Source organism: Harpia harpyja, chromosome 14 (assembly GCF_026419915.1).
Source record: "Harpia harpyja isolate bHarHar1 chromosome 14, bHarHar1 primary haplotype, whole genome shotgun sequence".
NCBI classification, from domain to species: Eukaryota; Metazoa; Chordata; class Aves; order Accipitriformes; family Accipitridae; genus Harpia; species Harpia harpyja.
The window spans coordinates 1764210-1815985 of record NC_068953.1 but is presented as its reverse complement, the minus strand read 5'-3'; the positions used below and the strand labels follow the sequence as shown (position 1 = coordinate 1815985).

The window sequence follows — 51776 nt, the reverse complement described above, 5'->3', positions numbered from 1 at the left end:
CGCCCACGGGAGGGGAAACACCACAGTCATCTCTGCCTGTGCTGGCCCTGGCCCTACAGCCACGGGAGACAGCGGGCTCCCTCCGAGGGCAGCGTGCTGGGGAGGAGGAGAGGGCTTGGGCATGGCTGCCCCGTGCATGGAGGCAGAGTTGCTCGGGGCTGGCTCGCCGCTCTGCGAAGGCGATGATGAGCCCCGGGGCTCCTCGACGGGGCCAGCGAGGCTGCGTGGCATCACTTCGCTCCCTGCAAACGTCCTTCCCACCACGCCATGGGACACTGCAGCTGGGCACCCAGAGGAAAGGAGATGAGAGGAAGCTTTAACCCCCAGGGACCTGTCCCCCCAGCACAGAGTACAGAGCAATGACCCAGCATTTTTGCCATCAGTCATTAACAGAGATAACGGGAGAGACCAGCAGAAGGGCCGGGATACTCCTGAGGACAGCAATGGACAGGGCTCAGACAGGCAGGGCATGCGTGGGGACCCCATGGCACCCACTTGGGACCTGAAAGTGGGTGACTGGCCCCACGCACCCTCATCTCTCCCCCAGCAGCGCGGCATGGCTGCAGGTGAGTGGGGCGCAGGAGGAGCAAGCTGCGGGGCGAGCTGCGCTCAGGAGCAAATCGTTCCCCTCCCGACTGCTGGGGAACGGCAGCTGCCTCCCAGTTCCCCCAGTCCCCCTCCGCCATCTCACGGCGCAGACCAGAGAGCCCCACCGGTCCAAGACAGCCTCCTTCGTTCCTGCAAAACGCTGGAGATCTCGCTGCCTCCCTTCCACGTATCAGGGAGAAAGGCCAGCTCACCCTACCCCTCCGTTGGCAACGAAACCCCCAGCTCCTTACAACACTGATTTCCAGGACAGGGGTCGAAAGCGCTGTTTTCCACAGGGAGTCTTGCAGAACAGCTGGGAATGGATGGCAGGAAATTTGGAAGGACTTTAAAAACTGCTTTGTGGTCACGTAATCCCCATGCCCCTCTCCCATGGGTTATATCGGCCATCGAAGCCGTGTGGGAAGAGGCCGTGCATTTCTCCTACATCCAGCCCTGCCAGTAAATTGCTTTTCACCAGAGTGGATGCTTCCCAGGCTAAAGGACAAAGAGGAGTTTATCTGCCAGCACCAAACCAGCTGCTGGGGTACAATGTCTCTCCGAACCAGGGACCACCCAGAGATACAGATCAGACTCCACACTGGGCTTTAATTCAACCCTAAATCTAAGCAGAATAAAAAAATATCTTCAAAAGGCTCAAGCACGGCTTCCCGATTCAGCTAACCGCTGCTACACTCCTCACTGGACAGCTATCAGCTCAGATCAGCCCCTTAATACACACCGGCCCATCGTTTCATTAGTTTGGGGGTTTTTTTAATGAAGATCAGATCTGGTTTTAGCCAAACAATCTTGCTGGCTGAATTCACACAGCTCCCTGGCCCCTGCATCCAACACCAGCCTCCCACGGAGGTGAATGCAAAGGGCAGAGGGCGGCTGAAGCCCTGATGCTCGGCAGGCAGCCCCGCAGCCGGCGGTTGGCACGCTGGGATCCCCGCGCTCGCCCTGTCCCGGCCGCCTGCCGCTCCAGCCCGCCGGCACAGCGGGAAAACGATGCTCAGCACCACGCTGGGTGCTGGGAGAAACCGTTGCGAGCCCAGGCTGAGGGCTAGTCTCGGTGCCGGGGCGAGGGGGACCCCAGTACACCGACCTGCTACGAGCAAGGCTTGTCGACTGCAGGGGCTGAACGCCGAGGGACCCCAGGGAGGGATGTGGCAGCATCACCTATTCAGGGGAGAAATTCAGGGAGGCAGCGCTGGAAATGTGCACGGCAAAACTTTATACTGCCCTTCTGGCTGCCGATGTGGCTTTGAGGGAAGGGCACGGTCAGGGCATCCCTCCTGGGCACAGGACCCAGCCGAGAGAGGATAAAACAACTGGAAAAATGTCACAAGGCATCAAAACCCTCTCCTGTGTGACACCGGTGTGCCGCATTCCTTCCTGCCCGGTGTCCGGGAACATCTCTGCTCTGCCTGCACCTCTGCCTTTGTTTCCAGCAGGCAGAGCATGGTGGCCATCCCTGGGTCCCTGTGCAGGCACCCTGCCCGGAGCAGCATCCCCGGGAGCTGCCCTCAGGGCTTGCATGGGTGACACGCAATGGGATACACGAACCCCAGCGGGCAGCACTCCGCGGAGACCCGATCCCTCATCCACACCAGCCAAACCATCTTCTTCCCTATCTTCCCTCCTCACACACTTTTACTGGGACATTAATTTCCACATCATTTATTTCGGGAGAAGCTTTTTCCAGCCTCATAAAGATTTATGAGGATGATCATGATTCTCACTCGTGCTCCAGGACCCCGTGTCTTCAGATCCACCTTGGGAAGTGGATGGCTAAGTGCAAATGAGAACCTCCCAGCCCCTCTTGTTGCAATCAGCAGCCTCACTCTGGGCTCTTTGTTCCAAGTCACTCTTAATTTCCTGCTTTCTATTGTCTCTTTGATAAGTGATGGAAGGGGCGGGGGGGGGGGGGAGGAATAGCTATTATTTAATTGCTTTCAAGATCTCAAACAAACCAGAGCAGAGGTTATCTCCCCCAAACCTCTCTTTTTTGGTCTTCGTCCTCCAGTCGTCGTTACTGGGTAACAGCAGAGGGAGAGGCTGTGGCAGTAGCCACCTGTACTGTGCAAGTCCCCAGAGACCCCAAAGCTGTGGGTAATCACCACATCACCTTTCCACCTCTCCCAGGCTGTGCCAAGCCAGCAAGGACCTGCATTACCTTGCCTTGCCTTGGGTGGCAAGGTGTGAAATCCTGGGGCCAAGGTACTCCCAGCTTCCCAGGAGACTTTGGGGCTCTCAGACCCCTCGTGGGGGTGTCCAGCTGGGGTCACAGCGTGGCCATCGCGCTGCCATTGCCCTGCTCTGTCCCTCCCCTCTGGTGGCCCTGGAGACATCAGAAGCCGAGCCCTTTGCACCAACGCTGGAACCAAAACATGGAGAATCAGCTTCTGCAGCAGGAGCCAGGCAGTAAGGCTAAGCCGGTGCGAGGAGGGTGAAGGAGCCGAGGGACACGTGGGGTCCTGTGGGGTCCCTTCTGCTGGAAGCTCCGTGGAGCCAGGCAGGTCCCGCCACACTGTGGGGTGGAGCAGGGTCCCTGCACCCACGCTGCCAGCTGCACAGCACCTCCAGCACATGCCCCTGGGACCCTCTCTGAGCCCCTGGTTTTGGGCACCCTTCATCGTACACCAACAGCCTCTGTGAGCAGGAGAGGCTCCGCTCCCAGGCGCAAAGCCTGGTTCCGCACAGCCAGCTGGACCTCTAGGAGCAGCACCCAGAGCCACAGGCAGCCGAGGTGCCCTGCTTGGCTCCCTGGGTGCTGGCAAGGGCGGTGGGCCCAGCAGGGCAGGAGGCAGGGTGGGCACTGCAGGGTGAGCGCAGCGGGACGGGCAAAGCAAGGCAGGGTGGGCAGAGCAGGGTAGAGGAGGGCAGAGCAGGGTGGGCAGAGGAGGGTAGAGCAGGGTGGGTAGAGGAGGGTGGGCAGAGGAGGGTAGAGCAGGGTGGGTAGAGGAGGGTGGGCAGAGGAGGGTAGAGCAGGGTGGGTAGAGGAGGGTGGGCAGAAGAGGGTGAGTAGAGCAGGGTGGGCAGAGGAGGGTAGAGGAGGGTAGAGCAGGGTGGGCAGAGCAGGGTGGGTAGAGGAGGGTGGGCAGAGGAGGGTAGAGCAGGGTGGGCAGAGGAGGGTAGAGCAGGGTAGAGGAGGGTGGGCAGAGGAGGGTGAGTAGAGCAGGGTGGGCAGAGGAGGGTAGAGCAGGGTAGAGGAGGGTGGGCAGAGGAGGGTGAGTAGAGCAGGGTGGGCAGAGGAGGGTAGAGCAGGGTGGGCAGAGCAGGGTGGGCAGAGCAGGGTGGGCAGCGGAGGGTAGAGCAGGGTGGGCAGAGCAGGGTGGGCAGAGCAGGGTGAGTAGAGCAGGGTGGGCAGAGCAGGGTGGGCAGAGCAGGGTGAGTAGAGCAGGGTGGGCAGAGCAGGGTGAGTAGAGCAGGGTGGGCAGAGCAGGGTGGGCAGAGCAGGGTGGGTAGAGGAGGGTGGGCAGAGCAGGGTGGGCAGAGCAGGGTGAGTAGAGCAGGGTGGGCAGAGCAGGGTGGGCAGCGGAGGGTGGGCAGAGCAGGGTGGGCAGAGCAGGGTGAGTAGAGCAGGGTGGGCAGAGCAGGGTGGGCAGCCGCGGGCAGGGCTGTCCCCGCCCCGGTCCCGCAGAGCCGCCCCACGCGGGGCGGGGCGCAGCCGGTGCGCTGGGTCCAGCGGCGGAGCCGCGCCGCGGACGGCGGGTGCGCGGAGCCGAGCGGAGCGGAGCGGAGCGGAGCGGAGCCGAGCCGAGCCGAGCCGTGCCGAGCCGTGCCGGCGCCTCCCCGCTGCCCACCGGGCCGGGGCGCGGAGGCGGGAGCAGGTGAGCGGGGCCGGGGGGCTGCAGCGGCGGGGAGCGGAGGGATGGGGACCGGGAAGGGGGGAGGGAGGTGGGTGCTGCTCCCCCAACCCCGAGCTCATGGTCCACGGAGAGGTCCGGGCTCGGGGTGCCGGTCCCGGCTCGGGTGGTGGCCGGGAAGGGAAAGGGGGGGCTGGCACCCCGCCGAAAGAAAGGCAAGGCGAGGGGAAAAGGTTTTACCCCGGCGCTCAGCGCTCCGGGAGTCAGTCACACCTGCCGGGGAGTCACCGGTTGGATTTTAGGGAGTCGTAAGGATTCCGGTATCGCCAGAGTCAGGAGGAGCTGTGGTGTGTCCAGGGCAGACTGCTGGGCACTGCGGGAGGTGGTTTGGGGAAAGCCCCTCCAGGGAGCATCTCTCCCACGGAGCCTGGCAGCAGGCTGGGCAAATCCTCCCCAGGAATCCCTTCATTTCTATTTATTCTGATTTCTAGAATCTTCTCGTCTATCCCCAGAGCAAGGGAAGATGACATCGTGGCTCCTCTGAACCAGCAGTGCCCGGGGACCAGCAGAGCCATGGAGCTGGAATACGAGCTGCCCAATGCCACCGCGTTCTGGTTCTCCCCGGCTTCCCCCTTTGACAACTTCTCTGTGGAGGCGCCCACCAACGCGTCGCAGAACGCCACAGGACAGCACTTCGACCTGACCAGCAACGCCATCCTCACCTTCATCTACTTCGTGGTCTGCATCATAGGGCTGTGCGGCAACACGCTGGTGATATACGTCATCCTTTGTTATGCCAAGATGAAGACCATCACCAACATCTACATCCTCAACCTGGCCATCGCAGACGAGCTGTTCATGCTCGGTCTGCCCTTCCTGGCCATGCAGGTCGCCCTGGTACACTGGCCCTTTGGCAAAGCCATCTGCAGAATCGTCATGACGGTGGATGGGATCAACCAGTTCACCAGTATCTTCTGCCTGACGGTTATGAGCATTGACCGGTACCTGGCTGTTGTCCATCCCATTAAATCTGCCAAGTGGAGGCGGCCCAGGACAGCCAAAATGATCAGTGTGGCTGTCTGGGGCATCTCCCTGTTGGTGATCATGCCCATCATGATTTATGCTGGGGTGCAACATAATCACGGCAGGAGTAGCTGCACCATCATCTGGCCGGGAGAGTCGGACACGGCTTCATCATCTACACCTTCATCCTGGGCTTCCTGGTGCCTCTCACCATTATCTGCCTTTGCTACTTGTTCATCATTATCAAAGTCAAGTCCTCGGGCATCAGAGTGGGCTCCTCCAAGAGGAAAAAGTCCGAGAAGAAAGTCACCAGGATGGTCTCCATCGTGGTTGCTGTCTTCATCTTCTGCTGGCTCCCCTTCTACATCTTTAACGTCTCCTCAGTCTCCGTCCTGATCGTGCCCACGCCTGTCCTCAAGGGCATGTTTCGACTTTGTCGTGGTCCTCAGTTACGCCAACAGCTGTGCCAACCCCATCCTTTATGCCTTCTTGTCCGACAACTTCAAGAAGAGCTTTCAGAACGTCCTCTGCCTGGTGAAGGTCAGCGGCATGGACGAGGCGGACCGGAGCGACAGCAAGCAGGACAAATCCAGGCTCAATGAGACCACAGAAACCCAAAGGACCCTGCTCAATGGTGACCTGCAGACGAGCATCTGAGAGGACAGCGGGGTTGTCCTTCCTTCGCTCTCCTCTCCCCACTTGCTCCCAACTGCAGCAGGGTGGTGGCACGTACGGAGTCAGGGCAGGAGTGCCAGCTTAGGGGACGGCGGTGCGCACACCGACGGGGCAGCGGGCATCCTCAGCTGGGCTCCTCCTGAGCTGCTGGCGGGTTGGCTTTCAAGTGCTGGGAAGGATACGGTTCAAGAAGAGCTGCCTCGCCAGGAAAACAAAGACAACTCGTAGCAATGCAGTGCATTTCAACACCAAAGTGCCACCGTGGGCCACAGGTATAGCCGGGGTGGCTCCGCTGGCTTCCCCGGTGTTACCCTCGGGGCTGGTTGGCTTTGGGTGCTTTGCCCCAGAACAGGTGCTTGCTTGCACGTGGACACACACGCGCAGCGGGGGTGACCTCAGGAGGAGCCGAGGCCACGGGTGTGTGCCAATACGTGTGCCACCACGGAGATGCACTGTCTTATAGCAAAGACCTGGTGGGAGCTCCCCAGAGAGTCCGAGCATGCTCCCGCAGTCACCCTCCCCAAGTGGATATTTGGGGTTGCATTTTGTCCAGCTTATAAGTTTACTCCATCGCCTCCCCGCTGCTCTTTGATGGCATCGTTTGCAACAGCCCACCCTGCCCAGGGGCGGCACGCCAGGACGGAGGTGGCTGCCCTGTGGAAAAGCAGCTCTGCCGCCCCGGCAGCCCGTCTGGTCCCGCCACGCTCCTACCCTGCCTCCTCCGGCCCCACCGTCACCCGCTGCAGGAGACCCCCTTCCCTCCTCCTGCCGTGACGTCGCCTGCCCGCGGGTTTTCTCCTCGGATGAAGGATTTCCCCCTTTTCCCTCCCAAGTAGCCGCTGCCCCTCCTGCCGCCCGCATCTGCTCACAGGTCCATCCCAGGCTGCGCCAGCAGCCGAGATCACCGCTCTCCCCGGAGAACCACGGCTGGGCTGGCTGAGCAGCCACGGCATGATCGCCTGGCACCAGTCCCTGGTGGGAAATCCCTGGAAGCATTTAAGCAGCAGCAACACACCGGGGGTTTGGAGCACCCTGGCATGGGCTGCGGCACATCCAGCTGCCGACAGCTCCTGCACCTGGGTGAGACCTGGGCTTGTCCTACCCCTGCCGCAGCTCCGAGGATCGCTGGGACTGGGACTGCTGGCCCCAACGCGCGTGGTGAGCAAGCATCGACCGGCTGCCGGTGACGCCTGCCCTGCTCCTTCCAGGCAAGTCACGGAGGAAGGGATGATGGAGAGGATGAGGGGACGGGAGGTGGGGGGTGCTGGGGACTTGGCCCCGACCCTCGTCTGAGCCGAGGGGACCGGGCAGAGCAGATGACAGGACTTCTAGCAGAAAGGCATGAGGAAGAGCAGGGCAGCACACATCCAGCCCCCCCAGTCCCTCTCCTGCACTGCAGCGCAGGAAAGGGGGGACACAGGGTGCAGTCCACAGTGTGAGGGGTGGCGGGTCTGGCCCGGCATCCGCTGCATTTATCTTCTCAAGACCGTCCCGGAGTGCTCAGCTCTGTCCCTGGCCGCCCTTCCAGCTCAGCACACAAACCCCAGGCTCGGGAGCCCTGACTGCCTGCTCCTGCCCCGGCAAAGCCACGGTCCTCGGCCAGCACAGCGGGAGCACAAGGGAAAGCCCAGGGGAGAGGGAGAAGTGCTATCTTCCTGCCAGAGCAGTTTCTGTGCCAGAGGCCAGATTCTGTTCACAGGCTCTTGCTCCAGAGCTGAGCCGTGGGAACGCAGCAGTTTAGGTGGAGAAAACAGCCACGTCTCACTCACCCTCCCCTTTCCCATCCCACCCTGGGTGTCCCCGCACCAGCCCCATCGCCGGCAGACGTGGACCCTTCACCCTGCACTACAAGCAATGAGGAGGGTGAGGATGAGCATGGCCCACAAGGTGCTGCCCGCTTTGGGGTGCTGCCTTGCTCAGCCCCGTACCCCCCCAGTTGATGCTCCAAGAGCACCAGCTCTGGGAGAAGTTTTCCTGTGGCTCTTCCTGGCCCCTGCAGCGAGTCCCTGCCCGGGTCATCACACATCCCTCTGTGTTACCCCAGCATCCCCCACCAGCCCCCCAAAAAGGGCTCAGTGCCAGGCTTGATGCCTGCTCCCTGGCACAGTTCTTTTGGACGCTGGCTCCGGCACAGCAGCACTGGCACTGGGGACACATCGGCGCAGGGCTTGGGGGCTTTCTGCGGGGCAAATCAGAGCATTGTCAGCATTTATTTGCTTTTAACTGTTTACTGCTCCTCTGAGGAACGTGTGTCTGCGTTCAAGAGCTCGGAGGCACCGCGTGGGCTCAACGCTGAGCGGGCACCTGCCTGTACCCTCGCTGCCTGCGCCGGGCTGTGCAGGCAGCTGCTCACCAAGCGCATGCCTGCACCGGCTTCATTAAGGGAAGTAAAGCCGAACCAGGGCTCTGAGACAGCGCAGGCTGCCCTGCTGATGCTGCAGGAATTAAAACACAAGCAGCGTATCACACTACAGTGAAATATTGCATGGTGACGGCCAGGCCTGGTGCAGCCGGAGCCCTCTCTTAGGATAAGGCTTCAATATCACAGCTGCAGCGATGCATCAGCGGGGCTTTGGATATTTCACATTTGGTGGGCGGTGAAGGAGTTATTTGTGTGGAAAGCGGGGGAGGCGATGGGGAGGGGGGTGCGTTGGGCCCCCCTGCCCGTCATGGGAGCTGATATTCATGCCCCCCAGCACTCGCCTGCAGCAGGGTCAGACCCAGACCTGCCGGCGGCCAGGCTTCTCCCCGGTCCTGTCCGTGCAAGCCCTGCTGCCAACACCCCGACTGATGGTGAGGGGAGATGCCTGTTCCCGGCCGCACACCCATGGGAGTCTCCAGCAGGAGCCCCCAGCCGGGAGCATCTCCTCTCTGTGCTGGTTTAATGTTGAAAATACAGAAAGCCTGGCTTTCTAGCCCTGGGAAGGACCCATGCCCAGCACTGCATGTGCCCATGACATCTCTGGCAGCTCAGAGCAGTGCAAGGGGGCTGTGATCTGAAATATCCCATTCCCCCTCTTTGCACCCAGGGGCTCTCTTGGGCTGGGGATAACGGGGCTGCAAGTGAGGAGCAAGGGGTACGGGGGGGCTGCCGCTGATGTCCCAAAGGCCACCAAGGTGGGATGCTGCAGGGCAGGAACACGAGGCAGCTCCCAGGGGCTGCCAGGGCACCCCACGGCCGCCCTGCTGCAGCTCACCCCGGGGGAAAGCGCAGGCAAGCGAAATGTGCTGCCTTGGTGCTCACAGTGAAATCAGCAAAATAAAACGTTCTGCTGGTTCACTGCTGACTAATAAACAGCAGCACTGTTGCTGCTGCAAGTAACAAAGTTTTCCTTCCCAGCCATTTGATTTTAGTGGGAACTTGACCTCATATTGGATCTGTTCTGAAAAGCCTCGCAGGGCTGCTGGCAGCGTAGTGAGAAATCTCTCCTGGTTATTGCAGAGTGAATAGGCTGATCCTGCAAGTGCTGGAGTGGCTCCGCTGCTACTTCACACACAGACTGTCCCTGGGCAAGAGAGATTAATTACAGCTCCCGCCTGCCCGGCTAGAGCAGCGGGAACAGATTTATCACAAATTGGAGGCGATGGGAAGCAGAAACCTGTGTGTCCCATAGAGCTCCGCTGTATGCCGGGGGCACAGATCCGGCCCCACGCTCCTCGGAGCAGGGCTGGGGCTGGTCGCTTTGCCGCGGGTCTGCATGCACAACGGCACTGCCTCTGCTGCGGCTGTCACCGGCGGTGGGGCTGTGACCGGGTGGGTTTGCGGGTGGGCTGCTCTTGCAAGAGAATGACAGTCCCAGCACCTGTGTGGCTGCCCCTAAGCCCATAAGAAACCAGCTCCCCTTCCCCTCCTCGCCACTGGCTTCCCCCTACGCAGACGAGGAACCCCAGCAAAGCCGAGGATGGGCTCTGCAGCATTCCCGAGCCCCTGCCGGATTGACCTGCATGGAGACATCCTTGATGTCCCTGCTTCCTCAGCCCTCGGGGTCCAGGGACACAAAGCCTGGCGCTGTGGCTGGGCTGAGCATCGCCCCAGGCACGCTTCCGACCGTGCCCACCTCGGACCGAGCCTGGCTCCTGGCGCTGTGATGGCCAGTGCCCCCCCCCCCGGAGCTTGATAGCCAAACCCCGCTCTGATGGGCAGGGAGAGGCTGGGTTTGGACCTGGAGCCTTCCTATTGCATCTCTACAGCTCCTCATATCAGCACCAAAGCTGCCTTGGACTTCTTTAAAATAACGATCTCCTAATGAACCACACTGTCGTGTCTCTGGAGGGCTTCCTGACTCTCCGTCCCGACGGAAAGAGCCTTGTCTTTGATGGAGACTCCACGGAGAGGTCCCTTCCCTCCCAGACGTGCACAGATGCAGGTGGTCTCGTGGGCAGCCGTGCAGCCAGCAATCCCCAGCCAGCTCCATCCCCTGCAATGAGAGCTCCCAGACTCCAGATCCGTGCCCCTGCTTTAGAGTGGGGCTCGATTCTCACATCTCTGGGGGTTGTTTCAGCCCTTGCTGTGAACAAGCTGATTTCAAACCGCTCACGGAGAGTCTCCATCCCCTCTGCCGGGGCTCCGCCAGCCGCACGCCCTGCCCAGGGCTGCTCAAAGGGGGAATCGGCAGCAAGGCATGAGCAAAGAGCACAGCAGACCCCAAACCGGCCTTCCTGCTACTAAGTCTGAAACAAGAGCTGCTGCTTCCCGACCCAAGGATGCGTCTGCCCTTCCCTGCCAGCCTCCAACCCTCAGCCTCGCACGCGTGCCTCCCTGCCGGATTTCAGCCCTTTCCCTGCTTGCTCCAGGACCTGGACTGCAAAAAGCCAGGGCAGGACAGCCAGGCTGCAGCTGCAGTTCGGGGGAAACCAGCCTCAAGCCGTGTCCTGACCAGGAGATGACGAGGGACGCAAAGCCTGAGCACCCCCGCCATCCCACCCCCACGCTGCACAGCCAGGAGGAGGGAAGGGGTGGGTGATTGTACATATATGTATATACTGGATGTGCCAGCAAAAGGTTTTATTATACCGACACTGTAGAGACACTCTGCAGCCCCTGTTTTGCTGTGGCTGCTGGAGCAGCCCCTCCCTGTGCACGCAGGAGCAAGTTGGATCCAGCCCCTCGGGGGTCCCTTGGGTCCCCCTCACCCTCCCCGTGTGCCGTGGGGCTGGTGGCACCGTGCAGGAGCCAGGAGGGACCACAGAGGCTGCTCCCACATTGACAGGTGACTTCTGCAGGGCAAGGGAAGGCAAGCTTTAGCCTCTACTAAACACAAGAGCCCTTCCCTACCAAGCCGGGGGCTGTAGCGATCCGGGGGTCTCCCCCCCCCCACCAGCAGCACTGCACCACACTGCCCACCTCCTGTACATACACTCCTCTGTATCTATAGCTGTGCTCTGTATAGTGTGCGTGGGTCTGGTGTATGACACATTGTGACTGGAACACGCCAGAGAACGTTTCTCTGCTTTAAGTCTTGCTTTCCTCCGTAGCAATTGTTTCTCGGTGTCTCGGTGTGGAACTAAGCCTTCCTGCGGCGAAGGCTCCCGACTGCCACGGTCTGTGCTGTGGGGAGGGAGTTGTGGATGGGGTGGGAGGGAAGTAAAAGAGTTTTCCTACAGTTTCTGACTCTGTGTGCATGTGTCAGAGCTGGGTGGGAGCAGTGGGATATAACCCAGGCTTGGATTCTTCCCCGGGAGGAGAAGAGGCACCGACCTTGGAGTCCCACCAAGGGACGACTCGCACTCAGTCCCTCTCCCAAAAAACAGTTCTTCGTCACATCCATCTCCCTGCATCCATCTCCCCGTTGGTGAGCAACACACCTGGTTCTTCACCGGCAGGATGGTCTCAGTTTCAGAGGGTCCATGCAGCAGGAGAGCTGTGTTTGCCCAAAAACCCCACAAAATTCACTCCCCAGTCAGCACAGACTCAGGGCACTGAGGTACAGGTACATCTGTGCCAGCGTCAACCCCTAAACTAGATGGGTCACAGATGAAGCACAACCACAAATCGCTCTTCAAGTACAAGGGGTCACAGAAACTCAGTCTGAACAGCTGGACAGGAGAAGCTTCTCTTCCCAAGATGGCAACACCTCCAGGCAGGTTTTGATGAGATCAGGGCATGTGAAGTGCCATTGCTGGAGGTTTAATCGGCTGGAGAGACCAGCAGCGGGAGGGGGTGCTTAGAGGAGAGGTACATTACGGGGAAAACACACCGATGTAAAGAAACTGGCTCTGCTATAAACTGAAAGTTCGGCTCTGACCAGCTGCACAGGCCAGCTTCGCCATCAACACTTTCCATGCAAATAAACCCCTTCACTCCAAAACACCTACGAAGTTTTCCTTCCCCCCCCACCCCAATTTGCAACACAAACAGGGTTTTATAGGATTTGAATACAACCTCTACCAGCAAAGCCTCAACAGCCTCTCCCCCAAGACCACACGCTCTGGTTACACCAGCATCTCCCGTGGAGCTGGATGCTCTCCTGCCCAGCAGAGGCAAGCGGCCCAGCAGGCAGCCATGCCCCTGGAGATCTGCCTCTCTCAGGGGAGCAGCAGATAGCTGGGGCAGGATTTTCCTCTGGGAACAAGCATTTGTAAGAAAGCAATTACCACGCTTGTTGCTACACTGCATTGTAGCTGGCTGAGTCAGCATTAGGTGCTAAACAGGTATGTTGGCTCCGGGTAGTTCTTCTGGTCAGATCTATATATATGTACGCACAAGTAGTACACAGAGACATGGCTCTGGGTTTCCATCAGAAAAAATATTAAGTCTTTACACGAAGGCTGATACAAGAAAGGCAGTAACTGCCCAGGGAAGATTTTGCAAACAAAAAATCCGAGCGCACTGATTTCATTCTGCCTCCACAGGCTGAAAATACGTGAGATGATGGAAAGCGTAGGTATTGCAAGTTGGAGCTACATACAGAAGAGAGGGAGAAATAAAACACTACCCAGAGGGGCCTTTTTGTTTCCAGTGGGTGCATTCCAGCTGTGCCCCCCACAGACACACCTTCACTCAGCACGATTTTGCCAAACCTGCGCAAAAGGAGCGCTTTTTTTTTTTTTTTTTTTAATTAAAATGATATCAGACAGGGCCAGCGGCGTTTTGCTGGAAAGCATTTTGGGGGGAAAATCTTGGTGCGCAGAGCGGGACCTGGTGGAGGGGACCCCTCAGCACACCCCCAGCTGCAGCCTCGCCCCCCCTCCAGTCTGAAGACAGCCCTCCTAAAGCAAAAAGACCTGTCAAGAGGAGAACCAGGGGCTCAGCCGGGGGCCCCCCCCGCAGCTCCCCCGCCTCGGGCCGCGCAGGCCGGCCGGGCCCCGCCATCCTCCGCCGTCCCGTTGTCTCCCTCTAGCGCTGCCGGGCCGTGGGGGGGGGGGGTGTGCACCGGGTGGTCCCTTCTGAGGGCAGAGCCGCCGGAGAAGGGACGCCGGGGGCTCAGCGAGAGCCTCCCCACCTCCGCCCCGGCCCCGCTCCCCGGGGGCTGAGGCAAGGCCGCGGCCCGCTCCGCTTGAGGCAGGTAGGCCGCAACCTACCGCCTCCAGAGGGGCCTCGCGGGGTGTGTGGAGCGAGAGCGGCACCCGCAGGACGCGGGGACGGGCCCATTTCCTCGGAAAAAGGACCAAAAAAAAAAAAATATATATATATAAAAAAAAATAAATCGGTGTTTTCTTCACCGCCGCCGTCCCGGGCCGCGTCGCTATGGCAACGGCGCCCGGGCGCGGCTCTGCCCTACCCCAAGATGGCGGCGCCCCGCCCCACGTCGCCAGCCCGGAAGCGCCCTCCCCTTCCCGTCGCAAAGATGGCGGCGGCGTCCGCAGCCGCGCCGCCCCGCTTGCGGGCCGGGGCGGTCATGGCGGTGCGGGGAGCGGAGGCCGAATCGCTTTTCGAAGCTCACACGGCGGCCGAGCTGCGGGCGGTCGAGCGGCGGTTGAGGGCCGGGATCGAACAGAAACGTGAAGAATTACGGCAGATGGTGGGCGAGCGGTATCGCGACCTTATCGAAGCGGCCGACACTATCGCCGAGATGCGTCTCAGCGCCGAGAGCCTCCTGGGCGCCGTACGGGGCCTGCAACGAGGCGGCGCGGCCCGGCCCGGTCCCGCGACGCCGGTGAGGAGAACGACGAGGGGCTGCGGGGGGGTCGGCCCCGGAGCCGCCCGCCATGATCCCTTCTTTCCCACTATTCCTCTTCCAGGCTCGACCGCCGGCTCAGGAGAACTTCTACCGAGCGGCAGCGCAGCTGAAGCTGCTGCTGGACGTCCCCGAGAAGGTGTGGGGTGCCGTGGAAGCCGGCCGGTATCTGCCCGCTGCCCGGCTCCACCTGCTCGGCGGTCATCTCCGTCGCCAGCTCCAGCTGGATGTGGCCCGCGCCAGCCCGGTCCTCGCCCGGTTTCCCATTCTCCTGCGGCAAGTGGCCGCCGCCAACCACCTCAGGTGGGCCGGCGTGGGGGCTACGGCTGGCTGGTTCTTCGGCGGCCCGCTGGGAAGCAAAAAACGATGTACGAGGAAGGCGGTGGGAGGCTGGAAGAGGTTGCCCGGGGAAGTTGGTGGATGTTCCATCCCTGGAAGTGTTCAAGGGCAGGTTGGATGGGGCTTTGAGCAACCTGGTCTAGCGGGAGGGGTCCCTGCCCGTGGCAGGGGGGTTGGAACTAGATGATCTTTAAGGTCCCTTCCAAGCCAAACTGTTCCGTGAGCCTATGACCCGAGACCCTGCTGCTGTGCTGGGGCTCTCGCTGCCGGCCACCCTGCCCTGTGCCGGCCGTGGGGCAAGAATGCCGCACGCAGTCCCGTAAAACCCCGATAGTCCCACTTCTGCCTGGGGAAAATAACATCCTCATTTGGTGGGTTGTCACGTAACCACACCTGAACACCTCGGGCAAGCATCGAGACCGGTGACTGTCCGCCTCGTTCCCTTGCCAGATCCACCATCCTGCAGGAGAGCAAGTCCCTGCTGAAGAGCCAGACCGTGTCGGACCAGGCAGTGGCAGAAGCCCTGTGTGCCACCATGCTCCTGGAGGACAGCTCTCCGCGCCAGGCCCTCGCCGACTTCCTTCTGGCCAGGAAGCTGGCCATTCAGCAGCTTCTCAACCAGCCACACCACGGTCAGTACAACGGGCTGCCTCCTTAAAGTCAGGGTAACCCCCCCTCTTTGCTTTGTCTCCCTCTTGGCCCACAGAAGAGCGGGTGGGTTAGTCCCATAAAGCTCACGATGGCGGTGACGCAGCCGTGTCATGCTGCTGCAGTGGTGTGGCTGACACCACTGGCAGCGTTTTGCTACAGTGGCAAAATGCCACAAAAATTAACAGTGCTCGAGGGCTTAAGCCAAGCCCACCTGTAATGGGGAAGCAGGTGGTGCGTGGGGCTGAGTCCTTTGCCCTCCAGCCCTTCCCTGGAAGATTTCACTAGAACTGCAGCCCTTGAAACACAGGGCTGCTGGCACCTCTGTTGAAGGGGCTGCCTTGCCTGAAAGGCATTTCTCTACAGGTGCAGGTATAAAAGCTCAGGTGTGTTCACTGATGGAGCTGCTGACCACTACCCTGTACCAGGCTCATGCTCTCTTCTACACCGTGCCTGAAGGGATGCCACCAGATCCAGCCCTGCCCTGCGGCTTGCTCTTTTCGACCCTGGAGAGTACCACAGGCCAGCACCCAGCAGGTGAGCGCCCAGGCAGCTCTGCATTAGGCCTCTGCCTGTCCAGGTTTGCAGGCAGGTGGCTACCCGTGTGCTGGGCTGATCTTCTGACCATGTGCTTCCAGGGAGAGGTGGGGTTCTGGAGGAGGAGGTGAAGCTAAGCAGCTGGTTCAGGTATCTCCCGGAATCCGTGGTGGAGTTCCAGCCAGCCCTGCGGACCCTGGCACACCCCATCAGCCAGGACTACCTCAGAGACACACTGCAGAAGTGGATCACCATGTGAGTGTGACAGTGTCCCCCTTTGCAGGACTCTCCTAGACACCACGTGGCCTCTGTGCCAAGGCAGCAGCACAAAGCAAACCCAAGCTCACTTACTTTCTCGCTCGCTCCGGCCAGGCTGCGCGTTCTGCTGCCTTCTTGCCCAGCATCCCCTCTCCCCAGCAGTTAAATAGCCAGAGGCAGCATAGCACCATCCTAACAGCCAGGCTGTAACACTCTGACAGAACAGACCACCTGGGCTGCAGAAAGATAATTGCCTAGAGCTGCTTTACACTGCCATAACTGCCAGCAAACAACCACAGAGTAAATGAGAAGAAAATCCCTTACCTGGCTCGTTTGGCTCTTGATCCAGCACCTCCTTTCTCCTCGCTGCCCTTCCCTGGACTGCGTGGGGGCAGCCAGACCCCCTTTATAGAGTTGTCGGCTCCACCCTGTCCCACCATGCCTTGCCCTGTGGATGGGGACAGCCCAGCAGCCCTGCCCACCCCTTAACAAACAGCCTTGTCAGTCCTGTGTCATTATCTGATGGAGCCAGCTGGTCCCTGCCATCAGCTGCAGCCCCCATGGTGTGCTTGTTGGCCATGGGATATTTCCTCAGCAACCCTTCCCAGAGTCCGCACCTGCCCTCCCTGCCTCCTGGCTTTTCCTGGGGCACTGTGCTCCCAGTTTGGACACCCACCGAAGCCCAGGGTTCCTGCCAGTGGGCATGTGGCTTTCCTGCAGGGCTCCAGCATGGGATCCAGGGTGCAGCTGCCTTGCCAAGAGGCAGAGGTACCCTCAGCCCCACAGGTGATTCTGCAGGCAAAGCCTCTTCCCAACAGGTTAAGAATTCCCCCACCTTGATGTAGCTGATGTTCTCTCCTGCCTTCCCCGGGGCTGTGTCTGAGCAAGTCAGACTGAAGTGAAATGTTGCCTTCAGGTGCAGTGACGATGTCAGGGCCGGGGTCAGCAATCTGCTCATCTATGTGAAAAGCATGAAAGGCCTCGCAGGGATTCGTGACGCGGTGTGGGAGCTGCTCACGAGCGAGTCCATAAGCCAGAACTGGGAGGCGGTGTGCCGTCGCCTTTTGGACAAGCCTGCTTCCTTCTGGGAGGACCTGCTGCAGCAGCTGTTCCTGGACAGGCTAGAGGTGGGTGCTCTGCCACGGCAGTTCACGGGGAGCCTTTCTCTGTGCCCCCTCTTGCTGTCTCGAACAGTCCACTGGTGCCTGTTAGCAGTGCTAAGTGTGTATTTTAAGGACTAGGTGGCAGGAGGCACATGTAAAAGGTGCTTTATTTTTTTCTCCTGGTTCTGTTCCAGACACTGACCAAAGAAGGGTTTGACTCCATTTCAAGCAGCTCCAAACAGCTTCTTACCTTAGCCTTGCAGGAACTTGAAGTCAAATCCAGCACCTCTGCCCTGAGCAAGCACATACAGTTTGAACACAATGTGGCCCTGTTCCTGTGGTCAGAGAGCTCCGGCGACCTGCCTTCCGATGCCGCTTGGGTCAACGTGGCAAACCGCGGCCAGTTTGCCAAAAGCGGCCTGTCCATGAAGGCCCAGGCGCTCACGCCGTGTGTGCAGAGCTTCTGCTCGGCTCTGGACTCAAAACTGAAAGCCAGGTTGGATGACCTCCTGTCCTACCTTCCCGCGGACTCCTCAGCCGCCAAGGAGGCCGCTCCCGCGGTGCGGCCACGTTCTGCCTTCGACCGCTACGCTGACGCTGGCACAGTGGAGGGGCTGCTCCGCGACCGCTGCGTCGCCTGCATCCACCACGTACTGGGCTGCGTGCGCGAAGAGCTCCAGAGTGCCCAGAGCCTACTGGGGGGGCAAGCGGACGCTCCCAGCGATGCCAGACTCAACGCTGTCCTCTTCATGGCGAGACTCTGCCAGTCCCTGACCGAGCTCTGCCCTCACCTGAAGCAGTGTATCCTGGGCCAGTCAGGCAGCACAGAGATGGCGCTGAAGGAAACCCGCTCCACCAAGAAGCTGGGGAAGGGGAAAGCCCAGGAGGTGACCCCCGTGCAGGCCAAGTGGCAGGGGGTGAAGGCAGAGCTCCTGCAGCAGAGCCTGTTTGCTTACCAGATCTGGAGCTCAGCCATCACCAAAGTAAGGAGCTGTTTCTCTTGTCACAGCTGCTTCCTGCGTGGGTTTCGCTCACTCAGCTCCCCGCGGTCAGCGCTGCTGCTCCTTAGCTGGCTGCTGAGAGCTCGCCGCGCTGCTGCCACGCTGCTCAGTCAGCCCGCAGGGAGAGGAGGTGGTGGCATCCAGTGGGATGGTCTCCATAAGATTCACTTTGGGAGGAGCGGGGGGATGCGGGAGGTCGGTCTCTCCGCAGGCAGGAGCAGCCTGCCCATCCTTTGGTACTCCTGTTAGAGCTGTCTGTCCTGTGACTGGGTGCTTTTGTGGTTTGTGCTCTAGGGTTTGGTTCAGTGCTTTACCCGCACATTGCTGCTTGACACAGCTGGCTCTGTCTTGGCCACAGCCACCAACTGGGATGAAATTGAAATTCAGGAGGAGACAGAGTCTGGAAACAGCGTAACATCAAAGATCCGGCTGCCTGTGCAGGTAGAAATGTCCTCTCGGTGAACACAGAGAAACGGTGTGCTGGGAGGAGAAAAGCACTGGTTTCCAAAACCACCGCTTTGTCAGATGGTGCTGACCTGCTGTGGAGTTTGCTTGATGTTACGAGCAGAGGGCAAACACACTCTGGTGTCCTCATTTGCTCTTTGAGATACTCGCCTCTTAAGGACAGAGGTCAGAGGAAGGAAATTAGTTGCTGGTGTATATTCAAATGACTAAGATTGGCCCAGATCCTGTAAAACTGAGCCAAAGAAGGGACTTACGCCTGGTTTATACACAGAGGCCCCCAGGAGAGAGATTTTATGGAAACTGGATGCACTGAAGGATGGGGCTGCAACAGTGGGACTTGCAGAGCCTAAGAGAACTATGGCTTGCAGCTTTCCGTAGGTGTGGTGGTGGTGCAGGAATGACACAGTGACAAAGCAGGTGGTGATCACATGGAGGGAGAGGAGGGCCAGGGCAAGAGTGAGTTTTGTGTTTGCACAATACGGGAGGGGCTGGACAGGGCAATAGTCATTTGTAGTGAACCTTACAAGGTTGAATTTTACTGATTCTGAAGGAAGAAGCAGCCAGATGAGAGCTCAGGATAGCTGGGAGGCCCAGGAGAAGAGCGAGGGAGTAAAATAACAAGCACAGGTAGTGGGTGGTCAGAGCAGGGTCAGTGGTGAACAGGAGGCACAACAAGCAATTCTGTTCTGACTACACTCAGGTGAATACCTCTGGTAAAAGTACTTTTGAGACTTTGAGGACTGCTATAATCAGAAGTCTGGTGTGTCAGTAAATAAAACCTTGTGAGATACTTGAGCCATGCTATGGGGGCAGGTAGGTCTCAGCGGCAGAGCTTTGTAGTTGCTGAGGAAGTAGGAAGCTCACATCATGAGAACTGAAGTGACGTTGTGCCGCTGATAAAACTAATGTAGCTTACAGACCACATGAAAATAACACTGTTTTCTTAAACAGCCGTCCTGGTATGTCCAGTGCCTCCTTTTCAGCCTGTGCCAAGAGGTGAACCGGGTTGGCGGTCACACTCTTCCAAAAGTCACCTTGCAGGAGTTGCTGAGGACCTGCATGGCAGAAGTGCTTGCTGCCTATGAAAAGCTCATGGAAGAGAAGCAGGAGAAGGTATGTGGAGTAGCCCTTGCTCCAACTGGTGTGGGACGGGAGGGTCGCTGGGCATGCGGTGATGCATACGCTCCTGTCCCTCGGAACAGAAAATGTCTGCCTGTGGGAGTTGGAAAGGGTGAGTACATTCTTCCCCTGCCTCCCCAAAAATGAGGCAAAAAGGGATCAGACACCAGACTGGATGCTCAGAATGGTTCAGGTATGTTGGTTGTTTCTTGGTGCTGGTGTTTTTAAACGTTTCCGCTGAAGCAGTCCTTTGTCAGCCCTCTCAGTGAGTGAAGAGCCCTGTTCCTGACTGTCCTATTTGCAGAAAGCAGGCACCTTCCCCATGACGCAGAACAGAGCTCTGCAGTTACTCTACGATCTGCGGTACCTGAGCATCATCCTGACGGCAAAGAGTGAGGAAGCAAAAACCAGCAGGATCAAGCATCACTCCGGGTGCGGTGCAGTTCTGGGGTTCAGATACCAGCAGTAGTTTGTGGGGCTCTAAAATGGTTTAAATCAATGGCCTTACTGGCTGTCAGGAGGATGCCTGCAAGAGTGGTGCCTTCGGGCCTCACGGGAGAAGGGCAGTGCAGACTCTAAGCTCTGATATCTTCACTGACATTTAAGCTCATCCTCAAAATACAGAAGGAGGGGTGGGATTCTGTGGCTGAGAGCTCAGAGACAGCAGGCTGGTCCCCCCCCGCTTGCATACACATGTCTCCATATGGTGGCAGCAATACCATCAGAGGACACCCCTGGAGAGAACAGTTAAGCTTCCACCCAAGAGTTAAAACCTTGTGTATGCTCCAGTCTTGAGAACTGAGGCATCTCTCTCTGAGATGTACCACAGGGAGAAGGTTCCTCTGCAACAGCAGATGTTGTAGGTTGTGTAATAGCTGGAAACCATTTAGGCAGCTACTCTTCTGCTGAGTAATTCCCATTTTGCTCAGTCACCTCTTAGGGGCAATTCCCTCAGTGTTTAAGAGGGACCAGTGAAACTGCCCTGTTGGCATCAGCAGCTGTTGCTAGGATGTAACCCGTGACAGCACTCCTCTGCTCTGCTTGTAGGATTGAGAAGGTGACCGACTTCCTGGAGGGACACATAGATCCGTTTGACTTGGACGTTTTTACTCCACACTTGAACAGCAACCTTAATCGCCTGGTTCAGCGAACCTCCGTAAGTTCAAGGAAAAGGAAGGGATGGATCAGGAAGCAGGGCTGCAAAACACATTTTGAAGGGCAGCTGGGGTGGCTTTATAAACTGCTTAATGCCTTAAGATAACTACTGGCACTTACTTAGAAATGGGAAGAGTATTTAATGCCAGCTGAAGATAAGAGGAGCTTGCTGAGCTGGCTGCACAGCACATAATCATGCATGGAGTTGGCTGAACTTTATCTAACAGGATTCACTGGAGCCTGTGCAATGCTAATTGGGTTAAGTAGTGCTGAAACAGGCCTAGAACTCAACTGTGGTAATAACGAGCAGTGCCAATTAAAAGGAAGAGTTAGAGGGGGAAGGGAGACACTTCATGTTCAAACTTAAAACTAATCACAATTGGTGTGCCAGTAGACTCACCAGCAATGTATTGTGTGGTGAGCTCTGCAGCTGCCCCCAAATACAAACAGCTCCTTTGTGTCTTCCAGGTTCTCTTTGGCTTGCTGACCGGGACAGAGAACCAGTACACGAGCAGGAGTGGTGCTCTGAGCTCCCAGGAGCTCCACAACATTTTGCCGTTAGCATCCAGCCAGATCAGGTAAGGTGCTCAGCTCTTCTGTTGCATTCTCACGTCTGTTTGGGAAGCGGGTCTAGAATTGCTGCTTCCCTGTGACCGGCCACGTTTCTTTCTTCCATCTCTTAAGATTTGGACTTCTGCCACTGAGTATGTCAAGCTCGCGAAAGAGCAAGTCTGCTACCAGGAGCACAGAAAGAGTTCAGGTTGGTAAAACTGAGCCGTACTCACTTTTTGCCAGTACTCGTTCTCCCACCAACACTAGAGCTTGCGGGGAAAGAAGAAAGTAGCCAAACAGTTAATATTTAACCTGATTTTTATTTTCGGTAAAATGAGAGAACCATTACGGCAACACAGCATGAGATGGTTTGGATTTCCCCTTGACCCTCAAAAAAACCCCACCTGGTCACCCCTGTATTTTTGGGGCCCACTGCTCTGTGCTAAAACATAGGCAATAACCACCACAAAAATGCAGTGAAGACTTACACGGGTGAGGCATTTTGAGATCAATGCATAGAAGACAATTCATTTAAAGACAGCTGCAGGAAACATTGAAGGATACTAGCTAATTATTTGAACTCCTTTCCAGTGCGATGCTGACCTTTAACTCCTGACGAAGCCTGGCTTGGGTATTTAAGCCTGTGTGAACAGAGTGGCTTGCTTCTCTTGCAAAGGCTCTGTGTTGTCCTGTTTATCACTAGACAACTATTATGTTGCTAAGTTTCCCCCAGTTTAAACATCTCCTTAGATGGAGTTCTCTGTGCTGAGGATTGAGAGAGCTAAGGAATACCTCACTGTGACAGGAAGCAGTAATTAATAATCTGTTTCCTTTAGCTATTATTAACTCAATGATCCATCTGTGGTGATGTCTTTTCAACTGTGACAGAAGAGTAAAGGTCTGGCTTTATCAGAGCAGAGAGTGTTACTTGAGATGCTAATGTTTACTCTGCAACTCTTGTTCTCTGTTACTCAGAAGCATTAAGGACCAGACGTAGCATAAGGGCTGTTTAAAAGCCCAAAGCTTCACAATAAAGATATTCTTTACCTCTTACACCTCAGCTGTAGTAGAGTGTAGAAGTATACAGTGATGTTTGGCTCGCTCCTACCACTTCCCTCGTCTGCTGTGGTGGCACACGTATGTTGTGCGCTAGCCCCACTTCTCAGAATCCCTGACAGATGCTTGCTCCTTCGTTTATGCTAGAACAGTTCTAGAGAGGTTAAAGTCCATAGTTACTCAAGAACAGCTCTCTGCAAGGGCAACAGCTGTACTTCTACTATGCTGGCATCCTCTTGCTCTCAGAGCAACAGCCCCTTCCCTACAGTTCAGAATGATTTTTTTTTTTTTTTTTTTTTTGAGCATTGAATAACATCTGAAAAGTTACCTGTTGCTAACAGCAGCAAGGTGCTGTGCTTCTGCCACTCAGAACTGCCTCTGTCTGCTTGTCACTAACCACCAGGAGTGACACCGCTTAGGTTGTGGTTCAAGCTCAAGTTGGCTGGGAAGAGCCGTTCTGCTGTAGTCTATGCCTCCTTGCAGCTACTATCGATGAGGGCATGGAGTAAGTCAAAGGTATGCTGTAATAGTTACTGACACTTTTGTTTTTAAAAACTAACAGGTTCCAGCTCCTGCACTCACAAGAGCAGAAGACGAGGCATCGCGCCCTGGCGCTCTGTTCAGGCAGCTTGTAACCGAGGAGGAAGACACAGCTGCACCTTCTCTCTTCAAGCTGGGATGGCTTTCTGGCATGACCAAGTGATGCAATAAAACATAAAAAAGTTGTCTGTGTATTCATCTTCACTGAGATCGCGCTCTCCCCTTGGCAGGGAGCGGTGACGCCTCTGCTGGTATTGTCAGAAGAGAAGTCCTTTTCCATCCTTAGCCAGATCATAGTATGCCACTTGAACCAGGCCCAGGTCAGGATTGTCCTTGCCATCTGGTTGCTGGAACAGAGGTGTAGCTACTCTTTCACCTCCTATTCCTTAGAAGTTGTTAACCTTACAGTCAAATTAAAGAAAAAAAAAAAAAACAGAAACAACTACACACTGTAGCAGAAAACAAAACATTTCACAGCTAGAAATGGGTAGTGGAGCAACGTAAAACCTCTCTCCTCCAAAAGCCCCTCCCCAGGCTACTCTGTACTTTTCTCCATAGGCACCATGACTCTGCTCCCTAAGTGAACCCAGCAGGCACCTGACATTTCAGCTACAGCTGCCTAAGCTTTCCTGGTTCTCGTTTCACATTTTGTTTTCAATACTGCAGCAGTAAAGATCAAGCGAGATAGGGCTCATCGCACACCGAGCTGGATGGAAAGTTCGCCACTGGGGCAGTCCTAAGGGATTCCAGTGACTGCACCTATTCCTTACTGTCTTACTAACTCTAAATGCTCAAATAAATTATGTTGCCAAATAAATTTTTTACTAGTTTATTGAAATTAAAAAAGACTTATAAAACTGAAGATGAACGTTTTGAGAACTTTACATAAAGCAACAAATTGCTAACAAACAGATTAGGCAGTTGATTGGAATTGGACATTTTGCAATCCTATAACACAGATGTGGATTCCTCAGTCTCCTCTTGACACGTACTTTATAACCACCCCAAAAAGAATCCTATAAAAATTGCTTCAAAGCCCCTTTTGCATTGCAATAGTGCAGCAAACCACAAGTAAACAATTTCCTGTTAACCTGTTATTTCAAATATAGACTGAAAAGGCAACAGGCGTTTTGTGCAATTCCATTTTAACAAACTTTTAAGTTGAAATATCAAATCTACACAGTGCTGTCCCTTCACAGAAGGCAGGGAACTGCTGGTTCATCATGTAGGAAGGCGTCCCCGGCTCTGTAAGCTGTGAAAGTGTGCCTCCTTCAGGATCTGGTTGATGTGGAAGTAAGGACCTTGGCTTAGTGCAGACTGCTCATGGAAGGACTGAGAGGAGACAGGACTGGATCCTGCAATTATCGGGTTTAGGCTGGTTTCTGCACCGCACGCTCTGTCAGGGCTGTTGATGCTACTGCTACTACAGCTGCTGCTGCTGCTGCTGCCGCTATCGCTGCTGGAGGACTGAGACAAAGAGAAGGTTAACAGCAAAATCACACGGTTTTCTCTCCTGTCCATAATGAAACACCTCAGGTAAGCAAACCATCTTTACGACAAGTCCCTCCCTTCCAGGCTCACGTTCAGCCTGATGGACTAACGTAAATCCACCAGGTGCTTTCTTGGCATTCACGGCTTCCGTTACTGCCAACACATGAAAAGCGTCACAGAGCTGAAGGGATGAGCAAGCCTTCACCCGGAGGTTCGCTGACCTCCAGTACGTTGGATTTCAATCTTTCGGTTTTAGGCCCACCAGCTCTGCCCCCATGACCCACTTTAGCACTAGTGAAGTTTGCTGAATTTATCTGAGAATTGGAAAATAAAGAACATTCCTACTGAACTGCATGTGTCAGTAAAGGCAGGCAGGGCATGAGGAAAAGTTTATCACTTCTGTTCTAGCAGACATTTTAGGTAAGCACCATGCAAAGCATTTTCCTACTAGTCAATCTTTCTAAAATGAGATCTGAAGCATCCAAAGCAACAGACTGTTAAAAACAAATGCAACATGATACCCATTTTAAGTCTTTGAACACTTTGACATACATACAACTACACTTCTCCCAGTTAAGTACTGGGATGGCAATGTTAACTGGTAGTTAGTTTTCCATAACAATTTACTTGACATGACAGTGAAAGAGCGACAGGCATCGAAGACTTCCACATGCAGAAAAGAGAACTCATGATTTAGCTTGCATAGGGGACAGGGCTCATTTCCCAGCATTTAGGATAAACACATTTCATGGTAATGACTGGAAGAGCATTAGCCATCGTTTTCAGTGTTTCAAAGACATAAAACTGTTTGGCTTACACCATTTCAAGGGCTGCTAATGAAAGGTTCCATTAGTTAGAGCTGAAATATTTCATTAGTGTGTGATACGCTGTTCAGGACAACACTGCAAATATTTAGGTGCTTAAGAATCAGAGAATGGCTACTCTGCTATCCCATAAGAATTAAATTCACAAAAGCAGCCAGTGTGACAGCAGCTAAAAAAACCACCCCATATTTTTTTAAGTATTAAACTAAAACGACAGAAGTCAAAGCTTGGTGGCCACAGCAGAGGAACACAAATTTAAAGAAGTCCACAATAATTTAACAGTCAGCACCACATCCAGAAGGCCTCACTTTGGAGTAAATCTGAAGAATGGTGCAAACTGCACCCGACATATCTGTCAATGAGCAGTGAGAAAGGCCCAGGAAGGCACTGTATGAACATTTGAGGCGGCCCACATCTCAATGCTGACTGGAAACCCCAGGGCACTGGTTCTGCAATCGATTGTGACAATTCAACCATATAAATTTCCTTGTTTTGCTAAGCACCAAAAATGCTTCAGTTCTTTCTGTTGTAGTACAGCAAGCAAGACTATGGCACCGAGGCTGCACCCGCGCTGGCGTGTTAGGTTCAGCTAGCAAGGAGAAACCAACAAAACACATGTGAAATCATTCTTGAGGAAGCAGCAGATATAACTACATGAGCAACCAGCTCCTCCTCCTAATGCTGCTAACGCTAGAGAGGGAGAGAGAAGGACAGAGAGGAGCCACGAAATGGTGCTTGCTAGACCATCTCTTTTTGCATAGAAGCACAAATATTGAAATGCAATGCCGTTATGCTGAACAAGTCACAGCAGCCTTGGAGAGAAACCCACCGCACAGGACACTTTGTTTCCTTTTAGTCTGTGTTCCTTACTGTTTTTCGTTACAGCCACCTTCTGAAAATCAAGGTAAAAATTGAAATGAGAACCTAGTATTACTTACTGCTAAGGTTTCACATCTTAACAAACATTTCAGAGCTGTTAGTAATGATTATTTTATGCATGTCTAATTTTTTTAAAACCGAGACAGTGTCCTGGGACGTGCTTCCTACATCTAAGGCTGTTGACAGATCTGGCTTGTCAGACCCTCTTTATTTCCATTTCTCTAATGCAAAAATTCACTAGCACGTGAAGCCCGTTTATTGCCCAAATCACATCAAAGACCTACCATTTCCCCAGGCTGTGGTGCACATTCTGTTACGCATTTGGACTACAATTAGACAAAAAAAGAATCCTTAAAGTCATCATGTCAGCAATGACAGGCATCTACACAATGAAACAAAGTTTTAAGCAAAAGGGCAAAGGAAAGTAGCCCAATGAAAGTTTATGAGTACTTTTAAGTATCAAAAGGGCATCTTCAAGGTTTACCTGAGTCATTAGCCCCTCTTAACATCACACTGAGTAGCTACAGAAGTTTTAAATAACTTCCAAACAAATGCCCTGTTAAATGTATTAATCTGATCTGTGACATAGCATCTCAATCACTCATGACAGGAACTTAAGAAACAGCCATTCAGACCCTGCTGCTCTCAAAATCATTCAAGATGAGTTTAACAGAGACATTATCTGGTTTTAGTTAGAATTTAAGACCAGCCCTTCCTCACTAGTGTAATACTGTAGAGTGGCATAGCTGCAACGCTAGACAAACACTTTGATTTGAGAGAAGCAACTGCTGCTGTGCGTCAGCAATCTCCACCAACAAAACAGTGGTATTTCTAAGCTCTGGGGAATCCTGTCATCTGTCAGAATAACAAAGAGGAACCACAAGAAATTAGGTTTTACAGAAGTTATTCAGGAAGGAAAAGAGTTAGCCAGAACACTGCAGACTCCCTTCCTTCCCAGGGAAAATCAGAGCAAAGGGCTTTTCATTGGCGATTCCCCAGCTTGCAGAGCACAACTGCAGATTCTTGTAATTCCCGTGAGCGGCTGCTTGCAGCCAGGCCCCTCAGAGGATCCACTACAACTTTGCCTGACTTGACATACGGGCCAACAATGACACTCCTGTAGGAAGGGCTTTTGCTGAAGTTATAAGTGAGTACCAGGGAAAACAACACAGCTAACCTCTTGGTCAATGGAGGACAGGCTGAACAGGAAGGGAAACACAGTAGCAAATGCTCTGCTTCGCTAATGTTTAACATTCGCTGTAGTTCTAGCCTAGCATTTTTGTCATGTGCCTGTTCACAGACTGAACTACAGAGCAGAAGTTGACTGTCATCCTCAGGGTGGCTGTCACCCAGAAGTGTGGGAGTGGTTTGTTCCAAGAAGAGCAGGAATTGCACATAGTTATAGTGATGTGCCAAGAAGCAGTGCTGACAGAGATTGAAGAGAATCTCAGTTTCCCTCCTGTAAGAGTCAGTCAGAGTCAAGGATGCTGTCTAGCCTGGATGAAACAACAATCCAGTGGGAGAAAACAGTGATAGCCTTTTGCATCAAATCTAGCTCACATGAGCAGTAGGATTCAAAGTGAGGGACTGAGGGATAACATCACAGAACAGCCCATGTTTGAACTGCCACTAAGAAAAAAATCTCCCTTCGTCTTACACGTATTGCTGTCAGCTATGAAGAGTAAGACAAAAAAATGGAAAGAGATCCTGACAAAAGCCAAATCCAGTTTTAGTAATATGGCTGCCTGATTTTCATACTGAGGTTATGTTCTCAAGTCAACCCCACTCTGTAAGAGAAAACAGTCAACTTTCAACCAAAGGAAGGCAAAAGGAATCAGTACTCTAGCTAATGTTTCACAAAAAGCAGGTGTGTGTATGCCATCAGATGAAAAGCAATTCTCTCCTCATGTACTTTTTGAAGTTACAAATTGCTACTACACACACACACTTTCTCCCCTAGTTCAACATCCTAAAGCTACTGAGGATTTTTAATCAGCAAGAGCTGTCTTTGCAAACGGCAAAGTATCAGGAAACTAAATAAAAGTTTTACAAATGGCCAAGAATTTCAGTGACATCAATCGGAAGCACTTGTGCACTATAAGCAGAAGAATTTCTCCATTTGGCACAGGAAGTCCTTAAGGAAACATTTGAATAATACTGATTTAATCTCATAGCTTGAATTTCTGGGCATGCTCAATTCAGTGATCCTACCTTACAAGAGAACAAGCAAAAAAAAAAAAGTTCTGTTCATCGGTAGACAACATTGTGAATTTTTTACCCTTCAGAAAGGGAACATTGATTTATGTAAAACTGCGTCCAGCAGGCACATTCCTCCACTTCAGCATCAACAGTAAGAGATTCTCCTTGCCTGCACATCAGGGTTTAATGTGTTAAAAACATACTTTTACAACGCAAGTGCATGCATGAAGCAGGAGTCTTAATGTTAGCCTCAGCAACTGAACTCTGCACTGATGTCGCTGGTGGCGGGGCAGGCAGTTCATGCCCATGCTGTTCACTTGCAGGCACCCCAAACAAAACAGCCATTAAGGACAGAGTTAAGGTCATCCATTCTTGTGTGGCTACTACAAGACTATTTCCATTTCCGCATTTTGAGCAGCTTTGCCCAGTCAAACGCCAAGTGTTTATATGACAAGCAAAGGTGCTTCTGCCACTCACCATTAAGGTTTTTCCTGATATTCTTAATTTCATTACTCCTACTTCAATCCCTTGTTCCACACTAAATTCTTCCTCCTCCCGCCAAGCTCGTTTAGCCATTAACTACTCTACAAACGAAGAGGTGTTTAACCTGTTGGACAAGTGATTCAGTGTCAGATGGCAAGCAACTATTTATGGTTCTACCCGTTATACAAATACGACTTCATCCCAGCAAGTCTTACTTCTGGCAAAACAACAATACAGGAACCAGGAACATTTTTCATCACAGCGAATTCCTTCATGATGAACATCTCAGCTGTTAGAGCATTTTCCATACAGTATCACTGACATTAGCTACTTGTAAAGGTGTACAGGTTAAAAGAAAGCCTCCCTCACAAAAGGAACGGTGAGATACAGAGCTTTGTATCTTTTTAAGTGGAAATACACATTTGAAGCCATTGCCATATGATAAAAGATATGTTGCTCAAAGTTACATAGCATTAAATATTTTCTGCAGTCGAAGTATAGTTAACAGTTCAATATAACTGCAATAGTTCGTAATTACTCATTACAGCCAATCTTTGGAGTCAGAGGGCTGTACAAAAATCAACAAGGATATTTCAAAAACCTTAAAAGTAATCCATTTCATTAACTTCCAGGGACACAAACCAGGAGGGAGCCTCTGCTCTGCGTGCTCTTTTTCATGAATATTTTGCAACAGAACTACATTGCTAATTAGAAATGCATACAGTGAATTTTCAGATGATTAATACCGGCAACAATTCAGGAAATCTGGCAGCAGTTTGGAAATCAGCATTTTGTAAAGAAGTCTCATAGCTAGCAAATTGCACCATCCTAGAACACCTGTCACGCAAGCGATGAGAGAAGAAGAGACAGTTTATCCCACATCCAGCAAAAGATCATGGCAAATATGAGTAGAAACCCAATAGTTTGAGTTCAAGTGTTTTAGCTGTGAACAAGCGAGTCTTGCTTAAACTGCCAAGATCTATCAGAGCATTTTTTAAACATCAGATAAGTGCTACTGCTTGCAAGAGGCACTTTGTGTATCGCACTAGTTGGAATGCTTTTTGATTTTCTACCACAAATAATCACATTACTATAAGTAAATGCAAAGCTGGAAGAGTAGATGGCCAGGCAAAGTGACCACACACACTTGTAATCTACCCTAGTCATTTCCTCGGTTCTGGATATGTTACACGTTGTTTCAGATAGCAAAACTGAAAGTGGCAGCAGATGCTTTTCTTGTATCTTCACTTGGGTACTACACATCAGTATTTGAAAGATATTAACAGAAATATTCAGGCCAAAGATAACCAGGTTCACTAGAAAACATGCTGATTTCCAAACCACATTTTACAGATTTCAATCTCTGAAGCATGTAACAGAGTCAAGCCTCGTGACCTCATACACAACGAAAAAAATGTGTTTTCATTAACTACTCTCCATGAATAAAATTTCACAGAATATTCCAACTGTTATTTAAATTCAGCATTAAAGGAAACTGAATTTGCCCAGGAAGGCTCTCACCTCAGTGTCCCAGGAGTCCTGAAGGACAGTATTCCTGGTACTACGTTTTGTCTGGGGAACATGACCATCATCTTCATTGCCATTCCGTCTCCTCTTCCTGAATAAAGTTCAGGGAGAAAGGAGAAAAAAAAAATATTATCAGTTTACTGATATACCTTCTGTTTTGTCATCTAAAGGCAACTCTACAGAATTAAAAAAGTGGGAAAATTAATAAAGGATGTATCTAAACCTCTGATGTGCTGTGGACTTCCACATTCTCTTTTTAGCGGTTCTCTACAAAATAGAGAGAAAACTGTCACATTTCTCACAAAGTAGCCAGGCTGATGTTTTCATATCAGTTTAAGGGACATGGACTCACACCTACCATTAAAACCAGTGCTGAGCGTCTTTCTAAATAAACTCATTTGACAATTCTCAGCCTTGCAACTGCTCTCAGTACTCAGGCACATCTAAAAATAAACCTGGGACTTTGAATAACATCTGACAGGCTGAGAAAAACACCCAGGAAGAGTGGCAGTGACCACACTTTCAGTAAATACTGAATTACGTTCATCTTGCTTACACGAGTCTGCAGTTAGCGCCTACGATGACTTTCTTTAGTCTCTCCACTCTGACAGCATTTGAAGTCAAGTCACATTCCTGAACAACATTAATTTCCATGCAGAAAGGAAGTTTTGTCAGAAAACACCTCATGGAAGACAAATCCTTCCCTGTTTCTATGTATTTGCCATTCTCTTATGACATCAACACTGCTTCACAGCAGCTGATCAAAAACAGCAACCTAGAATTCCTGCAAATCAACATCCCTCAGCGTCCGCAGAATTTTAATGCTAATATCAAATGATTCGTCCCACCGTACAAACACTACGGGTCAACCAGGACCTCAGCACGCTGGACACTATCCAAAAAATAGGATGGAGCTGTTTTGCTGCCTAAAAATTAATACACACTCAAATGAGTCAAAACAGACTCAAGCGAGGTATTTATAACCAAATCTTTTCTTACAGACAACCTTCTGCAGCAGACTCAGCTGCCAGTATTTGGTCCACGCCTACAGACCAGGAGCTGCCTCCTCGCTCTCCCATCCCTGGGATGTCCACAGCACTCTCAACCGTTGTCCACCACAGTCCACCGGCTTCTCCCTCTCCCAGGGCCACTCTTCTTAGAGGCGACCTCCCCGCCTCGCTCCACGTTTGCATTGCCTCTAGATCCCTCCTTTTCTTAACGCCTGCAGCCCACCAACAAACTCCACACCTCCATCCCCCACGGCCTACCCTGCCTCCTCACAACCCCGGGCACTCACAGCCCAGCTCTTACACGCCTCACGGTCCCTCCAGTTTCTCCCCCACCCAGCTAGGACCTACCTCCTCCCCCTTCCCCGCCAAGCCGAGAAATGCCCCTCCAGCACACCGCGAAGCCCCCCCATCTCCTCTACACTCTCTACGCCCCGAACGCAGCCAACCACCCCCCCCCCAAACCCGGCTACACCTTTAACGTTCACCGCCGCCACTCTCCCAGCCCCAGTTTAACCCCTGCCAGAGATCACGGGGCCGCTCCTCCCCTCTCCCCCCCCCCCCCATCCCTCACCTTCGCAGCTCCCCCCCTTTCCGCGCCCCCCTCTTCCTCAAGCCACCCCACCCCCTCCAAAAACCTCCCCTCCGGTGCCCGAGAAGGCCGTCCCCCTCGGTGACCGAGCCCCTACCCCTCACCCCAAGCCCCCCCCAAACCCTCCCCACCCACCACCTCCCCTCAGGCCCCGTTCCCCCCCACACACACACACCTCTGTCTCGCTCCCCGTTCGCTCGGCAGCGGTTGCCGGCAGCTCATGGCGGGGCTGGGCTGAGCTTTACGAGGCCTGGACGAAGCAAGGCGAGAGGCTGCGATGCAGTACGGCCTAACCCGGCCCGGCGCCCACCGCTGAGGAGAAGACGTTTCTCTCCCTTCTCTCCCCCCCCCTCCCTTCCCCGCGCCCGCCTCGCTCCGCTCCAACCGCCGCTTCCGGCGCCTCCGCCTCCTGCGCATGCGCAACGCCCGCCGCCGGCCGGCCGCTCCCCTCTCCGGCGTCACAACGTGCGCCGGCGCGGGGTGGGCGCGCATGCGCGTTGCGCACCACCGAGGACCCCCCCCCCCCCCACACACACACACACCCCCTCCCTCCCAACCGGGAGTAGTGGCGGCGGCGCCTCACGGAAAAGCGGCGCCGGGAGGGCGGCCCGGTGCTGTGCTGACATGGCGGCGGCACCGGCGGGGAAAGAGCTGTGCCCGTATTGCCACAGGCCCTTCAAGCGGCTCCGCTCCCACCTCCCGCACTGCAAGGCCGCGCCCAGCTCAGCCACCGGTAGCGCCCCGGGGCTAGGCCCAGGCCTAAGCCTAGGCCCAGGCCCCGCCGCCGGGCCCTCCGCGCCCGGGAGCGGCTCTGGTTCGGACGGAGCCGGCCTCGCTGCCGCCGGGCAGGGGGCAGGTAGCAGGCCGCGGGTGGGTAAGAGTGGCAAACGGCTGCCCAGCCCCAACGTGGGGCAGGGGCTGGCCGGTGCGGTCCCCCGGGAAGCGGCGGCGGGACGCGTGGAGAAGGATGCGGCGGCCTGGAAGGGGCGGAAGGTTGCAGCCGAGCAGGGTGGAGGGTCCGGCCCCGGGCTTTGCCACCAGTCCAACAGAGGCCACGCAGAGCCGAAGGTGGAACCCGCAGTACGGGAGGTAGCCACGTCCCTTGATTTGCTCCCCGAGGAGGTTAAAGATATACCCAAAAAGCTGAGTAATGGAGTGAAAATAGTAATAGAGAAGCACCGCGCCAGGGTGATCAGGGAGAAGAGCGGTTCCAGGAGCAGGGATTCTTCAGCAGGGAGCCACAGCACACACAGGTCACCTGTGGAAGGGCCGGATCCAGGCAGCGCTGCTGAGCGTGCTGACGCAGCCCAGCCTGACCCACAGAAGGGAATAACTGTTCCAGATACTGCAAACACAGAGATGCGCAGCCTTGGAGTAATGGAGAACACGTCTGTGAGCTCAAAGGGAGAAAAAGGCAGTAGTTTAAAGGCAATGAAAATACCCGCACTTCAAGATCCCCCTGAAGCTGACTGCAGAAGTAGCCCCAGTGACCTCATTCAGCAGGAGGCAATAGACAAAACCGTGACAGAAGAGAAGCAGATGTACCTTGAAGTTGGTGTGGAATACAAAGCTCCTCTTTCTGCTTTGCATACGAAGAGCCTCCATCTGTCAGCGATAGAGGGTTTCAGAGGTCACAACGAAGGGGCATCCAAAAATTACCTAACCAGCATACAAAAGCTTCGAGAGAGCAAGGAGCAGATGGCTGTAGTTTCCGAGCCCATCCTGAATGCAAGGAGGGACACAGAGCTGGCGCTGCACCAGTTCTTGCTCCACACCTCCAAAAGCCAACCCATCTGTCTATCCCAGGCCTCTGGCAGGAGCAGGCAGGCAGGTGCCATGGGCTTGGAGTGGTTTCCAGACTTATATCCTAATTATGATGGGCTCAGTATTTTTCCAGGGAAGCCTTTCCAAGAAGACATGGGGATCACAATGAAGACAGCAAGGGGCAATTTCTCAGAGGGACAACAAGGTAATGTGAGAAAAGTCTCTGCTGCCGAGATTTACTGCGCTGTCAGGCTAAACTGTCCCGTGTGAATGGGAGAGGAGGGGTGGGAAACACTAAGCTGCTGGGCTTGTCCAGAAAGAGATCCAGGAAGGATCCCAGGAGGTTAACTGTCCAAACCTCCAGCCTGCAAAACTAAGGGTTTATGTTTTTATTTAGGTTTGAGTCAGGCTCTTGCATGTTTGGGCTGGCAGAGCCAACTCACTCACCTTGTGGGAGAGACGATTCTGCTCCTCCCTTCTGAGGAGTCAGTCCCGAGCCCAAGTCACCTGCAGCTGTGTCAGATGCCAGCTCCGTGTTCACCACCCAGCGCAGGGAATGCGAGCGCCATGCATATTGCCCTCACTTTCCTACCTTTGACCACTCTGACTTCTCATCGCACAGGTCCCCTCTCAGAAAGGCGTCTGATGGATGTAAGGCTCAGGGAGCTGCCCGCGTGGCTGGCCACCTGTGACTTTTCTCTTCAGGGGCTGCTTGGAGGAGTGCAGAAAGGTGAGGCTAAATTCTTCACTCTTGGGGCAGAATTGTCGCACTTACCAGATTTACGTGCTGCAGCCTGGTCCAAGTGGCCAGTCTGGATCTTTATGAAGGAGTAAATAAATAGACCCAGCCATTTGGCTTTGGAAAGTTACATGGAAGCCAGTGAACTCCGTAAGACTCGCGCATGGTTTGACCCTTGCATTTCTGTTCCAACAGCCTGGAGCAGCTATTATGACAAATACATCAATGTGAAGAGGGGCGGACCAGCTGGGATCTCTATGCTGCTGGCTGGATACTGCCTCCTCAGCTATGGCTGGAACTATCAGCACATCAGTAAGATTTCCTTCTTGGTATCTGTCTTATTTCAGGCAGTTCCCCCTTTTGCAGCATGTAGAAAGTCTATTTGCCATTCATGGTAATTCAAGCTCTGAAAGTTTAAATACCTCACATTTAAGACTAACACCAGAGCTTAAAGAACCGTATTCTGACCTGGCTTAGGCAGGCAGAGGAATTCAGCTAATAATGGTGGCAATAACAGTTGCTGATTCACAGCTTCTCCCTGGAGAGCACCAGGAACTGTCAGGAGCACTTTTAAACCCTGCACAAAGCAGAGGGAAGAGGTGTTTCAACACTAAGCACCCCTTCCCTGGATTTACTCATAACTGGCAAGGGATTTACTGGTGTTCCTGTAGTTTCCTCAGCAGGACTTGCTCTCATGCGCAGCTCTACAGCACATAAACAGAGAAGGCTGCAGTCAGCCTCCTGCTCATCACTGCTGGGCAAAGCACCTTCATGTAGTTCCCAAGCATAGCACTGTGCTAACACTCATCTGGTTTTTCCCTCCCTCCCCGTTTTTCTAGAGAGTCATCGCTGGCGTAAATACCACTGAAGAAGAAGCTGGAACAGCACCCAATGAACAGTCACAAATATTTGACTGGGAGTCAGCAGAAGTGCTCAGGACCAGTGTCCCAACGGGGATTCAAATCAGCAGAGGCCCATTTGCTGTCAGAGACAGGTTCTTTAATGGGGGGGGACGACTGCTTTTCAGTTACCCTCCTGTAGACAGGGGTGACACTGACAGTAACAGCCTAAGGTCACTGCTGTCTGTTTCAGGCAGTGTTTAGTACTGAAAGAAGAAAGTGTTAGAGCTGCCCATCGGAGGTCTGTATGCAGCAGAGCTCCCGTAGTCTGCAGAAGCCTGAATCTCTCACTTTGGGACACCAGACACAGGACAACTCCTTGACCTGGGCTGTTAATGTGGATTAATTGACACGTATGTTGTAGTCCGAGTGTTTGGCAGTAAAGTCTGTGATGTGTTGTGGCAGGGTGGGCTTCAGCTGGAATAACCATTCCCTTTAAGTTAGCAGAGTTGTGCCCCACACAGCCCGTTTCTTACTTACCCCTCTCCACAGCAAGCGCGATGGGGTCTGCTGCCAGCTGGCAGGAGAAGGGTGGTCCCCACAGAGCCCTTCCACAAAGGGCCCCCCAGCCCCTGCTTCGCTGTCAGCACGGCACTGGTGGGACTGCCCAGGCTCTGGGGGAAGGACCTTTGTGAAGGCATTAAAGCAGCAGCACTCGGACCGCAGCGCCCTATTTCTGGAGGAAGAAAATCCATTGGATTAGCTGTTGTGCCCAAAGGGCAAACCGATGTCTGCATCAGACAAATGAGGACAGTTATGAGAGTGCTAGTTGTAGCCTGCCATCATCAAACATGTCTGGAAAAGGGTTGGTCATGTTACAGGCATGAAGGGTAAAAAAAAAACAAAAAACCCAAGAAAAAAAATCTGAACTCTTTATTCAAAGAGCAGTGCAGTAGTGCTGTGTCAGAGGTGTTTCACCAAAAACTCCCTCTCGCTAGCAATAAAAGCCTTTGTGAATTTTCCTTTCCTGCTTGGTGCTGTCTGTTCTCAAAAATGGTGTTTCTTGACCCCCTTCATGGGGGATTAGCACACCCACACCCTGATCTCCCAGGACCCCAGCACAAGGTGGTCCCATACTTCTTCAAACCTGTGATCACATAGTGACTTACTGCCCCGGTCCATATGCAGCCAGCAGCTGCACAGGGGGGAACAGAGGCAGCTGTGAAGAGTCCAATTTTGGTTGCATTAGGGAAGCTGTGATTTCTCTGCTGCTTGTGCAAAGAGCTGTGAGAGCCAGCGCTGAGCAAAACCAACTGGCTTTTCTAGTCCAGCAACTGCCCTAGTAGCCGTCTGGCTGGCTCCATTGTGCTTTACGGTGTCCTCCTTCCGTGTTCCATGTGGGAGCACTTGAGTCACTTCCCCAGCAGGATTTCCAGCTGCCTCTTCCCACACTTACTGGTGTAGTGACCTTTCTGTCCGCACTGCGGGGACAAGGAGAGGCAGGCATCAGTTTTATGCTGGATCAACCCAGTGCCATCCTACCACATGTTCATTTCCACACCATTTCCCAGCAAATGGGCTAATGGAGCCATGCCATGTTCCAGCACAGCTCTCACCTGCGAGCAGCATCCCGAGACCTCCAGCTGCAACAAACCTCCAACCCACAGGGACGCAAGGGGCTCACTGCTCTCCAGGGCTATTCCACTGCATGCCAAGTGTTTATTACCCCAGAATTCCCTTCTCCCCATCATCACTTGCGGTCAGATTATTTCAACCCAAGTACAGCCTCCTTCCCCGCCAGTTCATACCCCAGCTGCCTGGGGGGGGGGGGGGAGGTTCCAGGGCTGAGAAACAGCCCAGAGAGAAGACAGACATCTAGAGTCAAGGAAGCTGTTTTGAGAGAGCCGTGGGAGTCCCTGCACCACATCCTGCCCCTCACCATAGCGCTTTACCCTCCCTCCAAGGCTAGACCATTGCTCCCGGGCCTCCCAGTCCCAAAAACACTTACACTTGAAGCAGGTGCCTTGTTCAAACAGGCTCTGTGGGCCCCGGGGGCAGGTATTGGTGTCCCACAGCTGTGCTGACAGGTGCTGGGTGCTGCCGGTGACTGGTAGGGGGGGCTCCATGGGTGGCACATCCTTGCATCCACTCTCCTTGCCAGCAGCCACATCCAGCTCTACAAGCCCCTGAGGACAGCCAGCTCCCTGGGGGGACATGGGGCAAGAGGGGCAGTTAGCAACTGCTGTCCCACCAAGCTCCCACAAAAGCTGGGGCAGAAGCAAGGGAAGCAAGAGCTGTGGGGCAGGGGCAGCTGGTGCATCACCCTGATGGGCAGAGGCACAGAGCAAGAGGGCTTCAGCTCAAGAGGGAACAGCATAGGACCTTCCCTGCATCACCTTGGATGGATCCATGCTGCTTGTCATCAGCCCGGCCTTGAGGCTGGAGAAGGACACAAAGGACAGGCAGTTACTCCCCAGGACATAGCAAGCAGTACCCCCAGATCCCCCCATGGCTCCCACAGCCTCTCAGGGCTGTTCTGGGGCTCAGGCAGCTGGTACAGGCATCCCCATGGGGATAACCCTGTGGTCACCAGCTCAGGTTGGACACAGGGAGAGACCGGAGGGGTCCGGTTAGTTCAGACAAGGACCCAAAGCACCCTTGTCCTTGACCCAGACACTGCAAGGACCACGGCCACCTCTGCAGCCTCGGAGAGGGGGCTGTCCCCCAGCCTCGTGCCTAGCTCCCCCCCCCCAGCCTGCCCAGTACGTACTGCATGAATTTGCACTTGGGTCCTTCTGGGCAGAAGCCGACGAGGTAGTTGGCACACATCACCCGCCGCGTGTGCTTATACTTGCACAGGGGACCTGCCACGCAGAGGAGAGGTTCCTGCTTACGGGCACACGGCATCGCCCCCTGCCCCACAGGGATTTGGGGAGCCCAGCTTTCCCCAGCAGCCCCTTCCCCTTCGGCTCTATGGGGTCTTCGCTCCCTGAGCCCAAAATCCCCACCAGTCTCCCTCCCAGGCAGTCCCCAGACAACCCACTGCGGTTCACCTCACTCTGGCTTGGTCACCTCAGAGGTGGCAGGAGGTTGGGCCAGCAGTGGGGTCCAGACTCCCCATCACCGGTGGGTAGGGAACATGGGCAGCCCCTGCTCACCCCAGCACTCATCCCGACAGCTCACCGTGCCTGCAGAAACCACGGTCGTACCAGGGACAACCCATGGTGCTGGTGGTGGCATCAACGTGCAGGAAGGGACAGTCCTTGTTGCTGCACTCGCCTGCAGGAGCAAGGGGTGGGAGAGGTGGGACAACGCTCACTCGAGCCAAACGCGGTGGAAATCACTCAAGGATGGGCTGGATGGGAGGAACTGGGGTGCACCAGGAGCACCCAGGCTTGGCCTGGGGAGCAGTGGCCCTGGGCAGGTGCCAGTGGCATTTCTTCCCACAGACAGGAGGTGGCATCAGGCACTTGCTTGAGGCCAGACCCGAGGGACATGGGTGCTGGGGTGGGAAAAGTTCGCTGGGGTCCCCAGCCCGGTCCCACACCTACCAAACTTGGAGAAGAAATAGCACTCGGGCATCTTGGTCGCGTCGTACTCGTGCAGAAAGTTGCATCCATCGCCCTTCTTGCAGAGCCCGCGCAGCCAGTGCTTGCACACCACCGTCTTCTCCCCGCCGACGTGCCGGAAAGGGCACCGCACGCCTGGCCGTGGCACACGCACACTGTCACAGCCTGCCTGTGCCCCACAGCCCCTGCCATCGCAGCCCCCAGCAGCCCCTCCAGCCCTGCCTGCACTCAGGACCCCCCCCTGCCCCAGCACCTCCCAGCTCCTCAGCTGGGGACACGCCAGCAGGAGTTTTCCAGGATGTGGAAGAGATTTGCAGCACCCACTGGGTGCGTGGGGCTCAGTTTCCCAGGCACTGCCAAGGTCTGGTCGCCCTGGAGGTGTTCAAGCCCTCCCCAGTGCGGAAGGGGTAGGAGCACTCATCCAAAGGGCCAGGGGAAACGATGGACTCTGAGCAGCATTAGCATTTTGGGCCAAAACATGCCAACCCACTGACCACAGAGCAACCTGCCACGGACTTGGGCTGGTCATGGAGCGGAGAGGGGTCCCATCCTGCTCCCTGGCGTCCCCAGGATCTTTCAGGGTGGTGCCAGTCCCATCCCTGTCCCTTTGCAGCACTCACCCTTGGTGCACAGCCCTCGGTGGAAGAACTCGCAGACAGCCGACCCCAGCTCTGCAGGGGAAAGCAGGGCAGGGAGAGCTTCACCAGCCAGCCCCAGTGCCGGCACCACTGTGCTATCGAGGGCGAGAGCATCTCAGCCCCCTCCGCTGGCACCCCCCACAAAGCTGTGCCAGATGCTTCCATCCCTGAGGGAGCAATGCCCGGAGCCAAGCAGGCCTTGGGCAAGAGCCCTGGGAAAAGGCAGGACAAGAAGCACCCAGGCATTGTGGTGGATGCAGCAAGAGCCAGGAGCACCAGCAAAGAGGAGAACCCCAACACCTCCTGCACTCGTCATCCTCCAAGGATGCCACAGGACCCTGTCCCCAACTTACTGTCCATACCCGGGAAGGGCAGGGGCCGAGCTCCTCGCTGCTGCTCCACATCAGCCTCCAAGTCAAACCTGATCTTCTCCACACCGGCCACCAGCTCCTGCATCGCCTCCGCTCCGGCAAGAGGCACCTCCAGCAGGGAGCAGGGCTGCAAAGGGGCTGCCCGAGGAAAGCACGGGTCTCCCAAGGGAGCACCACGCTCTGCAGGTCACTGCAGCTAACTTGGCCTCAGCCGTGCTCAGAAACCCCCCTCCTCCTCCTCCTCCTCTCCAAGCCAGAGCAAAACCAGTACGAGCAGCAACCTGGAGTGCTCCGTTTAGAGAGAGAAGCTGCCCACATCTGATCTCAATTTGCAGCCGTGATTGCCTGGTGCCGCAGCCCAGCTGCGGGGAGCTCAGCCCCTGGGCCCCCATCGCATTCCCCCCCCACTAATTGCCTCTCTGCACTGACATCTGCTTTTCCTCCAGCCCCAGCTCTGGGGCAGAGCAGCTGGCCCACATCTCCCCGGGAGCACTGGGGTCTGCGGGGGCTGGCCATGAGCTGGGTTAACCCCCTCACACCGGGGCTGCTGCTCAGCCTTAAACAGAGCCAAATGTGGCCCAAGTACTGCAGCTAAACGCTCAGATCGAAAGGGATGGATCCTGCGTAGTTTTTGTTGCATGCCGACTGCTTTGAGCATCGCTGGGTGCACAGCGGCACCATCCCCAGCCCCGCGCTCCAGCGACTGGTGCCCGGCAGGACAGACCCACGTCCCCGGGCTCCTGGTGGGGATGGTCAGATCACACCTCATGCCCTGATGAGAAGCCCCTTCGGTCCCCACCACGGGGCCGGGGGCTTGTACACGTGCAGTGGCACGTGCCGGGCACGACCACGGTGCCACGCTGCTTCCCAGGGCTGCCGGGACCCCACCGGGAAAACGCCACGCAGCCCCTGGGTTTAACCTAACGCTCTGTCCCTCCTCCATCACGCGGCTCCCACGGCCACGCGCATCCCCGGCACGCGCCCGGAGCGACACGGCCTGACGCATCGGGGATGGAGACCTGCTCCCATTCTGTCACTAGCTATAAATGCACTGGACCAGTGCTGCCCGCCTGCCGGAGTGCTGCCTGCGGGTGCTGCGGCCGCAGCCCTGCACAAGGTGCCGTGCACCGACCCGGCGCCGAGCGTTCGTGCCACCCACGTCCCATGCACAGGCCAGGTCCCACACCGAGATGCCCACCCTGTGCTGTGCAGATGGAGGCATTTTGGGGAGGCTGTGGGTGCAGCTCAGCCGACCTGCCCTCCCCTGCAGAAGGTGCTGGCCGGACACTGCTGGCATTGCAGCGGCGCTGGTGTTACTCCCCACTAGCCCGGGACCCGTTGCACTGGCCCCGTGCTCGCTCGCCCGCGGTGTGCCAGGGCCGCCATCCCGTCCCATCGAGCGGGGCCACGTCCCGTGCGTGCTCAGCGAGCCAACACGCGTTTTCTGCCCCGTCGGCTCGTGGCAGCGCGGGGCTGCCGAGCTGGAGGCTGGAGCCGACAGGCGTCACAATGATCGCGATTGCCAAGTGACGGTCACAGGCAGCCAGTGCCGGGTCACCCGAGGGCCTCTCCACTCCCTGCAGCACCAGCGAGACCCCCGGGGGAGCGAGGGGGTCCCGGGGAAGGGGTGCAAACCCCGGTGACCTGCCCTGCCCCACTGCTTTGTGTCAGAGCATCCATAAGGGACAAGAGGAGCCAGGTCCCCCCCTCCGCAGCCTGGTGACCTCCCAGGAGGCAGCGACCAGGACCATTGGGGCTCAGGGGACGAGTGCTCGGAGCAGGGACGGGGGACAGTGGCCCTGGGACGCTGGCACAGTGCAGGGGGGCTGTGTTGCAGTGACCGGGGCAGAGCAGCCCGGTGAGCTCAGAGCCACCAGCTGCAGCTGCTGTTGTTCTCCCCGTCCCGGACAATAGCCCAATGTCCCACGCCGCGGGGCGTTGTGTCGGGCATGGCACACGCACAGGACCCCATTGTGTCCCCGCTGTGGCACAGCACTTGCCCGCTCCCACCGGCTTCACCAGGGAAGATCCCTCCAGGAGGACAGGGACACCCAGCCCCCTCCTAGGGCCAGGAGATGTTGGAGGGGCCAAATCCTTTCCTCCCCCCTCCACCACCGGTGAGGAGAACCTGGCCGGTGCTCCCAGCAGAACCATGCTCTCCACCCGCTCGGGGAAGGACTCTGGGGCTGCTCCTGGCACTTCGCCCCATCACAGCCCAGCTCCATCAGTGGGGCTGGGGAAGAGAAGGCAGCCCCGGCGCTGGCACAGCCCCGCTCGCACCAGGGGCTGAGCTGTGGGATGGGAGCAACCTGCCCCGCTCACCACGCCGGGCTTGGTAGGGGCCACGGCAGCCCCAAGGGACCGGGAGCACCCAGGGCAACCCCAGCCCTGGCCCCCAGCCCGTGGGAGCGGGGACAGCCAGTCCTGCCCTGCCATCCCCTTCCCCTCCTGCCCGGCTGGCAGGGAGCGAGCGGGGCCGCAGGGAGGAGAGCGGAGTCTTGGCAGAGCCGTCCCTTGGCAGGAACCAGCCTGGCCGGAGGGTCCCAGCCCGGAGCCAGATCCGGACAGCGGGAGCTCGCCCGCTTCCTCCCACCGCAGGCAGCCCCGCGCGATGGGCAGATAAAGTACGGCCGCTGCGGGTGCCGAAACGCCGGCCAGGGGACCAGCCGCCAGGCAGGACTCCAGCCAGGGATGGGCAGCGAAGGTGGAGGCAGCAGGACAGGGTCTGGGGACGGTGGCAGCACAGAGAAAGCCAGTCCCCACTCGTGCAGCAGGGTGCAAAGACGCACGTCCCCAAGCGTCTCGTCCCCCAGGAGGTCAGGCCACTGCTGTCACTACCGTTTCCTTTTATTCTTTGCATTTGTACATACATGGTATAAAACCCTCCTCTTCCAACCGCCCGCACCGGGCCAGTGTCGGCACTGCCCAGCCAGAGAAGCCCCGCGACGGCGGCCACCCGGCACGCAGGACACCGGGGCTCACCCTGGCTCACGGGGGGGGTCTCGGGTGTTCCTCCCACGGGGGACAAACCCACGCTCCCATCGGCATCCCCGGGAGCAGCCAGTGCCAAGGCTGACCAGGAGGCATCCCCGTGACCTCCAGGCTGTTTGGAGGGTCGAGCACCTGGGATGGATCCATCCATCCATCCATCCGAGGGCTGGGGAGCGAGCTCCCACCATGGCATGGGGCTGGAAGCTCTTGGTCTGCAGAAAGTCCCCAAGAAACCCGGGGAGCTGGAGCTGCCCACGATCCCGGGCCCCTTCTGAGCTCCAGAGCCAAGTCCTTCCTCATGGGAAATCTCCCCTCGGTTAAAACCAAAAGCGAGAGTAAAGAAAGTTAAGTACAAATCAGAGAGCAGTAAAAACCGTATGGCGGAAAAAAATACATATATTACTAAAGGGGCTAAAACTTCAAAGCCTCATCTTGTTTGATCCTATATGCTTTACATGGTGGGGGGGGTGGGGGGAAAAAGAAAAGAGCTAACATCCAATGTCCAACAGAAAGAACCAAAATCAAGTCTGCTTTCCCCTCCTGGGATGTGCTGGAGCTCTCTGGGGACCAAGAGGCATCGGAGCTGCCGCCGGCCCCGGGAGCAGAGCGCTGTCCTGCCGCGGCACATCCGACGGGGAGAGGGAACAAGTGAGGAGTTGAGTCTTCCCCGGTGCCACCCGTTGCAGCACCGGGATTATTCGGCCCCGTGTCCAAGCAACCGCAAATGAGAACCAGACCCCTTGGCTCGGCTGACCGCCTTTTATACTCTGATCTCGTCGTCGTCTTCGTCGGCGAACGAGAACTCCTTGTCGGGGCGTTTCGGGGGGCCCCCCCGTTGGCTCGGTGGCCCGGGAACGGGGCTGCGCTCCTCCGGCCCCGAGGTGCAGCTGGACGCCGAACTGCTGTCCCTGGGGCAGCGGCCGCCGGCACCGCGGGGTGGGCTCTGGCTTGGCAGGGCTGCCGCCGCCGCCGGGGAGCCGGGCAGGGCGGCATCCGCCTCCTCCTCGCGGCTCTCCTCTACCTCGGGGTCTTCGTCCTGCTCCCACTGCTCCTTATCCATGATGCTGAGGACGTCCCCGAGCATGGAGGGCCCCAGGTCGATGTGGAAGGACATGATGGACTCGGCGTGTTTCATGCCCGCCCCACTCTTGGCCACCACGACGGGCAGCTCCGTGATGTCCCCGAAGTCACGCTCATCCAAGCCGGGACTCAGCGGCCCGGCGGCCGCCCCGTTCGGGCGCTGCTGGTCTTCGGGGCTCACCTCCTCGGGCAGCTTCTTGACGGGGCTGGAGGAGAGGCTCTTGGGCAGCTGCCCCGCGCTCCTGTCCACCTCCTTCTCGTTGAGCTGGGGCAGGGAGACGGCGTTCTTCACGAAGAGCGCCGAATCCCGCAGCGAACCCAGCATGTCCCGCCGGTCACCTCGCGTCACCGACTGCGAGCGCTTGCTGCTGCGGAAGCGGCGGGAGAGCAGGCTGGGTTTGGAGGCACCCGGCTCTTCGCCAACCTCCGGCCCCGGCTCTCCCGCCTTGCTGGTGAGGAAGGAGGTGTCCCCAAAGGCGTCCCCCGCTCGCCCCACATGCATGGTGTGGCGAAAGTCCCCCAGAGGCGCGCTGATCATTTCGGCCGTCAGGTCGGCCCGCGAGCGCCGCTTGGAGTGGGCAGAGTTGGAGACGAGTTGCTTGAGGATCGGCATCGCCGCGGCAGGGAGGGGTTGCGCCGCGCTGCACCGGGATGGCCAAGACGGAGCCGCGCGTCCCGCGGACCCCACTGGTGCTCGCGCTTGGTGCTCTCTGCAGCTGGGCTCCCACTGGTGTCACGGACGGGTCACTCCTAGGGGACAGGAGAGAGGGACACGGTCAGGCTTTAAGGACACAGACGGGCATGGCTCTGCCGACACCAGCCCTCACCCTGCCAGGCTGCAGAATGTGACCCCATGCCCGCCAGCCGCTCCGCTCCCCTGGGAAAAACCTCCACGCAGGGCATCGCTCCACAGGGAACGGGTCCCCAAACACCCCTGAGCTCCCCTCACCCCCCAAACGAGCGGGTCCCAGACCCCAACCATGGAGCAGACATGCAGAAAGGACCGCAAGAGGAAGACCTGGGCACGGGGGTGTTGCAGGACAGTCCCCAACCCTGTCCCCCACGTAAACGGGCATAAAGAGAGATGTGAGGTGCCACGGGCACCCGCCATCCCCTCCCCACGCAGCCCCAGCCTGCCGGAGCGGGGCACGGCAGCACTCGAGCCTCTGGGAGCCGCACGCCGAGAAGATGCCTGGGATTTTTTTTATTTTTTTTAATTGGAAGAAAGCAGGGAGGAGCAGACGCCAGGAGGAATTGGAAACAGACGGCAGGAAGTGTGCGAGGAGGGCGTAGAGCCCCCGGGAGGCACCGCCAGCCAAGCAGCGTGCCGGGGGGAGCCGGGATGGGGGACGGAGACGGGCAGGGACCCCGCGGGTACCCCTTCATGCTTGGCAGGATGGGGACGTGGGGACGCAGCCTTGCTGCTGCCCTCGAGCACCCCAAAGCCCCCCGTGCCGCTCCTCGCTATACCCCGGCGCTGAGCCCACGCGTGGCCGTGCCCACCCTCCCCGGCCACCTCACCGTCACCGCTGTGACTCCAGCGGCGGCAGAGATCACAAGGGCCCTGGCTGACCGGCACGTGGAGAGGAACATTCCTCCTTCCCGTGGCCGCCTCGGTGCCGCCGGTCAACCTGTCCAGCCCAGCGCCCGTGGCCACGCAGGAGGGGACAAGGACAGAGGACCACGTCACCGCATCCCATCCTTCTCCTGGCGCCAGGCAGCCCCAGGTGGTCCCGGGAGAGGCTGCCGGGGAGGAAGGGCTTGTGGCCGCCCGCTTCCTCCCTTCGGGCACCGCCGGCGACACCGCGGCCCCGTGACACGCACGGGGAAGGGACCGACGTCTCTCCTCCGAGTGAGCCTCCAGGTGGGGGCCGTGTCCCCCCTCGTCGCCCACCCAGCCCCAGGGTGCACCTGAACGGCTCCGCTGACCACAGGCAGCGACGGCAGCACGGTCCCGGCACAACCCAGTCCTGTACCTGCTCAGCCGGACACCGCGGCGGACCACGGCGTCTGCCCCACAGCTCCCAGCACAGCTAGAGGAGGGGTCCCGCTCCCCATCCCTTCCCAAACCTCCCCTGCGATGCCCGGCCGTCCCCCGCCACGGCAGTGGGGCCTCAGGCAGGTTGCGGCCGATCCGGTCCTGCGCAGGCAGGATGGACTCTGACCCCACACGGGTGCAAAGTCCCGGTGCCCAGCCCTCCCATGCACAGCTTCCATACGGGGCCGGCCAGGGCAGGCACGCCGCACGGCACGGCGCTGGTGGCACCGGTCCCCATCCATCCCCGTGCAGGATCCCACCACCCCGCGGAGGCGAGCCCTTCTCGGCAGGGCGACCGCCCGACTCCGCTGCGGCAGAGCCCCGGGGATGTGACGGTGCGTGGGGGCTTTGGCCAACGGAGCCCTCAGTTTATCCCCAGCAGCTGGGGGAAGAGACAGAACAGCCACGTCGTCTTCTCCGCACCCTCAAACCAGGAGCTGGGTGGACTTCTTCCCCCCCCTCCGAATGCAGAGGAGCAGCTTGCTGGAGCCCCGCTCCTCTGGCCAGGATCTCACGCACGCCCAGCTGAGCCTGTGTGCATGGCACAGACTTTTTCCCCTTGCAAGGTCTCCTTTCAGGCCGGCATTCCTCCAGCCTTTGGTTTTACATAAAACAAACACTCCCGGCGAGCTCCCCAGCTGGGCCAGGCAACCGTGCTGCTGATTTAGGCCATCTGGGGACTGTCCCTCCCTTGTATTTAGATTTCAGGGCCAAGTTCAGCATTTGTGAGATACTTTGCAAGCCTCGGCAAAGGGGCCACGGGGAGGTTGGAGCGTTACCGGTGCGCCATGGCAGCCTCCCCGGCCAGCAGCTCTCCATCACCGTCACAGCCTCCAAACAAGCCACCGTGTCCCGCCTCGACGCTCCTGCCCACAAAGCCTTTTCGTAGCAGCCAAAATCTCCCCCATCCCTCAACGCTTCGCTCCCAGCTCACCCCAAGAGATGACGGCAGCACGGCGGGATGCTGCTGCCTGCACAACCCGGCCGCTGGCCCCATCCTGCCCGGGGGGAGCAGGACACAGAGCCCTTTTTTTTCACTCTTCTTGCTTGCGGAGAGGAGAGCGGATCCTGTGACATTCCCGCTGCCGGTGCTTTCACAAAGGAAACCAGGCCAGGGCAGCTTCGCTGCCACCGCCTCTCCAGCTACCTACCAGGGAAAGCTGCTCTGTAACCCGAGAGACTTTGCAGGCAGGCAGGCAGGCTGGCAGGCAGCGCTGCCCATCCTGGGGCAGCGAGCCCAGAGCACCGCCAAGTCCCAGCAGGGATTTGGGGAAAGGGGAGGGGATGGGACTTGCAAGTGCAGGATAAAGCGTACCGACAGACCACGCGCTGCTTCCCACCTGCCCTCCCAGCCCTTTGGGACCACGAGCTCCGAGGATTGGGAGCCCCAGGTCTCCAGGGACACGATATTTCCCCTGCGAATGGGTGTCTGCTTGCAGGACAGCAGGGTCCTGCAGCCAGCGTGGAAGGTGGGACAGCCCTGGCCGGGTGCAGGGCAGGCAGCGGGGACCGCGTGCCCTGATGGTGCAGGCTTCCCACAAGATCCCCCCCATCCCACTCATCCCACTTAGCACCAGTCACCCACGGGGACCAGAGGCACAAGTGGCTTAAAGAAAGGCCAGTGAATAGGTGCGCACAGGAGAAACGCCGAGTCCAGCCGCGCTCCCACGCGTCCTGCCCCCAGCTCGTCCCGCTCACGGGCTGCAAGAGCCAAACCTGCGGAGGGGGAAAGCATCCCAGCCGGCCAGGCTGGCTCCAAACGAGCCTCCCCGGCTTTGCCGTGCAGAGCACCCCAGGCAGTGCCCTCCAGCCCAGAGATCAGAGGATGCTCTCCCCACCCTGCCAGGCGCTGGGGCAGGGGCTGTGCTGGACCGGTCGGGTCCCCCCATTGCCGCCTGGGGCCAGGGAGAACCGGCACACCGAGCAGGGAGGACACACCGGCTGCTCAGCCCCACTTTCTGGTGCGCTGCCCCTCGGGGATCCGGCTCATGCGGCCCTTTGATGTTGCTGCCTGGCAGACAGCTGCCGGAGACAGGGCACGGATCACACCTTGCCACCGCCGGCCCCGGGAGGGGACAGGCCCGCTGTCACACCCTCAAATTGGGCTCCCCAGCGAGTCTTCCCAGGGCTTGGGGGCAGAAAGTCCTGTTAGTGCGGGCAGCCCAGGCGCCCCGGTGACCGTCTCCTCCCCGGCGCGGGTGACAGGTCTGGTCCTGTCCCCGGCATCGGGACGCCGTTGCAGTCGTGCCACGGGATGCGTGGAGCAGCCCCGGCAGCGACTCTGGAAGTGGAAAGGCAGCCGGCAGCGAGTGTCAGAGCCGGGGCCGGCGAGACGGCTCGCCGGGGTGGGAGGCAAAGCTCGGCTCTCGCCAGGGCTATCGGCACGCTGATCAGCGCCAAGCTGGGGAACTCGCCGTCCCAACGCCGGCACGCCGGTGCCAAAAGCAGAGCAGCGTTCCCGGAGGGACTGCCGACGACCAGGAGCTAGCCAGAGTTCAGCGAGGAACTATTGGCAGGACACGCCAGAACACGCAGAGGACCATAAATCCTCCTGCTACGGGGACACGAACCAGCCTGCGGCTCTCCAGGGCGAGCAGGGGACGTTTCCGGGGGGAAAGGTTATCTCCTCGCTGGCCCTGGCTCCGTCTCTCACAACAGCAGGGGCTGGCCGGGGTCCGACAGGATACCGGGGCTAAACAGACCTCCCGACCTCCACCAGGCTCCAAATTCCTGTGGTTTCGCTGGGGCGGATGGGAAGTAAACAGGCGGGCTTCCCACGGCTTGGCCACGGCACCCTACCTGCCGGCAGGACCCGGCACCCCGTCAGCCGGCCGGCTCGGGGGGCCCACGGCCGCGGTGGCTGTTTGCGCTCGCGACAAAACCCAGGGAACAAAGGGAGATACCGCCACGGTCAGCACAACGCTGCCGGCAGCGGGGCTGCCTGCGGGCATCGGCGTGTGGCTGCCCATCGGGGCCGTGGAGGGAGCCCCACTGCCGGGTCAGCCCGTGGCACAGTGTCAGGCGGCTGGCCCCGGCGATGGGGATTTGGGCCAACCTTACTCTTCCTCCCACCCCCCCGCCAGGACCTAAACCCAGTGAACTTCCTCGGTGCTAAACCTCAGCTGGATTCACTCCATGGTCTCCGAGGGAGCTGCGTCCAAAACAGACTTGTTTACTGTGAGCCCAGCTCGGGAGGAAGCCCCGTCCCGGGGTGCAGAGACCTGTGCTCCCTTCGTTACCTCACTCCGTGCCTCAGTTTCTCCCCCAGACTGCTAACGATCCCAACTCCTGATCTATATATTCGGCACTCGGAAACATCTATACTTAACGCTGCTACCGCCGGGGTCAAACCAGGGCGGCGAGGGCTGCGTCCAGCTCCCCAAGAGCGGTCGCTGCCCACCAGCCCCCGGCTCTCCCGGCACCGGAGCGGGTTGGGGAGCCAGCCCCATGCCCAGGCTTGCAAAGCCGGGCAGGTCCCTGCTCCCCAAGGCACCCACGGGAACCGGCGTGTGCTCCCCAGGGATGGCGAGCAGTGCTGGAGGGCTGGCTGGGGGGGGGTCAGAGGGGAAGGCTGGGGAAGGGGAGCGGGGGGGGGAAGGCCGGGAAGCCCTGTCCCAGGCTGCAGGAGGATGAGCTGGAGGGGGATTTCGGACGGCTCTGACTCAGCACCCGCCTGCGCCCAGCCCCGGCCAGCCCGGGGGTGCTGCTGGACCCGCTCCAGCGAGGGGAGGATCAACCTTTCCGAGAAGGGCCGCGGGCAGCCACCGCCCCGGCTGCGCCCACCGCCGGCTCCGGTGCACCGCAAAGACACCCCCCCCCCCCCCACTAACCCCCCCCCCCCCCCAAACCCGGTCGGGGAGCCGCGGGCGAGCGGCCACCGATCGCCCCCAGGGCTGGCTGAGCCGGGCCGGTTTCCCCCACGCTGGGCAAAGACGGCTCCGTAGCCCTGTTAACCCCTTCGCCCACCCGCGTTCAGGACCGGCCCCACGTTCCGGTGGTGGGGTGGGGGAACGTGTCACCGCCGCCCCCGGCCCGCTACCGGAGCGGGGTTCGGGGCAGCCCCGGGGACCCCGCCCGCCACCGGACAATAGCCGAGCTGGGGCCCGGCTGCCTTCCAGCCCCCCCCACCCGCGACCGAGCCGTGCCGTGCCGGCCTGAACCGAGCCCCCACGGTACCCCTGACCCCCCCCACCCCCCTCACCTGAACGCCCGGGACCCGCCGCCGGTCCATGGCCGAGCCGAGCCGGAGCAAAACTGTCCCCCCCCCCCCCCTTCCACTACCGCCGCGGCGGAGCATGATGTCATCGCCCCGCCCGGACCAATGGCGCGGCGCCACGTCACGCGGCAGCCCCACACCCTCCATTCAAACCCGAGTGGGGCGGGGCGAGGTGAACCTTCTCCCAGGCGCGGCCCCGCCCGTGGGGGGGATCCCGGGCACGTCCCGTGGGGGGGTGTCCACCCGAGTGGGGTCACGAGTGGGGTCCTGGTCCCTCCTGGGTGGGGTGCAGGGATCCGCGAGGGTGTGGGGGGTCCCAGATCCCTGGGGGGGGGGGGGTCCCGAGTGGGGTTCCCGTGGGCAGAGCGGGGGCTGGTTGCACCCTAGGCTGAGCGGCCGGGGGTTGAGGAGGTGGGAGGTGTCCGACTCTAATTAATTAAAGGGAATTAAAAGCTGAACGGAGCTGCCAAGAGGAGGCGGGTTCAGCCCCGGGGCAGCACCAGTGTCCCTGTTCCACTCGTGACCGTGACACCCACGAGGCTGCAGCACCCCCCCTCACCCTCCACCGCCCCCCCAGCTCTCTGTCCCCAGCCAGTCCCGCTGCTCCGTCCCCCTCGGGGGGGCCGCCAGGCCCCTCCAGGGCCGTGGGGCGGTTGGGTGGTCCGTGGCCAGGACGCGATGGCGGGGGGCACCCCGGCCACCCCGGCGCTGGCGATGTGCTGAAAGGGAGAGTGCAGGGCTGCACAGCCGCTCTCGGGGATTAAGGCGAGACCTTTGTGGGAGAAAAAAGGCGGGAGAGATGAGATTATCCCGAATCTGCCTAATGCAGCGTTTCTTGCATATTCCAGAGCGTCTGGCATCTCTGCAGGGGGGAGCCAGGCTGGGGTGCAGGGGGGCGGTGAGTGGGGTCCCGGCATGCCCCAGATGTGCAACCCTGGGGGCTCCGGTCCTGGGGCACGATGCTGTGGGGGGGGACAAAGATTTCTCATGTCACCGGTGCAAGGAGATGCGTTCCCCAGGCTTGGTGGCACCAACCTGGGGGCTGTGGCCGCGGCGGCAGCCGGGGCCGGGCATCACCGGGCATTTTGCTGGCTCATCGGGTGCAGACACTTCTCTCCGTGGGAAGGGCAGGAGGCCGCTCGATGCATAACCACGGAGCCGCCGCTCCTACGGGCAGCAGGGGCGAGCCTGGCACTGCAGAGATGCTGGGATTGGCACGGCAGAGATGCTCTGCCAGACTGAGCAACGGGGCCAAACCACCCAGGGCATGGCCTCTGCCCGCAGCCTGGGTGTCCGGCACAACCTCCACCGGTGCCTGCAGTCTGCTCCCCAGGCTGTGCTGCTTCCTCGGCCCACACCAGTGCCATTTTCACAGCCATTTGTTTGGCAAATTTTATTTTCCTTGCTTTCCATATGGGGAAACTGAGGCAGGAGGCAAAACCCCCGTGCCCACAGTTGAGCAGGGGTCCCCTGGGAGCCACCGCTGGATGCAACAGTGGTTTGTCGGTGGGTGAGGAAGAGGAGGAGGGTTTGCCAGAGCACCC

General features: G+C 57.4%; 6 protein-coding genes across 15 annotated transcripts; 3 read left to right on the top strand and 3 right to left on the bottom strand.

Moving 5' to 3' along the window:
* Positions 1-4300: 4300 nt before the first annotated feature.
* SSTR2 (somatostatin receptor 2) lies at positions 4301-13137 on the top strand. Its single transcript, XM_052809082.1, is given in 4 exon segments — positions 4301-4421; positions 4910-5580; positions 5583-5845; positions 5847-13137. Coding segments are annotated over 3 exon segments (1104 nt in total). The 5' UTR covers positions 4301-4421; positions 4910-4970; the 3' UTR covers positions 6078-13137.
* Positions 13138-13807: 670 nt separating this feature from the next.
* On the top strand, positions 13808-23169 carry COG1 (component of oligomeric golgi complex 1). 4 transcript variants are annotated; one of them, XM_052809077.1, is made up of 15 exons: positions 13808-14191; positions 14277-14515; positions 15002-15183; positions 15566-15736; positions 15838-15991; positions 16911-17121; positions 17292-18080; positions 18393-18539; positions 19515-19676; positions 19987-20114; positions 20730-20838; positions 21306-21415; positions 21522-21597; positions 21981-22020; positions 23008-23169. In XM_052809077.1, the coding sequence occupies exons 1-14, from the start codon at positions 13823-13825 to the stop codon at positions 21996-21998; spliced, it is 2865 nt and encodes a 954-aa protein (XP_052665037.1). In that variant the 5' UTR covers positions 13808-13822; the 3' UTR covers positions 21999-22020; positions 23008-23169. The 4 variants fall into 4 exon arrangements, with proteins under 4 accessions (XP_052665037.1, XP_052665036.1, XP_052665038.1 ...); XM_052809076.1 differs by lacking the exon at positions 21981-22020; XM_052809078.1 differs by having other exon boundaries at positions 21981-23169.
* Positions 23170-23798: 629 nt separating this feature from the next.
* On the bottom strand, positions 23799-32374 carry FAM104A (family with sequence similarity 104 member A). Of its 5 annotated transcripts, none has more exons than XM_052809087.1 (5): positions 32163-32374; positions 30383-30479; positions 26464-26505; positions 26130-26192; positions 23799-24452 (listed from the first exon to the last, which is right to left on the bottom strand). In XM_052809087.1, the coding sequence occupies exons 1-5, from the start codon at positions 32207-32209 to the stop codon at positions 24207-24209; spliced, it is 495 nt and encodes a 164-aa protein (XP_052665047.1). In that variant the 5' UTR covers positions 32210-32374; the 3' UTR covers positions 23799-24206. The 5 variants fall into 5 exon arrangements, with proteins under 5 accessions (XP_052665047.1, XP_052665045.1, XP_052665044.1 ...); XM_052809085.1 differs by lacking the exon at positions 26464-26505 and adding an exon at positions 28856-28985 and having other exon boundaries at positions 32163-32359; XM_052809084.1 differs by lacking the exon at positions 26130-26192.
* Positions 32375-32534: 160 nt separating this feature from the next.
* C14H17orf80 (chromosome 14 C17orf80 homolog) lies at positions 32535-36355 on the top strand. Its single transcript, XM_052809080.1, has 4 exons — positions 32535-33956; positions 34374-34481; positions 34686-34802; positions 35330-36355. The coding sequence occupies exons 1-4, from the start codon at positions 32612-32614 to the stop codon at positions 35356-35358; spliced, it is 1599 nt and encodes a 532-aa protein (XP_052665040.1). The 5' UTR covers positions 32535-32611; the 3' UTR covers positions 35359-36355.
* A 386-nt stretch (positions 36356-36741) lies between these two features.
* Positions 36742-39992, bottom strand: CPSF4L (cleavage and polyadenylation specific factor 4 like). Its single transcript, XM_052808487.1, has 9 exons — positions 39890-39992; positions 39519-39569; positions 38881-39033; positions 38513-38608; positions 38100-38193; positions 37726-37768; positions 37338-37533; positions 36946-36983; positions 36742-36810 (listed from the first exon to the last, which is right to left on the bottom strand). The coding sequence occupies exons 1-9, from the start codon at positions 39990-39992 to the stop codon at positions 36742-36744; spliced, it is 843 nt and encodes a 280-aa protein (XP_052664447.1).
* Positions 39993-42736: 2744 nt separating this feature from the next.
* Positions 42737-50283, bottom strand: CDC42EP4 (CDC42 effector protein 4). Of its 3 annotated transcripts, none has more exons than XM_052808862.1 (2): positions 50218-50283; positions 42737-44728 (listed from the first exon to the last, which is right to left on the bottom strand). In XM_052808862.1, the coding sequence occupies exon 2, from the start codon at positions 44589-44591 to the stop codon at positions 43659-43661; it is 933 nt and encodes a 310-aa protein (XP_052664822.1). In that variant the 5' UTR covers positions 44592-44728; positions 50218-50283; the 3' UTR covers positions 42737-43658. The 3 variants fall into 3 exon arrangements, with proteins under 3 accessions (XP_052664822.1, XP_052664823.1, XP_052664824.1); XM_052808863.1 differs by lacking the exon at positions 50218-50283 and adding an exon at positions 45500-45519; XM_052808864.1 differs by lacking the exon at positions 50218-50283 and adding an exon at positions 44997-45016.
* Positions 50284-51776: the final 1493 nt, after the last annotated feature.

Excerpts from the sequence above, each read along its gene's own strand:
- COG1 (XM_052809076.1), top strand. The coding sequence starts at position 13,823 with ATGGCGGCGCCCCGCCCCACGTCGCCAGCCCGGAAGCGCCCTCCCCTT. Across the intron at positions 14,192-14,276 it reads GGCCCGGTCCCGCGACGCCG|GCTCGACCGCCGGCTCAGGA; the intron begins GTGAGGAGAACG and ends TTCCTCTTCCAG. Across the intron at positions 14,516-15,001 it reads GCCGCCGCCAACCACCTCAG|ATCCACCATCCTGCAGGAGA; the intron begins GTGGGCCGGCGT and ends TTCCCTTGCCAG.
- FAM104A (XM_052809087.1), bottom strand. The coding sequence starts at position 32,209 with ATGAGCTGCCGGCAACCGCTGCCGAGCGAACGGGGAGCGAGACAGAG. Across the intron at positions 30,480-32,162 it reads GAACGGGGAGCGAGACAGAG|GAAGAGGAGACGGAATGGCA; the intron begins GTGTGTGTGTGT and ends AACTTTATTCAG. Across the intron at positions 26,506-30,382 it reads AGGACTCCTGGGACACTGAG|TCCAAATGCGTAACAGAATG; the intron begins GTGAGAGCCTTC and ends GTCTAATTGTAG.
- C14H17orf80 (XM_052809080.1), top strand. The coding sequence starts at position 32,612 with ATGGCGGCGGCACCGGCGGGGAAAGAGCTGTGCCCGTATTGCCACAGG. Across the intron at positions 33,957-34,373 it reads TTTCTCAGAGGGACAACAAG|GTCCCCTCTCAGAAAGGCGT; the intron begins GTAATGTGAGAA and ends CTCATCGCACAG. Across the intron at positions 34,482-34,685 it reads GCTTGGAGGAGTGCAGAAAG|CCTGGAGCAGCTATTATGAC; the intron begins GTGAGGCTAAAT and ends CTGTTCCAACAG.
- CPSF4L (XM_052808487.1), bottom strand. The coding sequence starts at position 39,992 with ATGCAGGAGCTGGTGGCCGGTGTGGAGAAGATCAGGTTTGACTTGGAG. Across the intron at positions 39,570-39,889 it reads GCCCTTCCCGGGTATGGACA|AGCTGGGGTCGGCTGTCTGC; the intron begins GTAAGTTGGGGA and ends TTTCCCCTGCAG. Across the intron at positions 38,609-38,880 it reads CTATTTCTTCTCCAAGTTTG|GCGAGTGCAGCAACAAGGAC; the intron begins GTAGGTGTGGGA and ends TTGCTCCTGCAG.
- CDC42EP4 (XM_052808862.1), bottom strand. The coding sequence starts at position 44,591 with ATGCCGATCCTCAAGCAACTCGTCTCCAACTCTGCCCACTCCAAGCGG.